This window comes from Pistacia vera, unplaced genomic scaffold (assembly GCF_008641045.1).
Source record: "Pistacia vera cultivar Batoury unplaced genomic scaffold, PisVer_v2 Contig117, whole genome shotgun sequence".
NCBI lineage: Eukaryota > Viridiplantae > Streptophyta > Magnoliopsida > Sapindales > Anacardiaceae > Pistacia > Pistacia vera.
In genome coordinates, this window is record NW_022195215.1 from 2229535 (window position 1) to 2301623 (window position 72089).

The 72089-nt window shown below is 33.1% G+C and overlaps 3 protein-coding genes and 2 pseudogenes across 5 annotated transcripts; 1 reads left to right on the forward strand and 4 right to left on the reverse strand.

Moving 5' to 3' along the window:
* Positions 1–7177: 7177 nt before the first annotated feature.
* Positions 7178–8359, reverse strand: LOC116106105. 3 transcript variants are annotated; one of them, XM_031392461.1, is made up of 4 exons: positions 7761–8359; positions 7546–7652; positions 7408–7467; positions 7193–7271 (listed from the first exon to the last, which is right to left on the reverse strand). In XM_031392461.1, the coding sequence occupies exons 1-4, from the start codon at positions 7901–7903 to the stop codon at positions 7243–7245; spliced, it is 339 nt and encodes a 112-aa protein (XP_031248321.1). In that variant the 5' UTR covers positions 7904–8359; the 3' UTR covers positions 7193–7242. The 3 variants fall into 3 exon arrangements, with proteins under 3 accessions (XP_031248332.1, XP_031248321.1, XP_031248327.1); XM_031392467.1 differs by having other exon boundaries at positions 7211–7265; XM_031392472.1 differs by lacking the exon at positions 7408–7467 and having other exon boundaries at positions 7178–7271.
* A 1731-nt stretch (positions 8360–10090) lies between these two features.
* LOC116106692 lies at positions 10091–10811 on the reverse strand (annotated as a pseudogene).
* Positions 10812–25859: 15048 nt separating this feature from the next.
* LOC116106125 lies at positions 25860–28609 on the reverse strand (annotated as a pseudogene).
* A 3751-nt stretch (positions 28610–32360) lies between these two features.
* On the reverse strand, positions 32361–33497 carry LOC116107607 (cell division cycle protein 123 homolog). The gene is given in 1 exon segment (XM_031393902.1): positions 32361–33497. A coding segment is annotated over 1 exon segment (1008 nt). The 3' UTR covers positions 32361–32489.
* A 20394-nt stretch (positions 33498–53891) lies between these two features.
* Positions 53892–71176, forward strand: LOC116105681 (ABC transporter C family member 2-like). Its single transcript, XM_031392096.1, has 28 exons — positions 53892–53943; positions 54569–55012; positions 55894–56072; positions 56220–56259; positions 56872–57028; positions 57507–57621; positions 57707–57787; positions 58016–58040; positions 58583–58639; positions 58815–58880; positions 59043–59117; positions 59906–60013; positions 60118–60252; positions 60432–60538; positions 60630–60723; positions 61405–61572; positions 63188–63328; positions 64294–64494; positions 64754–64852; positions 65236–65388; positions 66008–66393; positions 66927–67107; positions 67298–67621; positions 68677–69433; positions 69627–69748; positions 69838–70083; positions 70317–70743; positions 71028–71176. The coding sequence occupies exons 2-28, from the start codon at positions 54680–54682 to the stop codon at positions 71123–71125; spliced, it is 4875 nt and encodes a 1624-aa protein (XP_031247956.1). The 5' UTR covers positions 53892–53943; positions 54569–54679; the 3' UTR covers positions 71126–71176.
* The last annotated feature ends 913 nt before the right edge of the window (positions 71177–72089 follow it).

The following is a 72089-nucleotide window of genomic DNA, read 5'->3' on the forward strand; positions in this document are numbered from 1 at the left end:
AACTGCTCTTCTCTATCTCCATCACTCTCTCCATCTCCATCGCTCTTCTCCATCTCCATCACTGTCTTCATCTTTGCGCTCTTCTCCGTCTCCTCTCTTTATCTTCATCGCTCTTCTCCATCTCCATCACTGTCTTCATCTTTGCGCTCTTCTGCTATCTACTCTTATCCATCTCCTCTCTTCATCTTCATCGCTCTTCTCCATCTCCATCGCTCTCTTCATCTTCGCGCTCTTCTCCATCGCCTTGTTCTCTAGAAGCTGCTGAGAGGTAATCTTCATTTTCCTTCAATAAAATGTTTTGGACGTTTTCTGGTTTGGAGCTAACTTATTTCTTAATCCTACCTACTCAGAGGTTGGAACTTGGACGTTGATATGGAGAAAGATTCTTTGTTGCATAAGGATGGTAAGTGGTCTTTTGCCCTTGGTTGAAATAGCATTTGATTTAGACCTAAGGCAATGATGTGCCATTATTTGGAATAATGTAGCTGTGCAAGATATTCTAGTCTATTAATGCGGTCTGAAAATGATTTCTGCATTGGGAAATATGAAGTTATTTACCTCTCAATGACTCGAATCATTTACCATGACTGTTTGATCAATAAGTGGATTTATGCCTCTAGTTCTATGTTTACTGGTTGTGTTACAGGGTCCCATTGGAAAGTTGAGGAGCATTCAAGTAAAGTGGTATGTAACCAAGAAACGGTCTCCATTTTCCGTCATGATTCTGCAGTTTTGGTTCATTACAGATTCCTGGAAGACCTTTAGGTACAAGATAAGTTGCTTTCAGTTGTATTCTAGTTGTTTGGTGAGATCTGTTGTATCTCAATGTGATTATTAAAGTTAAAAGTGAATTTCACTATGTGCCTACATAGAGAAGTCAAAATGCAAATATGTAATTTGGATTTTGGGCCTTGCTATGAGTATGAAACATTAGCTCATTTATTACATTGTTTTTGGTCTTTATGTTTCCTTTTTTCAGGTCTTTTGTAATTTAGCTACATCTACTTTGATTAAAAGAAATGTCAGTTTACATTAGATGGCTTAATTATGTGGTTTTTGCAACGGTAAGTGTATTGGTTGAACTTGAATGTGGTCTATTAATTGGTATTGAAATAAGATTTTTCCAACATTTTCCACCAAGTCGTTGGTCCATTTTTGTTCAAAGGTGTAAAGAGTCTGTGAGTATACAGATATTTTATATTATTTATTGATTTTTAATATAGTTTTAAATTATAAACATTATATTCCCTTCATGGGTGAATAATGAATTCCTGTTCATAAAAGTTAATGTTAAGATCAATGAAATACTCATTTAACCTTATAGTTAAAATTTACAAAAGTTAAAAGTCATTTAATATATTTATTAACAACATAAACTTGTAAGCCATGAATCAATTTTAAACATCTGAAAATGTGGTGGTGCAACGATGTTTAAAGTGGTGGTAGTGGGTAGAATGTTTTAGAAACTGAAATTGCTTTTGCTTTAGGAATTGAGTTGAATGTGGTTTTGCTCTAGAAGATCAATGAAGTACTAATATTATTATTTTTTAATTGAATTAATGAATCATATTTATAACATAGAATATTTGTTTTTTTGTATTTTATTTAGGGTAATCTGTTAACATCATAGTACCAAAGATGGAAGAATGTAGTAAAACTAAATCAGAGAACTCTTCTTCTCAATTCAATGCTATTGAGGTAATTTTCTTTGTAATCTCTTTTTATTGATTAATATAATAATTTTTTTATGGTATTATTTCTACGTTTTTGTTAAGTATTATTATATTCTAATTCTGGCTATTATAATATCTAATTAGGAAGAAATAGAAGATGCAAGAAATGTAGAAGAGGAATTGGAGCTTAAGCCTGGAATGAATTTTGATTCATTTGATAGACTTTTCCAATACTATAGAAGCTATAGGAATAAAATGGGTTTTGAAGCTATTATAAGATCTTCAAACAAAGGAGATGATGGAAAGTTGAAATACGCAACACTTTCTTGTGCTTGTAGTGGGAAGTCAACATGTATCTCTAGAAATGCCTTTAAAATGCATCCGGTGATGAAAACTGATTGTAAGGCCCGGATTGGTGCAGCTTTACGTTCTGATGGAAGTTGGCAAATATGTTCAGTTGTCCTTGATCATAACTATGAACTCAACAGTCCTAGCAAAACTAGATTTTTCAAGGCCAATCGAATAATAAAACCATACATCAAAAGGAAACTCGAAGTAAACGATAGGGTTGATATTAGACCTAATAAAAATTTCAATTCCTTTGTAGTAGAAGCTAGTGGTCTTGAGAATTTGTCTTTTCTACAGAAAGATTGTAGAAACTACATTAAAAAAGTTAAGAGGCTACGACTTGATTTTGGAAATGCTTCTACAATTCAAAAATATTTTTTGAAAATGCAAAATGAGAATTCAAATTTCTTCTACATAATGGATTTAGATGAAGAGGGTCGATTAAAGAATGTTCTATGGGTGGATGCAAGAAGTAGGACTGCATTTAAAGAATTCGGTGACGTTGTGACATTCGACACTACATATTTGACCAATAAGTATGATATGTCGTTTGCGGCTTTTGTTGATGTTGATCATCATGGATATTCAACATTGTTTAGTTGTGAGTTAATCTCTAACGAAGACACAAAGACATTTGTATGGCTTTTTCAATCTTGGCTTGCATGTATGATGAATTGTGTTCCAAAGGCAATAATCACTGATCAAGATAAGGCAATGTAAAATGCAATTGAGATTGTGTTCCCGGGTACATGACATAGATGGTGTTTGTGGCATATAATGAAGAAATTACCTGAAAAGTTAAAAGGTTATACCCAATATGATTCTATTAAGTTTTCTTTAAAAAATGCAGTGTATGATTCATTGACACATGGGGAGTTTGAAGAACACTGGAATAGGTCCATTGAAGAACACAACCTTTAGGCCAATGAATAGTTACTTGGATTGTATAATAAAAGACGACGTTGGGTGCCAGCATTTGTAAAATATACTTTCTAGGCAGGTATGTCTACCACTCAATGTAGTAAAAATATGCATGCATTTTTTGATGGATATGTTAATTCAAAAACCACCTTAAAATAGTTTGTGGAACAGTATGAGAATGCATTGCATGATAAAGTGGAGAAAGAAACGGAGGCTAATTTTAAATCTTTCAAATCATGGATCCCTTGCATAAGCAGTTATGGTATTGAGAAACAATTTCAAGATGCATATACCATTGCGAAATTCAAAGAGTTTCAACAAGAGCTTACTGCTAAGCTCTATTGTGAAATATCTTCTTTCAAAGAGAATGATTCCTACATGGAATTTATAATAAAAGAAGATGTTAGGGTTGGAGAGACTTATCGTCGTGTCCCTTTTGTGATATGTTTTAACGAAGCAACTTGTGATGTTCGTTGCAATTGTCAATTGTTTGAGTTTAAAGGAATCTTATGTCGACATGCAATTGTGATGTTGATTCACAAGGAAATTTCTCATGTACCAGAAAAGTACATTTTAAGGCGATGGAGGAAAAATATAAACACATGTCACACCAGGGTTAAAATAAGTTATAATAATTGGAGCATCAATCTTGAAAGACAACGATTTGATCACTTGTCTAATTTATTTTCTACTGTAGCAGACTTAGCATCAAACAGTAAGGATGATTGTAATATGGTGATAAAAGTGATCAATGATCTTAAGAAAAAATTGATGTCGAATGAAGGTGTTGGCAAGAATGGTAAAAGAGAAAACATGTCAGCTAATAGTAGAATGAATTGTGAAAGTGTTGATGATACTTCCAAAGAAGGGAATTGTAATATTCTTAGTCCACGGGCTGTTCGTAGCAAAGGTCATCCTCCATTAGAAAGAAAGCAGTTGAAGGTTGAACAAATTCTTTGCAAAATAAAAAAGAAGAAATTGCAAAAATAGGAAAAGGATAAAAAAGTTGAAAGTAAAAATTTAGTAATTATCAATTTTGTTGATTATTTTCTTATTTTTATTCTATTTATTGATAGATAACATGACTTTTGTTATATAATTGCACCATTGTTGGATACCGAAGCTTGTGAGATTTCAGTACGTGATTAGTGTCCTTTGATATCTATTTTTGCTGCAGCTTGAATACTGCACCTTTTTTGCTGTATGTGCAGTGTTTTGTAAAGAAGTTTGGTTTTGGGAGAATTTTATGGATTTATAGCTTGTAAGCTGCATTTTTTGTTTCTATTGTGTTTGTGTGCTATTGTGAAGCTCGGGCCTGTTATATGTGGTTATAGTTGGCTCAATTCTGTATAGGTTTTCAGGGGAGGTTTTGGGACTGTTGCAACGTAGTAGCAGTTGTAGCATACTAAAGGGGTCTGGAGATGCAACACCTCTGTGTTTTTGTTTGTGTGACTGCAGGGATATTTGGTACTAGTGATGAGGCTCTTCCAGGGGAGGTTGGTTTTTTGCAGTTCTCTCTGTTATTGCAGCTTGGTTGCTACATTTTCTATAGTGTTTTGCATGTCTTTATGGTGTGATCCTTGCCACTTATCATAGTGGTGGTCTTACTAGTTGTGTGAGAGGGATTAGTAAAGAATGAATAATATTCACAAGTAGTCAGATTAATTATTTATTGATTGTCAGAATAGTTAGCATTAATTGGATGACACTCACATGAATAATTTCCCACAGCAGTTACATATATCAGTTTAAGGCACTTCTTCTGGAACTGCATATTAGCATTTCCTTTGGTCCTAAACTTGCATGTCACTGTTGACAATTTCATTCATCTTCTTTCTAACAAGATTAGGATTCTTTTGCATTACTATTCTTATTCATATTTTACGAAACTCTAATGCTTAAGTTTCAGTTGTCTTCTTGTCTTACAAGTATATTGGCAGCCTGGTTGGTGACTTCTATCGGACCCTTCTCTATGGCGACATTTACGGGTACCCCAGAGACAAGAAGAGCAAGAATGAGAAGCTGAGGCTCTTGTATGAGTGTGCACCGATGAGCTTCATTGTGGAACAAGCTGGAGGAAAAAGATCAGACGACTATCAAAGAGTACTTGACATTCAACCAACTGAGGTGAGGACATTCTTATGAGTTTATGCACTTTTCTTGCTAAACTTAGGTACTAAGATGCTTTGGTTGTTTCCTTTCAATAGATACATTAGCGTGTTCCGCTCTACATTGGAAGTCGAGAGGAAGTGGAGAAATTGGAGAAATATTTAGCTTAACCGAAATGTAAAACAAAGAGTAATTTTGTTCATGAAGATAATTCTTTAATGGAAGTTTCTCAAGAAATACGCTAAATTGAAATTAAAAGAGAAGCAATTACTTTCCTTTACCTGTATGAATTACTTTTGTTTCGGGGCAAAATATTGCCAGGTCTACATGGGACTTCAGCTGTGTGTAAGATTCAATCTAGAAATTGGATCAAATCTTTAGAGGAAACAGATTATCAGAAATGGAAACGCATAATGATAAAGTAAAACATCTTTAGAGAGGTTAATTGTCTTCTTTTCATGTGGGAGAGAAGTGAAATTTCTTAGCCATTCTTCATGGTGATCAATCACACAATTTATGAAACTTGTATCAAACCAATGCCATAATTAGAACCTGTGCCTAGGGCTGGTTAACAAACCGAGCCGCTCGCGAGTCAGCTCGGCTCGACTCGAGTTTGGCTCATTAACGGCTCAACTCAGTTCGTGAGAGAGAATGATCCGAGTTCGAGCCTACCTCAGCTTGGCTCGTCAGGCTCACGAGTCGAGCCTGGCTCGAATAAGTGAGGGGTTTTGGGGGGTTTACTGAATATGAGGGATTACACTAAAATTTTTAAAACAAAAAGTTTTCAAAAATGACAAAGACCCACTGATTTTAAAATCCCTAAAATCGTTGACATGAACTATTTGCCTTAAAATCAAACCAATTCCAAAAATTGTCAACACATTTTCAAGCCGTCTCCGGTGTACCCTGTCGTCGTCGTCAATACCATCTGCTTCGCTAGAGTGTTTGTTGCAGACTCGCCGCCGTCAAACCCATCTACCCTTCCAACTCTCGTTGTCACTGAAATCTACTTGTTTTCCTTTTCTGTCCTCGCTGTAAAACCCAGCTGCTCTGTTGTCGACCATCGTCTTGTTCGCAATAAGTTTGATTGTTTTGAATCTTGTTGAGTTGTTGTTATTTATGTATGATTGATTTTTGTGAAACCCATTAGCTTCTCATGATTTTTGTGAACTATCTTTTATAACAGGTGGTTTTTTCCTGTGAAAGTGATTGTGTATTGATTGTGTTGTTGTCGTTGACCGACGTGGTGTCGCTGTCTTTTCTTCTTTAACTTGTGTGATACTTTTAGGCATCATTGGCATTGAAGATTCAGATCGAAGATATGCAAAGTGCCAAAGTCAGATGAAAAACATTAGTTTGTGTAAAACAATGTAAAAGTCAAAAAGATGAAGATTCAGATCGAAGATATGCAAAGTGCCAAAGTCAGATGAAAAACATTGGTTTGTGTAAAACAATGTAAAAGTCAAAAAGATGTGATAAGGATGTCAGTTACTTTATTAACTTTACAATGAAAATATATTGTTTTATTACCTTTTCCAATACTTGATTACTAACAGTATTAAAAGGGCTTATGCCAAAAAAAAAATTGAATTTTCTGGACCAGCTCGTGAGCCAGCTCGAAATTGACTCGCACATCGACTCAAAATACTTTTAAATTCATTACGAGCTAAGCCGAGCCATAAAATCTACAGCTCAACTCGGCTCAAACTCGGCTCGTTTCTTTATCCTATTTCATGAGCTAACTCGTTAAGCCAAAAATTCAGCTCGTGAACACCCCTAACTGTGCCATAAATAGCCGTGAGATATTTACTTTTTTGGTAGATGCACCATAAACCAATTTTAATTGGAAGCCTGGATAAATAAATAACAAAGATTTTATGCAAGAAGTTTCTACTTCATTATCAAATGTTATTAGTAACCTTCATCAGAAATTTACAATCACCACTAAATCAATATAGGCAGAATACAAGTGGACAAAGATAAGTATTTGATTAGCAAGCTGAAGGGTACTTTGCTTTGCCCAATCTTTCAACTAAAATTATGTGGGAATACTAAAGAGATGTTAAGTAACGTGTAACAAAGAATTAAGATCACAGTCCAGCATCTTTGATGTAAGTACTGTATTGGTACCGTGTCAGCAATAAGTCATCTTAATCTTCAAAAAGAATTAGTTTCTTGCTGAAAAAAATTTCTAATCCAAAGAACTCCTGCGACCTTTTGCTGCATTTCATAAGCAAAACATCAATTTTAGAACTCCAAACTAAATTTTGGTATGCAGAACAATGAAAATACAAGTTTATCCCCAGTATTGAAAAGAGAGGAAAGCAAAACTTAAAAGTAAGGAGCAATAAATTACCAGGACTTAAAATTCTTATGCATTTTGTTATTGATTTTAATACAGTTAGGGTTTCAGAGCCTGCAAAATGAAAATTTACAAGATAAATACATAACTTGAAATGATTAAAATCAAATCAAATAGGTAAGTCTAAATCACCTTCAACATTCATGTCTTTTCCTGAAAGAACTTCTGTCAGTGTAGATGAATATTCTGACACAACTTGATCAGCCTCCAGATTGGCATCCCCAGATTCATGAGATGACCTGCATATTATGTGAAGTATAACATATCTGGTGAAGTGTATAGTGGTGTATAAAATAGTGGAGAATACTAAGACATTAAATAATCAACATGACAAAGGGAACAAATACCCTGAAATATTGTCCACAGAAGCACAAGTATCCACAGTTGGCTGGCAAGGATAACCAATTCCTTCGCAGTCGAGATCAAAATGAACTAGCAGCTCGGAGAAAGAAAAATTTCGTCCAAAGGCATCTAAATTAGACAAATCCATGTCAAAAATGCCAGCTTCCTTTTCAGATTCAGATGTCGAAATTTCATTAGTAATTGGTTTATCCACGTTCACTACAATTCCACCTCAAATATTTCCCACCTAACCACCTCAGACGAGCCATCCTTCTTAGTCTCGTTCTTCTCTGTCTCCAACTCCATTTCCATTGCTTCTTCACTGCTCAAAACCACTTCACCCATTCGCATAGCAGCCAATCAGGAAAACAGCCAACAACAACCAAAACACTACACCAAGTATGAACAGTCACAACAACAACCAAAACAAGCAATAACCCAAAAAAACAGCAAGAACATAGCAGCCAATCAGGAAAACAGAAAATATCATATATTGATACCATTTACAATATACATAGTAGATCCCGACAAACATAGATGATGCCATTTAAAAAACAGTGTCAAATGGTAACAGTATCATGCAATTCATTAAGATGCAACGAAAAAAAAATTAAGAGCATCGATTGAGAAAAAAATTAGTATCAAGGTCAACATAAACTCAATTGCAAGAGGACTTGGGATCTGTTGTAAGAGACTCACACAGCTCCGGCGAAGAGCTATGGCAAAGGTGGCGACAAAATTTTGTAAAATCCATAGCGGTCACTCTATTCACTTCTTTATTTTGAGATTTTATAAGCTATGAAATGACAGGGCTGGACTTTCTATGATTTCAGTGGTTAGGGTTAGGGTTTGGTTTGTCAACGGGGAGAAGAGTGCGAAAGAGCGCGATGGAGATGAAGAGAGTGATGGAGATGAAGAGCTGATAGGAAAACTGACCGAATGAGATGAAGAGCTGATAGGAGAACAGAGCAACGGAGAAGAGAGATGGAGATGAAGAGAGCGATGGAGAACCAAAGACGAGAGCGAAAGAGAAAGCGATGGAAAAGAAGATTGAAAAATTGAAATATTGAAATGATAAAGTAAATAAAAAAAAATAGAGAAGAAGTAATAAAAAATAAATATTTAATGATGATGTGGCAAGTGATGACATGTTAGATGATGTGGCATTGCACGTCACCTACCACGTCACTTTGTAATGCCTTCTTTGTTTTTGGCTTTGTAAGAGTAGTGCAAGGATCTCATAATACAAGACAGTTCAAGTACCACAAAACAAAATGATTTATGGTAAGTTGAGCACCTTTGAACAATATTTGTAAATTGCATAAAAAAATTTAAAACAAAAAGTCTAACGAGAACTATAAATAAGGTCTAAACAAAGACGTAAAAAAAAGTTGGATCCGCTGCAATCAGGTGGCGAAGATAATCAGTGATGGACAATCATCGTACTCGTTCATTTGCAGTTCTTGGTTCCACTGGTTTGCAGCCAGTAGTTTCTCGATAATACTCTTCATGCAGGGACACTCATCCCACATTTCTAATAAGCAAAGCAAGGTCTTCCTTCTTCGGCTACCTTGCAAAGCTTTGGATCTAGAGATACCTTACCGAGGAAAGGTACAGCCATCTCCATGCACATTTTTGAAGTAACCCACAAAATGAAAAAAGAAAAAGGATAATTACCGTTTCGGGATTCCCAAGATTTTGACGTAGGGTTTATGAACCAAAGCAACGAAAATAGAACCGAGCAGCAAGTGTGTCGGGTTCCACTCGGATCTTTTTTAGGCCCAAAATTTCTTTTAGGGTCCAGAACTTATGAACTCTTTATATTTATTATTATTTTTTAAAAGTTTATTTTAAGATATCTTCATTTTTATCTTTAATTTAAATATATAACTTTAAATTAATCTTAGTCAGTCAAAAATCGTTTCTCATAATAATTGTGAGAGGGAACTTACTCGCTATTTTTATTTTAATTGAATTATAGAATTATAAATTAATTTGTAAAAATAGTATTTAGTTCAGTAATTGATTTATTTGAGAAATAAAAGCATTTTATAAATTAGAAAAATACTTAAATGTATTACTTGGAGAAGAAGCAGTTAACACTATGGAAGAGCAAATGTTTTACACGATTAACCACGTTCAATAAAAGCAATGCTAATTCCACAATTAATAAAACTGCTTTGCAGAACGTAGCTGCCATAAAATAAAAGACAAGAAAAAGAGAGCTGTAATTAAAAAATCTATCAAATTCGATATCAGATGTAACAGAAGCAACGATATCATAGTTAGATAATAGACAAAACAAAAGAACAGGTGAGCAATATAATATAAAACCTTAAGTGAGCAGCAACTTGTCCTTGTCAGTAAAAACTCTAGTGGAGTCTATAACGTATTCAGCTCCAGTCTACCCCATGGGATCTCCTCAGGATCTAATTTTCATTGTATAACAAATTAAGTAACAATTTCTGTATCATGATTTATAAGTGTTTGATCGTAAAGAATAAAATGCAGAATGATGGACGACGATATTATTAATACTGACACCAAAAACAGTGACGGGTTTATCTCCAAAAAGCAAAGTCTTTGAGTCCTTGACTTGAGTTCGTGTTTATTCCATTGCCCAGAAAAGCCATAACTTGAACATGTACGTCTACATCTCCCAATTAAATCATCGTCAGCACATTGTATTCAATTTTATTAGAGGCTTCAAATCATTATCATTTCTTATTGTGTTGTGTGTGTGTATATAAATATACACGTTGGAGCAACATTTATTATACATAGATTATAACAGTAAAAGCCCGTACCATGTAGTCGGTTGTAATGAAAGGATCATTGACAGCGACAAGCTCAACGTCGTCTCTTTCCAAAGCAACTCTCGCACCAAACGTCCGATTCTTCCGAATCCTTCATCAAAAAAGAAAAACAAAAATCAACGAAAAAAGATAAAACAGAACATCTGAACGTGTAAACTTGTAGAATTAAATAACGTGAACATATTAGAGAATTGAGAAGACTAAATGTATACCGTTAATCCCAATCTTGATCTTGGCCATGATGGATACAGTTATATGCCGAAGCACAGAGTGATACGAAGAGAATATTGAAAGTTATTTGTGTTTACAGGGAAGAGAGGGAAGGGTAAAATGGGAAAGTAGCAGATTAGTCAAGATCGGATGTTCCGAGACCACGAGAAGGATGAGCTTTTCGGAGGAAATAATATCATAGATAAATGATGGTCCACATAATCACGTTGATTTCGAGAAACGTGCTTTGTCACATGATTAGAGTTTATAGTTGTGGTTTTGAGTAGGGGTGAGCACGGGTAACGGGTAGAACCGGAAACGGGGTAAGAACCGGAACTGGAACCGGAATCTACCCAGAACCTGCACTGTGCGGTAGGTTCTGGTTCCAATTTTTGGAACCGTACTGTGCGGTTCCGGTTCCGATTCTTACCCCCGGAGGAACGGAACCGGAACCTGTAAAAAGGGTACGTTTGGAACCTGTAAGGGGTACTGTTTGGAACCTGTTTGGAAACTGTTTTGGAACCTGTTTGGAACTGTTTTTGAACCTGTTTGGAACCTGTTTTGGAATGTTTTGAACTTGTTTTGGAACCTGTTTGGAACCTATATTGGAACCTATTTTGGAACTGTTTAGGACCTATTTTGGAACCTGGACTATAATGAAATATTTGTGAAATGTAAATAATGGGGAGTCTATTATTTTACCTATAAAAAAATTTAAAATAGAAAAAGTTAAATTTTTAGAATAACCTAATAAATAAATACGAATACAATTATACTTATTACATATAAATACACCATATTAAAAGCTTTAATATATATAATACATTAATATTAAAGTTTTGATCAGTTAAGTGAATAATTGGAATTATGATCCATTAAAAGTTTTTACAATTTATGTTATTAAAAGAATTATTTTTGAATAAAATAGTATATTGATTGAGTAATATTTAGTTATTTACTTCAATTATCAAGTTCTAAGTATATCTATAATAAATTAGTAATTAATTAATTATATATGATAAATTGATAAACATAATAAATATTACTAGTTAAATATCATACTTAATCAATATAACATTACATTATAGTTAAATGATTACTTAATTAATTATAATTTTATAACATTACTTAATTGATTTATAATAAATTAATATAGCATTATAATTGATTACTACTTAATTAATTGACTTTATTATAAACATTAGTACAAACTTAATTAAAGATTAAAAATTTAATTAATTATAATATACATTAAAAATTTATGTTGATTATTTAATAGTTAATTCACTATAACATTCATTATAGTATGATATATAATAATTATAAAATTACATAATTAAATAATTACTTAATTGATTATGAGTTATGATATTATGTTTTAAACATTAGTAATTACTAATTTGCTACATAAACATTAGCACAATACTTAATTGAATGATAAGAAATTTAATTAATTATAACATTACCTATAAACATTTCATTATAAACATTAATTAAACATTACATTATAGTAAATATTACTCAATTAAATTATAATATTATTATATTACATTATATATATGATCACTTACTTAATTATAGCATTACATAGTTAAATGATTACATTATTACTAATTAGTTATGAATTTATAACATTACATTATAAACATTAGTAATTTACTAATTTCTATATTATTACATTACTAATTAAACGATTAAAAATTTAATTAATTATAACATTACCTTAATATTTTAATATAATACTTAATCAATTATAACATTTATTATAAAACATTAGTATATTAATCAAATGATTGAAATTTAATATTATAATATTAAATTATAGATTATAGTATGATATTTATTCATTATAACATTACATTATACTATTATAGTATGACATATAAGTAATTAACATTACATAATTAAATAATTACTTGATTGATTATGAGTTATGAATTATATTTTAAAATTAGTAATTACTAATTTACTATATAAACATGCACAATACTTAATTGAATGATAAGAAATTTAATTATTATAACATTATCTTATAAACATTTCATATAAATATTAATTAAGCATTACATTATAGTTAAATAATTACTCATAATTATAATATTATAATATTACATTATATTATGATTACTACTTAATTATGATTATAGTTAATGATTACATAATTACTTAATTAGTTATGAATTTATAACATTACATTATAAACATAGTAATTACTATACTATTACATTACTTAATTAAACGATTAAAAATTTAATTAATTATAACATTACTTATATATTTGTAATATGATTACTTAATCAATTTACATCCATTATAACATTAGTATATTAATTAAATGATTTGAAATTTAATAATTATAATATTAAATTAAGATTGTAGTATGATTACTTAATTATTAACATTACATTATAATATTTATAGTATGATCATAAATTAATATAACTTACATAATTAATAATTACTTAATTGATATGAGTTATGATATTTATTTAAACATTAGTAATTACTATTACTACATAAACATTAGCACAATACTTAATTAAATGATAAGAAATTTAATTATTATAACATACCTTATAACATTAATTAAGCATTACATTTAGTTAAATAATTACTAATTAAATTATAATATTATTATATTACATTATATTTGATCACTTACTTAATTATGCATTATATAGTTAAATGATACATAATTACTTAATTAGTTATGAATTATAACATTACATTATAAACATTAGTAATTACTATACTATTACATTACTAATTAAACGATTAAAAATTTAATTAATTATAACATACTTTATATATTTGTAATATGATTACTTAATCAATTATAACATTCCATTATAAACATTAGTATATAATTAATGATTTGAAATTTAATTAATTATAATATTAATATTATATTTGTAGTATGATCTTAATTCATTACATACATATACATTTATAGTATGATCATATATTAATATAACATTACATAATTAAATGATTACTTAATGATTATGACATTATATTATAAACATTAGTAATTTACTAATTTGCACAATTTTAATCGAATTATTATAATTTATTAATTATAACATTATATTATAAATTTATGGTAGATTATTAATAATTTAACATTCATATTAAACAATATTAAATACTTAATTAAATGATTAACAATTTAATTAATATAAATTACATTATAATTAAAAATATATTACTTAATAATTATAACATTACAATTTACATTGTAGTATGATCACTTAATTAATTAAACATTACAATTTACATTGTAGTATGTCACTATTTAATTATAACATTACTTGTTTCTAATATTAAATTACTAAATTATATTTGGTTATTTATAAATCCCAATTAACCAATTATAACATTAAATTAATAAATTTATAAACATTAATAATTTATTAACTTATCAAAGACCCTGGCAAATGGCAATGTTAGTAATAGTATTAAGAATTGTTGTTTGTTTAAATGATTTTGGTGAAGTTATTTTATGTGAATTGTGATGAATAATTGTTTGTGTTTTGGTTTGATTGACGAATTTTATGTGAATGTGATGAATTGATTGAATTCAAGTGTTGCTTAGAGATTACAGGTTATGAGTTACATTGGATACAAAAGAATGAATAACGAAAATTTGTTAGGGGTGTATTTGTAAACTTTAGGTGTTTTTGTTATTTTTTAAACTGATAGGGGGGTAATTGATTTTTACAGGGTACCCGGAAAGGAACCGGAACCTGCATTTTAGGTTCCGGTTCCTTGAATTGAAGAACCTGTACGTGCGGTTCCGATTTTGGTTCCTTTTTTTGGGAACCTGTACTGTGCGGTTCCGGTTCCGGTTCCCGAAAAAGGCAGGGTATCAGAACCGCTCACCCCTAGTTTTGAGGGTATTAGCTGTTTGGAATCGGTAAACATGGGTGTTAAAATGGAGTTAGTTCTAGAGTTACAGTGGGTGATTTTTTGACACGTGTGGATTCTTATCGGTCGGTGGTGGCAATTGATGGACCACATAGATTAGGTAAAGTAGGGACGGCAGTTGTTTAAGTGAATGTTCGCACGGTAATTTTTAGTTTTTATTTTCAAGGAATAAAATTGGAGAATTTGATATTTCTGACGAATGAAAACATTTCTTTTAAATTTTGAAATTTTTAGTGTTCTTCCAGTTTTTCAAATGATATTAAAAAATCATATTTCATACAATATCTAATTGAACTATATCAATAATAATTAATTTAATGTAATTGCATCAAAACTCCAATACTAAAGTAAAATAGATCAGATACAGTAAATACAAGGATTAATAATTAGTAGTATTTTAAAGAGAAATGTAATAAAATAAAATTATGAAAGCAACATAAACCAATATTAAATCATTGGATCATAAAAGTTAAACTAGTGGACACAGGCCAAAATTCTGAGACTTACTGTCTTGCAACAAAGGATCAAAATCAAGTTCTTTACTTCTTTATCAATAATTCAGATACAAGTAACAATAACAATACTATTACAAAGGCAAATACAAAGAAGACTTTACAAAGTGACATGGCAATGCCACATCATCTAATACATCATCACTTGCCACATCATCATTAAATATTTTATCATTTTAATATTTCAATCTTCTTCTCCACGCTTCTCTTGTGCCTCTCTCATTACCGTTTTGGAACTGCTCTACTAACTGCTCTCCCATCTCCATCACTCTCTTTCTTCATTTCTTCCATCTCCATCACTTTTTCATCTTTGCGCTTTTCTGCTATCAACTCTTCTCATCTTCTCTCTTCCTCTTCATGCTCTTCTATCTCCATCGCTTCTTCATCTTCGCGCTCTTCTCCATCGTCTTGTTCTAGAAGCTGCGAGAGGTAATCTTCATTTTCCTTCATAAAATGTTTGGAATTTTCTGGTTTGGAGCTGACTTATTTCTTAATCCTACCTACTCAGAGGTTGGAACTTGGACGTTGATATGGAGAAAGATTCTTGTTGCATTAAGGACGGTAAGTGGTCTTTTGCCCTTGGTTGAAATAGCATTTGATTTAGACCTAGGCAATGATGTGCCATTATTTGGAATAATGTAGTGTGCATGTATTCTAGTCTATTAATGTGGTCTGTAAATGATTTCTGCATTGGAAATATGATGTTATTTACTCTCAATGACTGAATCATTACCATGACTGTTTGATCAATAAGTGGATTAGCTCTAGTTCTATGTTTACTGGTTGTGTTATAGGGTCCCATTGGAAAGTTGAGGAGCATTCAAGTAAAGGGTGTATAACCAAGAAACGTTCTCCATTTTCCATATGATTCTGCAGTTTGGTTCATTACAGATTCCTGGAAGACCTTTAGGTACAAGATTAGTTGCTTTCAGTTGTATTCTAGTTGTTTGGTGAGATCTGTTGTATCTCAATATGATTGTTAAGGTAAAAGTGAATTTCACTAGTGCCTACATAGAGAAGTCAAAATGCAGATATGTAATTTGGATTTTGGGCCTGCTATGAGTAGAGAACATTAGCTCATTTATTACATTGTTTTTGGTCTTTATGTTTCCTTTTTTCAGGTCTTTTGTAATTTAGCTACATCTACTTTGATTAAAGAAATGTCAGTTTCATTAGATGGCTTAATTATGTGGTTTTGCAACGGTAAGTGGTATTGGTTGAACTTGAATGTGGTCTATAATGGTATTGAAATAAGATTTTTCCATTATTTTACACCAAGTCGTTGGTCCATTTTTGTTCAAAGGTGTAAAGAGTTATGAGTATACAGATTTTATATTATTTATTGATTTTTAATATAGTTTTAAATTATAAACATTATATTTCTTCATGGGTGAAAATGAATTCAGTTCATAAAAGTTAATGTAAGATCAATGAAATACTCATTTACTTATAGTTAAAATTTACAAAGTAAAAGTCATTTAATATATTTATTAACAACATAAACTTGTAAGCCATGAATCAATTTTAAACATTTAAAATGTGGTGGTGCAACGATGTTTAAAGTGGTGGCAGTGGGTAGAATGTTTTAGAAACTAAAATTGCTTTTGCTTAGGAATTGAGTTGAATGTGGTTTGCTCTAGAAGATCATGAAGTACTAATATTATATTTTTAATTGAATTAATGAATCATATTTAAACATAGAATATTTGTTTTTTGTATTTTATTTAGGGTAATATGTTAAATCATAGTACCAAAGATGGAAGAATGTAGTAAAACTAAATTAGAGAACTCTTCTTCTAATTCAATGCCGTTGAGGTAATTTTCTTTGTAATCTCTTTTTATTGATTAATATAATAATTTTTTATGCTATATCTACGTTTTTGTTAAGTATTATTATATTCTAATTCTGTATTATATATCTAATTAGGAAGAAATAGAAGATGCAAGAAATGTAGAAGAGGAATTGGAGCTTAGACTGGAATGAATTTTGATTCATTTGATAGACTTTTCCAATACTATAGAAGCTAGGGAATAAAATGGGTTTTGAAGCTATTATAAGATCTTCAAACAAAGGAGATGATGGAAAGTTGAAATACGCACACTTTCTTGTGCTTGTAGTGGGAAGTCAACATGTATCTCTAGAAATGCCTTTAAAATGCATCCGGTGAGAAAACTGATTGTAAGGCCGGATTGGTGTAGCTTCGTTCTGATGCAAGTTGGTAATATGTTCAGTTGTCCTTGATCATAACTATGAACCAACAGTCCTAGCAAAACTAGATTTTTCAAGGCCAATCGAATAATAAAACCGTACATCTAAAGGAAACTCGAAGTAAACGACAGGGTGGGATTAGACCCAATAAAAATTTAATTCCTTTGTAGTAGAAGCTGGGTCTGAGAATTTGTCTTTTCTACAGAAAGATTGTAGAAACTACATTAAAAAGTTAGAGGTTATGACTGGTGTTGGAGATGCTTTTACAATTCAAAAAAATTTTTTAAAATGCAAAATGAGAATTCAAATTTCTTCTACATAATGGATTTAGATGAAGAGGGTCGATTAAAGAATGTTCTATGGGTGGATGCAAGAAGGAGGCTGCATTTAAAGAATTCGGTGACGTTGTGACTTCGACACTACATATTTGACCAAAGTATGATATGTCGTTTGCGGCTTTTGTTGATGTTGATCATCATGGATATTCAACATTGTTGTTGTGGTTAATCTTAAGAGGACACAAAGACATTTGTATGGCTTTTTCAATCTGCTTGCATGTATGATGAATGTGTCCAAAGGCATAATCACTGATCAAGATAAGGCAATGTAAAATGCATTGAGATTGTGTTCCCGGTACACGACATAGATGGTGTTTGTGGCATATAATGAAGAAATTACCTGAAAAGTTAAAAGGTTATACCCAATATGATTCTATTAAGTTTTCTTAAAAAATGAGTGTATGATTCATTGACACATGGGGAGTTTGAAGAACTGGAATAGGTTCATTGAAGAACACAACCTTAGGCCAATGAATAGTTACTGATGTATAATAAAAGACGACGTTGGGTGCCAGCATTTGTAAAAGATACTTTCTGGCAGGTATGTCTACCACTCAATGTAGTAAAAGTATGCATGCATTCTTTGATGGATATGTTAATTCAAAAACCACCTTAAAATAGTTGTGAATAGTATGAGATGCATTGCTGATAAAGTGGAGAAAGAAAGGAGGCTAATTTTAAATCTTTCAATAATGGATCCCTTGCATAAGCAGTTATGGTATTGAGAGACAATTTCAAGATGATATACCATGCAAATTCAAAGAGTTTCAACAAGAGCTTATGCTAAGTCTATTGTGAAATATCTTCTTTCAAAGAGAATGATTCCTATATGGAATTTATAATAAAAAGATGTTAGGGTTAGAGAGACTTATCGTCGTGTCCCTTTTGTGGTTGTTTTAACGAAGCAACTTGTGATGTTCTTGCAATTGTTAATTGTTTGAGTTTAAAGGAATCTTATGTCGACATGCAATTGTGGTGTTGATTCACAAGGAAATTTCTCATGTACCAGAAAAGTACATTTTAAGGCGATGGAGGAAAAATATAAACAATGTCACACCAGGGTTAAAATAAGTTATATAATTGGAGCATCAATCTTGAAGGAAACAACGATTTGACACTTGTCTATTATTTTCTAGTGTAGCAGACTTAGCATCAAGTGAGGATGATTGTAATATAGTGATAAAGTGATCAATGATCTAAGAAAAAATTGATGTCAATGAAGGTGTTGGCAAGAATGGTAAAAGAGAAAAATGTCAGCTAATAGTAGAATGAATTGTGAAGTGTTGATGGTACTCCAAAGAAGGGAATTGTAATATTCTTAGTCCACGGGCTGTCTGCAGCAAAGGTCTCCTCCATAGAAAGAAAGCAGTCGAAGGTTGAACAAATCTTTGTAAATAAAAAAGAAGAAATTCGAAAAAGGAAAAAGATAAAAAAGTTGAAGTAAAAATTTAGTAATTATCAATTTGTTAATTATTTCTTATTTTATTCTATTTATTGATAGATAACATGACTTTGTTATATAATTGCAGCATTGTTGGATACCGAAGTGTGGATTTCAATACGTGATTAGGTCCTTTGATATCTTTTTTGCTGAGCTTGAATACTGCACCTTTTTGCTGTATGTGCAGTGTTTTGTAAGAAGTTTGGTTTTGGAGAATTTTATGGATTTATAGCTTGTAAGCTCATTTTTTGTTTCTGTTGTGTTTGTGTGCTATTGTGAGCTCGGGCCTGTTATATGTGGTTATAGTTGGCTCAATTCTATACAGGTTTTCAGGGGAGGTTTGGGACTGTTGCAACGTAGTAGCAGTTGTAGATACTAAAGGGTCTAGAGATGCAACACCTCTGTGTTTTTGTTGTGTGACTGCAGGGATATTAGTTACTAGTGATGAGGCTCTTCCAGGGGAGGTTGGTTTTTTGCAGTTCTCTCTGTTATTGCAGCTTGGTTGCTACATTTTCTTAGTGTTTTGCATGTCTTTATGGTGTGATCCTTGCCACTATCATAGTGGTGGTCTTACTAGTTGTGTGAGAGGGATTAGTAAATAATTAATAATATTCACAAGTAGTCAGATTAATTATTTATTGACTGTCAGAATAGTTAGCATTAATTGGATGACTCACATGAATAATTTCCCACATCAGTTACATATATCAGTTTAAGCGCTTCTTCTGGAACTGCATATTAGCATTTCCTTAGTCCTAAACTTGCTGTCATTGTACAATTTCATTCCTCTTCTTTCTAACAAGATTAGGATTCTTTTGCATTACTATTCTGATTCATATTTTACGAAACTCTAATGCTTAAGTTTCGGTTGTCTTCTTGTCTTACAAGTATATGGCAGCCTGGTTGGTGACTTCTATTGGACCTTCTCTATGGCGGCATACGAGTACCCCAGAGACAAGAAGAGCAAGAATGGAAGTGAGTCTTGTATGAGTGTGCACGAGAGCTTCATGTGGAACAAGCTGGAGGAAAAAGATCAGACGGCCATCAAAGAGTACTTGACATTCAACCAACTGAGGCGAGGACTTCTTATGAGTTTATGCACTTTCTTGCTAAACTAGGTACTAAGATGCTTTGGTTGTTCCTTCACAGATACATCAGCGTGTTCCACTTACATTGGAAGTCGAGAGGAAGTGGAGAAATTGGAATATTTAGCTTAACCGAAATGTAAAACAAAGAGTACTTTTGTTCATGAAATAATTCTTTAATGGAGTTTCTCAAGAAATACGCTAAATGAAATTAAGAGAAGCAATTACTTTCCTTTACCTGTATGAATTACTTTTGTTTCGGGGCAAAATATTGCCAGTCTACATGGGACTTCAGCTGTGTGTAGATTCAATCTAGAAATGGATCAAATTTTCAGAGTGTGCTGATGTGGCATTGATTTAAGCTTATGTGGAGTCAAAGTTTTTAAACTTTGGTCAAAGGCACTTTGGAAGAAAGAAAGGGATAGCTTTGTAATTTCATTTCTAGGATATTTGTTGGAAGAAAGAAAGGAGTATGTGAGAAGGTATTAGAAGATTTAAATGCTTGAGTAAATCTGTCAAAACACCAATGGGGCAACATATAAATTAAGCTTGAATCAGTGCCTAGTTCAGAAGATGAGAGAAGGAAATGTTGATATCCCTTATGCTAATGCAATAGGAAGTTCAATGTACCTTATGGTCTGTACAAGGCCTGATTTAGCCTTTGCAGTGAGCTATGTTAGTAGATTCATGGGTAATCCTGGAAAACCTCATTGGGAAGCAGTGAAATGGATACTAAGGTATATTAGGGGACAATGTCAACAGGAATTGTGATAGTAAAGAGAAAACATGTGGATTTCATTGTGGGGTGTGTAGTGCTGATTATGCTGGAAATCCTGATAATAGGAAATCCATGACAGGCTTGTTTTCTCTTATGGAATAATCTGGTTCGTTGGAAAGCAATTTGCAGGCTATTGTGACTATCAACTCAGAAGCTGAGTATGTGGCGATTACAGAAGCTGCCAAGGAAGCAATTGGCTAAAGGGAATGTTAGTGAGTTGGGATTTAATCAGGCTCAAGTTCCAATCAAGAGTGATAGCCAAAGTGATATTCCTATGCAAAAACCAAACCTTTCAGAAAGGTCCAAACACCTTGATGTGAGGCTGCATTCATCAGAGATATGGTTGAAGAAAAAATTATAAGGTGGAGAAATTCTTGGGAAAGAGAATCCAGTAGATAGTTTACCAAAGTTGTTACTTTGGATAAACTAAGGCTCTTCAAGAGCATGCTCCAAATTGAGTAAGAATGAGGAAATTTCCAAGGCGTAGGGGATGAAGAAATCAGATGCCAAGGTGGAGATTTGTGCTGATGTGGCATTGATTTAGCTTATGTGGGTCAAAGTTTTTAAACTTTGGTCAAAGGCACTTTGGAGAAAGAAAGGGACAGCCTTGTAATTTCATTTCTGGGATATTTGTTGTGCCTTTCAGTTTTCACGCCACTTTCATTCTCTCTGGATTGTTCTCTTCTTGTTACAAAGAGAGGAAGTTGTTGAGGGAAAACATCAAGGTGGAGCCTGGTATTCACAGGATGAGATCAACGATGGTGTTGGCTCTCTTTGTAACTGATTTTTATTCTTTTTCCTCTTGTATAAATTTTGATTTATTTATGTATTTTTGGTGTGTGTGAGAGGTGTGAGACACATGGGAGCAACCTAGGTGGGTTTACAGAGGGAGTTGTACTGGGTTCTTGGTGTAAATCTGACTCACAAACTCTGTAAGATTCTCTTTCATAGTGTTTTCTTACTGCTTTGAAGGTGGATGTAGGTATCAATCTGATTACCGAACCACATAAATCATGTGTATGCTCTTTATTATATGCTCTTATTTTCGTTATATCTTTTTTTTGCTGTGAATGTGTTGGATTATTTTAAACTTAGATTTCCTATTGAACATCAGTTTGATCAACACAGAGAAACAGATTATCAGAAATGGAAACGCATAATTGTCTTCTTTTCATGTGGGAGAGAAGTGAAATTTCTTAGCCATTCTTCATGGTGATCACAATCACACAATTTATGAAACTGTATCAAACCAATGCCATAATCAGAACCTGTGCCTAGGGCTGGTTAACAAACCAAGCCACTCGCGAGCCGGCTCGGCTAGAGTTTGGCGTTAAAGGCTCAGCTCGGTTGTGAGAGAGAACGATTCGGTTTGAGCCACTTCAGCTCGGCTCGTTAGGCTCACAAGTCGAGCCGGCTCGAATAATGTGGAGTTTTGGGGGGTTCTCTGAATATGAGGGATTACACTAAAATTTTTAAAACAAAAGTTTTCAAAAATGACAAGGACCCCCTGATTTTAAAATCCCTAAAATCGTTGACATGAACTATTTGCCTTAAAATCAAACCAATTCCAAAAATGTCAACACATTTTTAGCGTCTCCGGTGTACCCTATCATCGTCGTCAATCCATCTACTTCGCTGGAGTTTTGTTGCAGAATCGCCATCGTCAACCTATCTACCCTTCCAACTCTCGACGTCACTGAAATCTACTTGTTTTCCTTTCTGTCCTCGCTGTAAAACCCAGCTGCTCCATCGTCGACCATCGTTTGTTCGCAATAAGTTTGATTGTTTTTAATCTTGTTGAGTTATGTTATTTGTGATGATTGATTTTTGTGAACCCATTAGCTTCTCATGATTTTTGTGAACTCTCTTTTAAACAGGTGGTTTTTTTCCGTGAAAGTGATTGGGTTGTTGTCGTTGACCAGCGTGGTGTCATCGTCTTTTCTTCTTTAACTTGTGTGATACTTTATGGTATCATTGGCATTGAAGATTCAGATCGAAGATAGCCAAGTGCCAAAGTCAGATGAAAAACATGGTTTGTGTAAAACAATGTAAAAGTCAAAAAGATGTGATAAGGATGTCAGTTGCTTTATTAACTTACAATGAAAATATGTTTTATTACCTTTTCCAATACTTGATTACTGATGTATTAAAAGGGCCTAAAAAATTGAATTTCTGGACCGCTCGCGAGCAGTCTGAGCTCGTAAATCGACTCAAAATACTTGGAAGAGGCGTTGGTTCAGAAATGTTAGATTACTGGAAAGATAGATTACCTAGAAGATTACTAGGAATCTTTAAAAAAATGTTTTTGGTTAGTTGGTGGGTATGTTATATGAATATGTTTGGTTAGGGGATAAATTGATGGGTATGTTATTTAAATTACTAAATGTCCTCCTTTTAAATATTAATATAAGATTGTTTTTATTATTAATTTTTGAATAATTTCTTTTAACCCCAATATTTCAGATTTAGCTAAAACACCCCCGCTTATATAAAACTTTAATTTATGACGAAATCACCCCCATCTCCTGCCGCCGCCTGCCGCCACCGGAAACCACCGCCGGAAATCTCCGAAAGCACCATGAGTACCTCACCGTGACGAAGAGGCTTCGAATATGGTTTTTCGGCCATTTCGATGGCCAAAAATGGCCATATCAGGCCAGATCGATGGATCTGGCCATTAACGGCCAGGTCTGGGCTAGATCTGGCCATTAACGGCACGGACATGGCGTTAACCGCCAGATATCCGACAGATCTAGCCAGACCTGGCCGTTAATGGCCAGGGATCTGGCCGTTAACGACCAGTTCCATCGATCTGGCCTGATATGGCCGTTTTCGGCTATTTCGATGGCCGAACGACCATATCGAAGCCTCTGGAGCCTACGGAATTTCGTTCCTTTCAAGGACTCTGACGATTTTTCGGCGGTGGTCCGTGGTTGTTGGCCGCTGGGTGGTGGTGGCTGGGTAGCAGTGGTGGTGGTTGGTGGGTGAGTGGTGGTCTGTAAATTATTTTAATATAAGGGTATTATTGTCCAAAATTTTAATTAACAAGGGTAAATTGAAATAGAATATTTATGTAAATTGTTTTAAAGTGGAGTATATTGTCTAAAATTTTTATTAATAAGGGATAAATTGTAACAAAAAAGATAACCCTGGTAATCTCAGAATACCTAAGAAAATGGAAGTAACAGATACCTCTTATATTACCAATAGTAACATTATGGTATTTAAAGATACGGTATCTTATTAATTGACAACCACATGGTAATCAAGTAATATAAGATGATATAACCCCAGTACTCCACTTAACCCCCAACCAAACGCTCTCTTAAATTTCATTAGGCGAGCCGAGCCGAGCCACAAAATCTATGGCTCAACTCGGCTCGTTTCTTTACCTTATTTATGAGCTCAGCTCGTTAAGCAAAAAATTCAGGCATGAAACACCCCTACCTGAGCCTCAATAGCCGTGAGATATTTACTTTTTTGGTAGATACACCATAAACCAATTTTAATTGGAAGCCTGGATAAAATAACAAAGATTTTGTGCAAGAAGTTTCTACTTCATTATCAAATGTTATCAGTAACCTTCATCAGAAATTTACAATCACCTAAATCAATATGGACAGAATACAATGGACAAAGATAAGATTGATTAGCAAGCTGAAGGGTACTTTGCTTTGCCCAATCTTTCAACTAAAATTATGTGGGAATACTAAAGAGATGTTAAGTAACTGTAACAAAGAATTAGATCACAGTCAAGCATCTTTGATTAGTACTGGTATGGTACCGTGTCAGCATTAAGTCATCTTAATCTCAAAAAGAATTAGTTTTTGCTGAAAAAATTCTAATCCAAAGAACCCTGCGACTTTTGCTGCATTTATAAGAAAACATCAATTTTAGAACTCCGAACTAAATTTTGGTATACAGAACAATGAAAATACAAGTTTATCCCTTTTTTGCTTTAGTGTATAATCTGTTCACTTTTCCGTAGCTCCGTTGGTTGCAACATTTAATATGTTTTTTTTTTTTTTTTTTTTTTTTGCGTTGCAGGATCTTTTCATGTGGCTATGGCATGATCAACTTGTGAATTCACTTAAGTTGTCCCTGCTTAATTACTGGAAATTTTTTTTGCTTTCGTTAAATTTTGTTATTTGTGAACCTTCCTAAGAATCATGAGCTTAAATGTAGACAATGAATTTCTTGTCTTGATCTTGACTGTCTCCTGTTCTTTTTAGGGCCGCAAATATGGGAACAAAACTGCTCTATCTTTCATGTTTCATCTGTCAAATGGTCCATCGTTGATGGTAACAGGGAAGGCTGTGGCTTAATTCATAAATATGGGAGTTTATAGACAGAATGTGGTTATCAACATGTGTTTAATTTATAACACACTGATTTCACAAGTGTTATAGTTTATACAACTCTCATTTCTCTGATTATTTCTTCAAACTTAAGAGTTAATATTGCACCTGTGTTAGTCCTCTGCCGGACCCTTCCAGGCTGGGATAACTACACCAATTCCGTTCTTAAATAGGGATGCCATAGTTTTTAACCCATATTTTGAGGATTATTGGAGGAGCTTAAGTGAAGTCCATGTCCACAATAAAGATAAAGAAAATTTCTCATTTTTCGTGGGTCCACTCCCCGATTCATTTAAGGAAATCAATTCAACGGGCAAATTCTTCAACAACAAAACTTGCAAAACATGATAATGTCCTGAATGGATACACCATATATATAATCATCACTAAGGGCCGGAAGAGACAATTTCAAACAAGAATGGCAGGGAAAAGTAATATATAGAAAAATATAGTATTATATGTAACCGAATTAGTCAGATGCAATGTTCCAAACAGCAAAAATGGTTCTCAAAATTAACGTATTTTATCCTTTTCTAAAGCCTAAACAGGGGAAATGTTTTGAACAGGCCTTTCACAACTTGCCAACCAGTCCCATCTCCGATTCCACTCCTTGTTCACTTACAAGAAGCCATGTGAACTATCAAGTCGATTACGCGGGTGCTGCGACACCAATCAAGAGGTTCTTAGAAAAAATAAAAACAAAACCATCAATGTGCCAAGCTCTTCTTCACATCATCACAACAACATTTGATATGGTAAAATTTGTGAAGAATTAGCTTCATCTAAATGATTTGTGGGTGGATATGAGTACGCACCTGTAACCCCATTCGTTGTCGTACCAAGAGACAAGCTTCACGAAGTTGTCATTCAAAGCAATTCCAGCCTTGGCATCAAAAATGCTTGATCTGCATAATATGCAATTGATGGAAATTTGAACCCCAAGTAAATTGGTACCTAACATTTGTTCAGGCATAAATGATAAATGGCCTCACCTGCTGTCACCCACAAAATCAGTTGACACCAAATCATCCTCAGTGTAACCAATAATTCCTTTCATTTCACCCTCAGATGCCTCCCTATACAAGAAAAAGGTAAATTAAGGAATGATGTTACATAAGACTGCCAAAATTTCTTATATACGCAAGTGTAAACTAATTATCCTTACTTGATAGCAGCTTTGATCTGGTCGTAAGTGGCATTCTTCTCGAGTCTGACGGTGAGGTCGACTACCGATACATTCACAGTGGGAACACGGAAAGCCATTCCAGTCAATTTTCCGTTCAATGCCGGCAGGACTTTACCAACAGCCTAGCAAAGGACAAATAAATCAAAGCTAATTTAGTCGTGCTACCATGAGTAAATAATGATACCTTAGCAGCTCCAGTATGATGTTGAAAGAAGCAGCTCTACCACCCCTCCAGTCCTTCATCGAAGGGCCATCAACAGTCTTTTGAGTGGCTGGATAATATGGAGACACAAATTCATCAGTGCTCAAGGAACTGTGTATAAAGAACATATGTTCACTGAAACTCACCAGTAATGGAGTGGACAGTGGTCATAAGACCCTCAACAATACCAAATTTTTTATGAATAACCTGTTTCATATGTTGAATAATAATGAGATTCCAGGTTTACTTTTTTTATTTCGTAGCTACACAAAACCCGAAAATATTATAGAACTATATGAAGCAAATAGAAAAGAATTGAATGAAAATATACCTTAGCCAATGGAGCAAGACAATTGGTAGTGCAACTAGCATTGGAAACAATATCAATGTCTTTCTTGTATTCGTTGGCATTCACACCCATAACAAACATGGGAGCATCTTTACTTGGTGCAGAAATAACAACCTTCTTTGCACCACCCTGTGAAACAATCAATAGAGCCAACTAAAATAACCAGCAGAATTGTAATATAGACATGGTTATAAACATAAATCAAGTAGAATCCACTGTAACATGCAGACGTTTAAGGGTATACATATTTCAAATTCCAGATATAATTTCCTAGAATTCGAAGCAAACAAAAGAAAGAACACCATTAGAAACAATATCCGATAGGCACCATACTATGGAAGAGCAAATGTTTTTACACGATTAACCACGTTCAATAAAAATGCAATGCTAATTCCACAATTCTAATAAAACTGCTTTGCAGAACGTAGCTGCCATAAAATAAAAGACAAGAAAAGAAGAGCTTCTGTAATTAAAAAATCTATCAAATTCTGATATCAGATGTAACAGAAGCAAACGATATCATAGTTAGATAATAGACAAAACAAAAAGAACAGGTGAGCAATATAATATAAAACCTTCAAGTGAGCAGCAACTCTGTCCTTGTCAGTAAAAACTCTAGTGGAGTCTATAACGTATTCAGCTCCAGTCTCACCCCATGGGATCTCCTCAGGATTCCTAATTTATCATTGTATAACAAATTAAGTAACAATTTCTGTATCATGATTTATAAGTGTTTGATCGTAAAGAATAAAATGTAGAATGATGGACGATGATATTATTAATACCTGACACCAAAAACAGTGACGGGTTTATCTCCAAAAAGCAAAGTCTTTGAGTCCTTGACCTTGAGTTCGTGTTTATTCCATTGCCCATGAACACTGTCATACTTGAACATGTACGTCTACATCTCCCAATTAAATCATCGTCAGCACATTGTATTCAATTGCCCATGAACACTGTCATACTTGAACATGTACGTCTACATCTCCCAATTAAATCATCGTCAGCACATTGTATTCAATTTTATTAGAGGCTTCAAATCATCTCATCTTCTTATTGTGTGTGTGTATATATATAAATACGCACGTATACATGGAGCAACGTTTTATTATATATAGATTATAACAATAAAAGCCCGTACCATGTAGTCGGCTGTAATGAATGGATCATTGACAGCGACAAGCTCAACGTTGTCTCTTTCCAAAGCAACTCTCGCCACCAAACGTCCGATTCTTCCAAATCCTTCATCAAAAAAGAAAAACAAAAATCAACGAAAAAATATAAAACAGAACATCTGAACGTGTAAACTTGTAGAATTAAATAACGTGAACATATTAAGAGAATTGAGAAGAAATGTATACCGTTAATCCCAATCTTGATCTTGGCCATGATGAGATACAGTTATAATGCCGAAACAGAGAGTGATACGAAGAGAATATTGAAAAGTTATTTGGTTTGTTTATCAATAAAGCTAGGGACATCGAAAAACCTGCACTGAAATTGTGTACCGACATACGTGTAATACGCTTTTGATTTTTTTAACAATTTTGTTCTAGTGAACGGCCGTCCATCAAATTTGGACAACCGTTTACTCACATAGACATCCGTCTATATTATATGAACGGGGTCCATATACCAGAGACGGACGTCCCCAATTAAAGGACGTCCGTCCATAAGTAAAATGGAATAAAAGTTTTTTATAAAAATTAGGGACAGCCATTCATCCGTTATGGATGGTCGTCCCTTCATTTTGGACGGGTGTCCGTAAATAAGGGACGCCCGTCCTTAACCAAAATATGAAAATAAAAAAAGAAAAAAATTTGGGGACGACCGTCCATAAATTTTTAACCAAAATATGAAAATAAAAAAAGAAAAAAATTTGGAGACGACCGTCCATAAATTTTGGACGGTCGTCCTTTAAGTTTGGACGGGTGTCCATTCTCGTCCATACTTTAAAAAAAACATTCTAAACACCTTTCTTCTTCGCTCCTCGGCTTCGTCTTCCTTCCCCATCTCCTCTCTTTTTCTTCGTCTTCATTCCCCCAGCTTCACCTTCCTGAACATTAGTACCTCGGATACAATCCAGCAGCTTTGTTTTACCAGTATCAACATGGCCCATAATGTATTGTCAGGCATTCCACTTGGGTGGACAAGGGTTCTACTTGTCTGCTCACTGCAACATGGACCGGCAAAGCTCTTTTCATTGTTTTGGGCTGTTTCTGGGGATGCAGGAGAAGGGACCAGTGAGTTTTGCTGTGGATTATGTGTTTGCGGCACGGTCAAAGCCAACTGAGGAGTTTGTTAGCAAATACAAAGGTAACTATACCTTCACCGGAGGAAAGGCAGTTGGGTACAGGAACTTATTTGCCATACAATGGACCTCATTCATGGCTGAAGACAGTCTTTACTTCATAAATGGAATACTCCATCTTAGGGCTGAGCTTACCATCAGGCACTAACTCTTTGCTTTCCGTTATTCACCGGGCTTCCTAATGAAATTGATTTTTGTAGCACTGACCTCTTTCATCTCTCGACTGGAACTGAACTTAAAATTGTAATAAGTAGGCACAACATGCACTAGATACAATGGTATGGAGGTTGAGATACAATTAGAAAATCCCCTTTGCTCTAGGATGAATCGTGCTTGGAAAGTTCCTGTACCCATTGTACGAAGGAGGTCCTTCATATCAAAGCTCAAATGTGGGTAAAGCCATGAGTGGCCTGGTGAATAAAACGAGCCAATATATTCCTGTAAGGATCTTTCTCTCTTTTTTCCCTTAAATAAGCAAGGCATTTCTCAACTTCTGATTTCACTTCTAAATACAATTCCTGAGCCTTCTTCCCGTCTCTTTATTCACTCTCCCTCCCTTCAAAACAAATTAACAGTGAACTTTATATTGTTTGATGAACATAATTATGTAAGGGTAGGAAATGAAAGGAGCATATATACCTTGTGTTTGAATTGGTTTTCCAAAATAATAATAGAACCTGCCTGGAACTTTTGGTATACAATATGGTATGTGGACTGGCTGGTTTGCCACCTCGCCTGTAGTATCACTCCTACATGATCACATGATTTTTGAGAAATATTTGATAACCAGAAAAAGGAAAATGGGCTCTAACTGTATTATATACCTCAACTTCACTGTCTCATTTGTCTTTTCTTCTATTCCTGACCCAAAAAAATCGATCTTCTTTTGGTCATCATAATCAAAAACTACCTGAAAATAACGACTATGCAATAAAGTTTCCATAGAGGCAAGTGAACAAGGTGCGATAAATATGAAAAAAACACAGCGAATGAAGACGAAGAAGAAGAGCGAAGAAGAAAGGTGTTTAGAATGTTTTTTTTTTTTTTTTTTTTTAAGGTATAGAATGGACGTCCGTCCAAACTTAAGAGACGGCCGTCAATTCCTAATGGATGCCTAATGGACGACCGTCCAAACTTAAGGGACGACCGTCCAAACTTAAGGGACGGTCGTCCAAAATTTATGGACGGCCGTCTCCAAATTTTTCCTTTTTATTTTCATATTTTGGTTAAGGACGGGCGTCTCTTATTTACGGACGCCCATCCAAAATGAAGGGACGGTCGTCTATAACAGATGAACAGCTGTCCCTAATTTTTATAAAAAACTTTTATTTCATTTTACTTATGGACGGGCGTCCTTTAATTGGGGACGCTCATCCCTAATATATGGACCCTCGTCCATATAATATGGACGGTTGTCCATATGTTGTTAAAAAAATCAGAAGTGTGTTACATTTAGGCCGATACACAATTTCGGTGCAGGTTTTTCGGTGTCCCTAGCTTTATTGTTTGGTTTATATAGGGAAGAGACTGGAAGGGTAAAATGGGAAAGTAGCGGATTAGTCAAGATCGGATGTTCTGACACCACGAGAATGATGAGCTTTTCGGACGAAATAATATCATAGATAAATGATGCTCCACATAATCACCGTTGATTTCGAGAAACGTGCTTTGTCTCATGATTAGAGTTTATAGTTGTGGTTTCAGGGTATCAGCTGTTTGGAATCGGTAAAAACATGGGTCTTAAAATGCTGAGTTAGTTCTAGAGTTACCGTGGGTGATTTTTTGACACGTGTGGATTCCTTATCGGTCGGTGGTGGTAATTAGATGGGCCCATAGTAGTTAGATAAAGTAGGTACGGCAGTTGTTTAAGTGAATGTTCGCACGGAAATTTTTAGTTTTTATTTTCAAGGAATAAAATTAGATATTTCTGACGTTAATGCAAACATTTTCTTTTAAATTTTGAAACTTTTAGTGTTCTTCCAGTTTTTCAAATGGTATCAAAAAATCATATTTTCATACAATATCAAGATATTGAACTATATATATAATAATTAATAAAATNCTATGTTTACCTCAAGGTTTCCTAGTAATATATATCTTAATATCCAATTTGTAACGGTTGATATAGTCAGTGATATTAGAAGTGCTTTAAGTTGTTTAAACGGTTGAAATAGTCGGTGATTTTGAACAATTGGTCCAGTGACTCTCGTGCTAAGTGGGAATTTACAAACATAAACTTCTCTATTTGTAAATTAATAATTACTTTTATAGCATTCTCAAAAGTGATTAATTCTGAAGTAATTAACAATCCCAAGAAACATAAAATTCAAAACATGTTCACAGCAACATGGGGACTGCTTTTTTTTTTTTTTTTTTTTTAAATAATTCCAAGGAGTCTCAAGCCACATGAAATAAAATCTTTATAACAATTTATTTGGGAATTCTATCATATATTATTTTGATTTGATGAAATCATTCATCATCTCCAATATAAAATATTAGAAGACATTGAATCACCAAGTAACAGATGACATAAAATATGATTTTAGTGAATTACTGTCACTTCAAATCTCGTGTGAAAATATAGTTTCTTTCTCACACAGAGGAAAATCTAATAAACAAGCATACTAAATATCTGAAATAAACATAAATGGACTTCATTAGAATGATATCTATAATGCAAATTACTTGTACAAATTCTTTCATAAATCTCAAAATGCAAACAAGAATACCCTATTTTAGTGTCATTTTGCCAGTCAATATATATTTTCCATTGTCTAAAGGATTAATGTTCCCCCAAGTCAGAGGAATAACAAAGAAAGGAAGGACCAAGGAGAGAGAAAAGGTTTATAACAAGTAAAGATTTACCCTCCACTTTTTTTGTTTGGAGCAATACTTCAGTGACTGTATAATATAAACCAGTAACTGATGTCATTTATAGGAAAAATATGAAACAAAACAAGCATAACTTAGTACATCAAAACTTTCAAAAAAAAAAAAAAAATCGGATCCTCAAGCACCTGCTTCAGGTGATCGGGTTTGTCGATGCAGCTCCACATCAGCATTCCTAAGAAATTGATCCCAACCACTCCCTTCACTGGTATCCAAGTAGTCATATGGCACGGCTGTCTTTATACCTGGTCGAACACCACACTGGCTCTCCACAATTCTGAAGGCCACAGATTCGCTTTCTTCTCCAAGATTCTGCTCCAATTCCTCCCAGGTAAAAAGTAGTGGCAGTGTAAATGCACCCCAAGGATTAAAATCCAAAACCTTAACCCGCTCATCTTCCGTAACATAAACATCAAATGTGTAATTTTCCGATTCAAATTTCTATCTCAAGTTGTTAAAAAAAAAATCTAGAATCAATGCTTTTAGATCATCTTTCTTCTCACAAAGAACAGGATAAAATGTTGTGACTTCACGCTGAGAAATTCCAACTAGGCATTGACCCCATACGAAGCATCGAAACTCCATCTCTGGTCGTAAAGACGGATACCACTTGCGAAGAGCAAGAAAGAACTTCTGGGGTCTTGATAAGGTTCTATCACCACACGAATCGTATGCATGACACAGATCATGTACCAATGAATCTGATGATCTTAGCAAGAGTGCAATCTCACTAAATGAAGCGCATCGAAGTGTCCCAGATGTGCTAATCCAAGAGGAGTCTTTTGGTGCACTCCAATTCAACTTAGGAAAAATTGCACCGCCAAGGGATTCAATGGATTCCCTAATCTTTAGTTCTAGTTCTGGAAAAGAAGGGGGAGATGACGGCTCAGCTTCATCCCCAGATCCTTCGGATACCTGATAGTCTTCTTCCTCATAAGGATTATGGATTCTATTGGGAAGGGCATCATCGTTTGAAACAGAAGCAGGAAGGACGAAAGGCCCAGAGTCATCCAGAAGATACTCAACAAAAGACTCTGGAAGTTCGTGAATCAGGGTTATAATGGACACAGATTTAAACTTTGGGTACAATTCTTGAATCTGGCACCGGTTCACTTCTTCTTCCTTCATTGATGAAATTGTAGATGAAGAACTTGTTTTTATCGTAACTGAAGTTAGTCTAGTATCTGTTATACAGCAACCAAATCACAATAATCACAAATTTAATCATCTATTTCCCATGAAAATAGTTATAACGCACTTTTATAAGCCAAAATTAATTCCAAATATATGAAATTGTTAACAACAGCACAAAACACTCACAAATTCCTTAATCAATGTATATAATATATTCAGTAGTGATTCTTGATTCCTCCTAGTTTCCAACCCAAACCCACAAGATTAAGCAATAGAAATCAAATCTGAAAATCTAAACTAAGGGTTAGGCTATTGCAGTGTTGTGGGATAATTGATTTCTTTAAACCCTAATGTAGCCCTCATTCTCCCAGTGCATAACAACAGTACCAGTTCACCAGCCGCCGGAAAAATCCTAATAAAGGAATAAACAAACCCAATACCGAACAAAATAAAATAAAACCTCCTTTATTGTTAAAACCCATACACTGTGCAAGCAAAATAAAACACATACTGGAGAAGATTCCATGGGTTAAAGGGGTGAGGGCCAAACCTATGAGGAGGGCGGCACTGTGCTTAGGGTCATCTCAAGAACATTTGTGACTTTAGATAAAAGTTATTTTGGAGATCTTCTAATAATATAAGCATATATTAAAAAAATTATTCCAAATTTATTTTTCTTGTTTTTGAGATGCAAAATCACTAATTAAATTTTTGTATTCAAGTTTAGAAATCGAATCTTTTTCAATTGATAAAATAGTCAAATTATTTAATATTTCTTGTGACATGGTTCAACACAAATAATGAATTGTAGAAAAGCGTCTAGAATTTTAATCTCTTAAGAAATCTAAAACTTATTTCATTGGACCTTTCTCAACTAATAAATCACGTAAGCTTATGTTTAAATTATTCCACTAAATCAAATCATAAATATTTTTAATAATTGTTTCATCTTTATCATTAATATTTTCATTCTTGTCGATTGGGATATCTTCTTCTAAATTTTAAAGATATTCTTCAATAATATTTGATGAATTTGAATTGTTATCTTCAAAAATTTCTTTACAATTTTCAATTGATTTTTCATTTAAATCTTCTTTGGTTTTTCATTTAAATCTTCTTTGGTTTTTCTAGCATTTGATGTTTCCTATTAATAACAAATCTATCAAATGCACCTTTTTGGGATTGAATCAATTCATTTATTTTTTTTCTTACGTTTTTCAAATCCAGATTCATACTTTCTAATAGACATTTCTATTCAAAGAATAAATAATTTAGAGCCATTAATATTATTTTGCTAAGATAAAGATAATTATAAAAATGCAAGGAACTTTAACACCTGATTTATGCTCTTTTGATTTTACTTTCTACTGATACTCTAAAATCTTATATTGTTATCCTGTATAAAAATAAAAATGTATACGACACATTCACTTGACCAAATATCACTTGCTAAACCCAAAAAATAAATCAAATAAAAAATCAAATCTTGCACAAACAAGCAACAGCTTACCAAAAACAAACAGGAAGAAATTTCTATCTATAGAGATGAGAAAGCTAAGAGACAGAGATAAGAAATCTGAGAGTAAAATGGGATGAGAAAGCTAAGAGTAAGAATTAAGAAAACTGAGGGATATTGCAATTTGACATTTGAAATTTGAGAGATTACAGCCTGCAATGTGTTTCAAAAGAAAAATAGAACCGACAATTTGTATGTGTTTCAACAGAAAGATTTGTCAGAGATAGGCAGAAGGTTAGATTTTATAGAAAATTATATAACAGTGATACTTTTGTAAATATATGTAAAAAGCTTATAACAAATTTGGGCTTTTTTTTTTTGCCTTTTTTTTAGGCCCCTTAGGCCGACCTGGATAAGAAATTAAATAATCATAGTATTTTTGTAAATATATTCAAAAAACTTATAACAAACTTGGGCTGCCTTTTGGCCCTATTTCTTGGAGGCCCTAGCTAGGTGCTTCACTTGCATAGTACTTAAGTCGACCCTAACTGTGCTTTCCGAGCGAGTGTGTGGGCTGGTGCTATAGATGTGGGGCGCAGAAGTTGAGACAAGAGAGGTGGAGGAGAAGTTCAACACTTAGGGAGGCTTGTGTGGGCGACACTGCAACTGACAAGTAAACATGGTTTTGGAGGCCGAGAAGGGCGTTGGGGATTTGGCTGTGTCACAGTGATGAGTTTGGGCATTAGGGATTTGGCTGTGTTGTGGTGATGGGTTTCGATGATCGAGATTTCAGTTTTTAATAAATTTATAAAATTTAATGTCATTTACACTATTACCCTCTTTACTGTTAAAACTAATGAATAGTCCTTACAACAGACAGTCTACTGGTGAGCAGTTCCCGGTACCTGCCAAAATTGCTAGGACCTAGAACCGGTCGATTTTTCAGTTCCTAGCATAAGAAACCACAATCAAAACCAGTCTATTCTGGTTCCTAGGTTCCTGGAACCGAAACGTACATTTCAAGTTTCGGTTCCAGTCATGAGTACCCTGTAAAATTACATTTAGTCAGGGTTGGTTTCACTTGCCTAGTGCCCTCAAAAAATAGGGCCAAAAAGTAGGGGTGTGCAAAACCAAATATCCGATCCGATTTTGCATTTTTTTGATCTGATCCGAATCGATCCAGATTTCGTTTGATCCGATCCAAATATTCGGATCGGATAAACCTGATGTTCAGTTTTGATCCGAATTTGTATAGATATATCAATTTGCCTCCTAAAATTTTGCATTATTCTTCCATACCCCCTACCACATTAGCATTTCATTACATTTTGACCCAGAAGTTATCATCGTATTTCAAAACATTCCACATACTTTACCACTTTTCACCTAGGATCCCGAAATAACTTCTTAAAAATTATAGTTATGGACAAAACCGGATCGGATCCGAATATCTGGTTTCTTTGCAAAGCCGATCCGGTATCTGATCCAAAAATTTGAATCTTCCAAAATTTATATTCGAGTCCGATTCGAATTTTCAAATATCCGATTTTTTCAAATCGGATACGGATCAGGTATCGAATATCTGATTTTTTTGAACACCCCTACCAAAAAGGGACCCAAATTTGTTATAAGTTTTTTTAATATATTTACAAAAATACCATTATTGTATAATTTCCTATTCAGGCCAGTCCAAGGGGCCCCAAAAAAAGGCCAGAAGGGCCCAAATTTGTTATAAGCTTTTTACATATATTTACAAAAGTCCCACTGTATATAATAACCCATCAAATCCAACCTTCTGCCTATCTCTCTCAAATCTTTCCGTTGAAACACATACAAATTATCAACTCTATTTTTCCGTTAAAACACATTATCGGCTGCAACCTCTCAAATGTCAAATCGCAATCTACTCTCTCTCCCAAATGACAACCCCTTATATCACTTATCCCTCAGTTTACTCAAAAAATTCAGTTTTCTTAATTCTTACTCTTAGCTTTCTCATCTCATTTTACTCTCAGATTTCTCATCTCTTGTCTCTCAGCTTTCTCATCTCTATAGACAAAAATTTCTTTGCACAAGCTTTGAATTTTTATTTTTTGGGTTTAGCAAGTGATATTTGGTCAAGCGAATGTGTCACATACATTCTTATTTTTATACAGGGAGGGTAATAATATAAGATTTTAGAGTATCAGCAGAAAGCAAAATCAAAAGAGCATAAATCAAGGGCTAAGTTCTTGCAGTTTTTATAATTATTTTTATTTTAGCAAAATAATATCAAGGGCTCTAAATTATTTATTCTTTAATTAGAAATGTCTACTAGAAAGTATGAATCCGGATTTAAAGAACGTAAGAAAAAAAAGGATAGAAGAACTAATTCAATCCCAAAAAGGTGCACTTGATAGATTTGTTATTAATATGAAATACCAAATGCTAGAAAAACCAAATGAAGATTTAAATGAAACATTAATTGAAAATTATGAAGAAATTTTTAAAGATAACAGCTCAAATTCATCAAATACTAGTGAAGAATATCATGAAAATTTAGAAGAAGATATTTCAATCGACAAGAATGAAAATATTAATGATAAAGATGAAACAATTATTAAAAATATTTATGATCCGGCATAATGGAATAATTTAGACACAAGCTTACGTGATTTATTAATTGCGAAAGGTCCAATTAGACAAGTTTTAGATTTTCCAAGAGATGAAAATTCTAGAAGCTTTTAACAATTCATTATCTACGTTCAATCATGTCACAAGAAAGATTAGGTAATTTAGCTATTTTATCAATTGAAAAAAATTTGATTTCTAAATTTGAATACAAAAAGTTAATTAGTGATTTTACATCTCAAAAAACAAGAAGAATAAATTTGAAATATTTTTTTTAATATATGCTTATATTATTAGAAGACACCAAAAGTGACTCCTGTCTAAGGTCACAAATGTTATGGAGACAGCCTTGACATTCACCCAGATGTAGATTCAACAGACAGACACCAAAATCTAAAGATTACCTTATAAACTACAGATGTAGAATCAAGCGAACTATAACTACAGATGTAGCCTCTCCGTTGTCTCTTTCGTAAAAAACCCAAGCTGCACACACCTAAGCAAAAATTCATTCAGTCCAAACACTTTTAAACTCTGGTTGTAAAGCAAGTGAACAATAAACATTCATAGAAAGGCGGAAAACAATTAAAAGAGGTCATACTCATACCTTCGGGCTTCGGCTTCTGGTGAATGGAAATGTGCAAAGTGCAAACGGAGATTGACTTCAATGACGCAACGCAAACTACTCAAATCAGTAAGCAAACGGAGTACCAGAGGGACTGAGTGAGAACACGAACTATCGTACTCAATGTTTAATCGAAATCTCGGTTGTCTCTTTTTTTGAGTTTTTGTCGTTCAGACACCGAAATGAAGATGATGGAGTGATGGAGTGAAGGTCACCACGAAGGAGGAAGAAGTGATGAAGTGATGGAGTGAAGGTCACCACGAAGGAGGAAGAAGTGAGGGAGTGATGGGGTGAAGGTCACCACGAAATTGAAAACTGAAATAAATTTGATTTTTCCCCGAAATGCAGAAAAGAAAACCTAATTGCTTAATTGAAAAACCACCGGTAAAGTTTGTATAGTCTGTAAAGTTTTGTTTATGTTTTGTGTAAGGGCTTAGTTTTTTATTTGGGCCTTTTGTAAATCTTTCTTGTTGTCCGCCTAGGATCCTTGGGCTTTTGTTTGGTGTGCTTTCGGTTGGGCATGTCCATATTGCTTACTTTGTTTGTACCATGCAATTCTCGAGTCGGTTTCGATTCCTTCAATGGGTGGAACTGGTACCAAAGCGATACAGTACCAGTTCCTACCCAAAACCGGCGGTCCAAATATCTATTGATTCCGGTTCTATCCATTATTCATGTTCACCCCCTATAATTATAGATATAACAAAGGGTTAATTTATTTTTGGCAAAGTTTATAGAGCTTAGGAATATTCTCTCACTTATACCTCAGAGGGTTTTAGTTTCACATTTGGGGAACATAAGTCAATTCTACTACTCTCAAAATTTTATCATAAACTTCTCATTTATTTCTAGCGACATGGCATGTGAATGTTGAGATGAAGAGGCAAATGATATGACCATGATATATATTAACGTTATCAAGGATTTCGAGTTTGGACGGACTCATTTATAGATCATTGTGGGTTGGTGGCCTCACTCCTGTAAAAATGAATATTAAGTTTCTCTCGCTCCTCTATTGTAGAATCCCAATAGAGGAATTACAACAAACCATTTGGTTGAAGACCGTATAATATATGCTTTTGATTGCAACAAACCAATAGTGTTTTTAGGGAGGGAACCTCCACAACCACTTAACCAAAAAAGCCCTATTCTTCCTCTCTCAATTCCTAGCCCACCTTTATACTTAGAATGAGAGCCATTACCGCAATTTAAGTATGGCAATCAGGGGCGGATCCAGAGTGTATTAAGGGTGGGCCATGGCCCACCCTCAATTTTTTCAAAATAAAAATTAAATACATTATTCCATTGAGTTTGACTTTGGCCCACCCTTAATTTTTATTGTCAAATATTAAAAAATTGTGGTACACTCTCAATTTTAGAACTAAAAATTTTTGTTTGGCCCACCCTAATAAAGATTTCTGGATCCGTCCCTGATGGCAATAGTATGGTACTGCCTCACTCCCTTCATGCATTCATCCTAATGGAACTATTGCCTACGACTCCTATTAGGTTCTATTCTGTTTCATTCAAAGGTCCATAACCTTTGGCTTTGTCCTGCACTTGACCTAATGGAATTGACAATTATGGCTCTAGCCTAGTACTCGGGTCCTTTTGTGTAGTATTAGTTTTAGTCCTACATATACACACTCTTTCGAGAGTGCCTAGGACTCGTTTTTTATTAATTACCTTTATGTTGATGCCCACTGTTTGTCAAGACGAAAAATAATACAGTTATCGAAAGGAGCATACCGAATTTATGCACCGAATGATGTGACGCAATCCTGATCGTCGATTAATTATGAATTAATATTAATCGATGGTTAGGATTTTACTACGTCATTCGGTGCATAAATTCGGTGTGCTCTTTTCGGTGACTGTAGCATTACTCTTGTCAAGAAACCCCACAGACTCAAAATGATTCCAAGGCCCCCTCACACTCCAAAAAGATATGTTGGGCCTCATGTCCAGGCATGTTCTCTTAACCCTTTTCGGGAGACGGCGAGCCCAAGCCTTTTAATGGGGCATTTTTGTGGGTCATGTTGTGGTAAGATAGCATGTCCAATAAGGCTTATATGGGTCGAGGTACTTCTTTGAATTATGCCCACTTGGGGGGATTCTAATTGGTCTGTACAAGCTATGAAAATGATTAAAAGGCCCAAGTCTAAATTATTTTCAAAAAATAATTTTATAAATTATAAAAAAACATTCCTAAAATAGCATTGTGTGTAATTACATCATCATCCACGCATTAGGATAAAATTACAGGTTTTTCACAAAAAAAACCCGAAATTGGAGATCACCCCCGTTTTGACAATTTATTGACTTTTAAGTTGACTTTTCAATACAGGTCATTTTGCTTATTTTATAATTTCAAAAATTGTAGAAAAATACAAAAAGTACTAGTTTTAAATTTCACAATTTTCGGAGTTTTATTTAAATTTATAAAAATGTTTCTTTATTATGAATTTACTATTTTAGCCTTCCAAGTCCTATTTTTATTTTTATTTTTTATAAAGGAACTTTTTTCATTATTTTTAAATATCATTTCCTACTAATTCAAAGTGTAAATTCTTTCTAATTATTTTCTTTCCTTAAAATTACTGAACAGTCCTTTTAAAGGTTTTATTTGGGCAAAACGGTAATTTTAATTATACTCTTTAATTTAAATATTTATTAAAATCCAAGGTAAATGTTTGCATCATTTATTTTAAAAAAATTTCAGATTTATTAGTTTATTTTATCTTATTGTATAAAATATAATTTATCTCTCAAATTCCTTAATTTATCTTATTATTTATTTTATTTTGTATTTTTATAAAGAAGGGATGATTATTTAAATATTTCTCCGGCAATTATCCTTTCTTAACAAATAAACAAAATCCCTTTTATTAATTGTATTTGTCTAAATAATTGTCTTTCTAAAAAAAGATATACAAAAATTATTTTATTATTTTATAATCAATATCCCTAAATCTTTTAGAATTAACATCCCACTTATTTTATTATTCCTTAATTCTTAAAATCTGTTTTAATTAATTCCCTAATAAACCTAGCTTTTATCAAGAGTCATATTTTTCTTGTACGGGAATTTTTATTAAAAGAGTTTTATCCCTTTACTACTTAGGATTGGGTTTACTCATACATTATCGTACGATTAGATTATTCTCCTAAAATTTGTTATTATCAAACTTGTTGAGTCCTCATATGTTTTAATGTGTCAAAACTAACCAAATAGTTGATTGGTTATTTAACAAATATGCTAAGGTATTACAAGGAGTCATAACCAAAAACAAAATGTAGTTTTTCTATTGGTACGATTGTGCAAGACAAAAGAATAGTCATTCCTTGTATCACAAAGTTGCACAGATGCACATTCCTCTTAACACGGCAACGTTTCCATGTGATCGTGCAAGCTTTTGCTCAAAATGGAGTCAAGTCGCCCACACCAGCACGACTAAGCAACACACCCATTCCATCCAAATCAAAAGTCAAAGTACTCAAAATTCAAACATCTTGCGCCTTTGACAAATATTGGGAGACAAGCCTTGAAGATCAAGTTAAAGCTTAAGTATCCAAAGTGGAACGATCGTTCCCCGTGGTGGAATGACCGTTCACACTTAAAGATCGTTCTTGGTTGAACATCAACGTTCCAAAAAGTCGTGCATGATTATGGAATTCTTATGGATTTCTAAGGAGCCAATGGACTGACCATTCCCCGTGATGAGATAACTGTTTGCTATGGTGGCACGCCCACTCGTGATGGTGGAACGATTATTCCTAAAACATTAAAGTTGTACAAAATGACTGTTGGTGTCAGAAACGAACGTTTTTTTATAGTGGAACGCTCGTTCCTTTAATCCTTTGTGTCTGCAGGCTTTTCAAAACTGCATTAATGCAGCAACAACTCTTTACCTCAAAGGGGAGAAGTCAAGCAATAAATAGAGCATTTTATTGCAAAGAAAGATAGATTGAATATCAAATATTCAAAGTCTTATAAAAAAACATTCTTACATAATCCTTTAGCTAAAAATCCAAATCAAATCATCACTCTCTTGTACCCATTTGAAAACATTTGAGAGTATTGTTCTTATTGTTTGTTCAAACCTAGTTTAAGAGGCAATATTTCACATAATTTTATTCAAACATCTTGTGGGCGAAATCATGTTCAAAGTATTGTAAATAGGCAAAATCCTATCAAACTAGTATATTTGACACAATCCAATTCTAGTGGAACTTCAAGGAGGTTGCCTTGAAGAAGTGGATATAGGAGACTTGTGGATAGAGCTTCAAACCACTATAAATCTCTAAGCATTTCTTCTCTCTCAATTCATTTATTATTCCTTGCATATTTACTTGAAGTATCACTGTCATTTGCACTCATTCATTGCTCACACTTATAACTCTCTTTGAGTCAACACCTTCCCTCTGAGCAGCCATGCAACTTTCCACCATGAAGCGAAAGTTTTAACATAGATGAAGATAGGTTAGTGTTTGATGGTTGTAATGGTGAGAGAAGAACTGCATTTTGAAGATGGGTTTATTATTGTTTGTTTAGGTTTGGGAATAAGGAAACTAAGTAATCGATTAAAGTTTAATTAAATAAGAAAAAATGAAATGTCATTGTTGTGTAAAATCTACAAACCCAATTTGTTTATTTTTATGGTGAATTTGATGGTTGGTTTGGGGTGCATTGGTTGCTTGCATTGGCTAACTAAATGACTTCTTTGGAGATGGTAATGGTTTAAAGGTGGCTACAAAGTGTATGGTAGGAGTGGGAATGGTGATGGTTTAAGGGTGAGAGAATTTATTTGTAAAACAGTGGAGGATCATATGGTGTAGTGTTGCTAATTTATTTTCTAGAGATTGTTGGTGGAGGTATGTTCGATTATGAGGATTTGGGTATAGGGTCGTTGGTTGTGGTGGTGGGTTCAGGGTGGCAGGTTGAGATAGTTGTGGTAGTGTATTTGTGTTTGGTTGTATGCCTTTTTTTATTTTTTATTTAATTTATTATTTTTTGAAAGGGATAATTTGGTCTTTTTGCCTTTTATGCCAAGTATGATTCAAGAAAAAAATTTCTTAGTATGTTATAAGACTATATTTGGGGTTTAATTACTCTGTCACTGTCAAATTCCAACAGTTGTAACAGTTCACAAATCACTAACATTAGGGTATCTTTTGTTATTTCAAATACCTCAGTGAGATTTTTGTTATTAGTTTAAGCTACGAGGGCTAGCTAAAAATTCCTTATACAAACTAATGTTATAATATTAAAAAAAAAATGAAATATTTCCATATATAGTCATTCTTACTAATCTTAATTCCTAAAATGTCAAGGTTTTGTTTAAAGAACAAATTTAATAATAAAATTACATGACTTAACATATTTCCCCTTAATGAAAATAACAAAGACAAAAATAGCTGGTATATGCTAGACTACCAAGTCTAGCACCAATGTCGTATGATCCAACATTATTTAATTAGATTGTTAAAGTATCCAGCTTTGTATAGTCTAACATTATATTAAGATTATATCATTTGTTAATTCATTAAAGATATAATTGGTAAGTTATTGGGTTGTATATGTTACATTTGTCATTTAAATAAAACATGTTATGTCCAAACCCGTAAAATAATTAGCATTATAAATAAATATAGATAATATAAAAACCACACAATTTATTTAAATGTATAATAGATAAATTATATGTGTAATATTAATTAAATAGTTCTAAGACTCCAAACATCCCTAGTGAGCATGGTTTCAAAATTTGCTGAATGGGCTACACTCTAAAGCCCAATCTTAGACAAAATATAGCGTAGTGGATGTCAATTTCAAGAATGCGAGCATATGTGCTAACATGTCAAAACCCAAAGGACAAGACAAAACCTTATCTCTTAAGATTCAATAAGGGGCAACGTGAAAGGAACATGACATTAGAATTTCAAATAAGTTGTCTTGGTTTTGTGATTGTATGAGAATGAGATTTGGGGTTTATTTGAATTGTAACACCCATGAAACCAAGAGATTTCTTTTATTTTTCTTCACCACAAAAAGTATTAAATGTGAAATGAGGTCAGCATATTGTCTCAAGTCCTAAGAAAAGGAGTAGAAAATTATTTGGATTTTTTTGTAAAGTAGTCCTCCACTTTACTGCATGTGGAGCCCAAAAAAGAGCTCATTGTCATTTCATAAGCCTAGAAAGTTGAAACTTGAAACTGAAGAACCTAATTATATATCCCGACTTCATGTTTTTAGCCCAAACTTGAGTTAAGTGTTATTATTATTATTTTTTGTTTTTAGAAGAAATATTATTGAATAAATAAAAAAAGTCTTCCTCTGGTAGCCAATTAAAGTGGTGTGGGAATCTTTTGGGATGTAAGTAATTAAGAATTTAGATAGATTGGTATCAAGTCTTTTCAAAAGCACATACTTTAGTACTTGATTTTTGTATAATGAGATGCTTTATCAGTCAATTGGGTTTGGAAATTATTCTTGTCAAGTTCTCAATGTGAGTTGCCTAATACAAACAATCCCTCTTGTCAACTTCAATCAAATTCACTTCATTTTACTTATGAAACCTAAACGAACTCTCTCTCTCTAATGATCAAGGTGTTCGCAGCAACTTATGTACAACTCAACTAATCTCTGAAAATCCTAAAATTACCGGTCAGGTAAGAAATTCAGTGGCTATCCCTATTAGCAAAATCTAAATTTTCTTTTTAATGATCAAAGTGTCTAGGCCAGCTTATGCGCACCTCAACTAATCCCTTATAACCTTAAAACTATCGGTTGGGTAAAAGTTTTAATGACCACCCTTATTAGCAAAATTTAAACTTTTATTTTATTTTATTTATTTATTTTTACTCTAAAATCACTTTGTGCTATTATGACTTGGAATGATACATCATTTTCTTTTTGCCTTTTGTTTTCTTGAAAAAGTAAATTGAGTTTAAAAGATAAGTTACTAATGGCTAGTTTGGTAAGCACTATTTTAATAATTGCTAACATGTATTTTCAAAATCTATGATTGTGCCTTTGAAAAATTAGATTTTGCAATTGTTGTTATAAGTATAATGACCAAAAAGAACATTTTAATTATTTAAATATTTTTATAATTCTAAATTTGTATTTTATAAGTGTTTAATAAATATTAAAACTAATAATTTAAAAAAAAAATTGTTGATTGGTCGGCATTGGTCAATGACTGTCAACGCTGAGAAAACGTGGCGCACTATTAGACTAATGTGTAAAAACTCTTTTAGTAAGGTAAGGGATAAAATAACCATAAAAAAATTAATAATAATTGTAATATAAAGAGATAAAAGATGGGGCAATAGCATGAGTCTTATTGAGATAATGTTTGTTGTGAATGAGTGGAGTCCCTTTTTGAAATGCATGGTGAGCCACAGAATTAAAATGAGAAGTTTATCTTGTTGATAATGTACCAAAAATAATGAACATATTTTTGAAAATATTGATGATAGAATAGACAAAGCAGAATCTGTCAATTAAACACCCAAGACAGTTCACAAAAAGATTTTATTTGCAATTTGTCTCATTATCTAAACTTTTCTTTGTTCTTGACATGTTGGAACTTATTCTTTTTATTAAAACAAATTTATTATCCCCATAAATATCTTTAAATTATTAAATTTAAAATTAGAGTATTATGCTCTCACAATCAAATGATCAAGGACCACAACCACAACTAGCTTTAAATAGAATCCAGTTCTATTTCAGGGTTGAATAAAATGTGTTGTATTTTTCATCTTTAATGCAACTCTGCCATGGAAATTGGAATTGTCATTGTCCAAAGGCAGCAAATAGCTCCATCTTTTTCATCAAAACCCTTCAACAACTCTTTATTCATTACACTACAAAGGAAATAGTAATACGTGAAAATCGGTTACTTTTCATGAGTTTTAATCCGTTTCGGTTAATAATTTTTTTTTTTTTTAACCAGATGGGTCAAGTAAAACACAAATGTGATAAGTGATCATTTTGTAAAATTCATAGATAATTTACTCAAATGACTAAAGTCTTGTTATCCGACCACAAGGTTAGTGGTTTACTATTTGAATTAATTTTGTATCCAATTCATTATTTAATCTAATATTATATTATATATAATTAAATTATGATTATGTCATAAAATAATTATTTTTAAGTAAATGGGATAAATACCAAAAAATATATACCTTTATAATAATTTTAATTATAATTATACCTGAAAATTATTTTAAAAGCTATTGCTGTATGTTAATAATATTAAATATCTATAATTACTTAACAATATAATGAATTAAATATTAAAAGTGGATTGGGATATTAAACCTACAACCCAATCATATACACTTAGGGTGTTCGGTTCCAGGTACCCTGCATTTTTTGAAGGAACCGGAACCGATGATTCCTTGAAATTTGGAACCAGAACCAAAACCTGTAACAACGGTTCCGGTTCTAGTTCTGGGTACCCTATAAAATTACAATGACCCCCCTAAAGTTTTTAAAATGACAAAAAACCCTTAAAAACTTACAAATACACCCCCCCGGCACTTGCTAACAAAAATAAAATTACAAATTACAAACTCCGTTACTTTGTAAAGGTAGATTCTCAAAAGTCAAACCAACTTACTTTAAATGTTATGAAATATAAATATAAATGTATTCATATTACTTTTTCTACAAAAGTTTTTATTAACCCCCTAATCTTTAATTTTATTTTATATTAGTCTCGGTTCTTGGTTCCGGTTCCGGTTTTTAATTATAGGAACCGGAATCAGAACTGCACAGTAACAGTTTCAAAAATTTGAAATCGGAATCTACCCATTGACAATCGGTTTTGGGTAGGAACCGGAACTAAACCCCGGATAACCATCGGTTCCGGTTCTAACCAGTTTTTTTGAACACCCCTAATATCCACCCCAATGTTGAATACAAGTAATTGGGTCGGGTTGGGTGGATTAATCATGCCAGTTAAATCACTTTATTATGATCCAATATTACTATTTCAAAAATTAAACTCGTTCTATTGATTTTTATATCAATATCATCAAATGATGGGACCCCGTACCAATGGATAATATCACTTAGATACCACTATTTCATAAACTAGTAATAAAGGACACAAATTTTAATTTGTTCAATTTAAGGACACTAAAATAGTAACTTTGTTAATATTTAGGGATAAAACAATTTAATTTGTTCTATATACAGACATTAAATAATAACTTTGTTCAATTTAGGGATACTTGCTTTTAATTGTAGTTACATTTAATAGGAATTGAGGGCAAATAAGTAAATTTATAAGTTATAAAATAAATAAAAGCAATATAAAGTCTACTGAAATAATTTTATCTTTTAAAACGTTTATAAATGTCTAACAATTTAAAAAATAAAATAAATATTAAAAAAAAAATGAAAAGTCGTTGGCTTTCCCTCAGGCCAACGGTGCAGCCAGCAAGGGCCAGCGAGCTAGCCAGGATCTGACCCGACCTAAAAAATAGAATAAATATCTAAAAAAATAGAATAAATAAAAAAGGAAAAGGCAATGCTTTTCCCCTAGTATGATTATCTATGTTGCTACGAGGAAAAGCCAACGTCTTTTCTTTTTCTTTTGATTTTATATTTTTTGCTTTTTAATTTTTTAAATTTTAAAACAAAATTGGTTGTCCTTTTTTTTATTAAAGTTTTTTTATTTAATTTTAAAACTGGCTTTTCTCTTTTCTAATTAAATTGTTTTATTATTTTTTGTTTTTCTTATTATTTTTAATATTTACACTTCGTAATCAAAATATTTTTTATACTTTTAATTGTTTAAATTTAAAATTGAAAGATTAAAACCAAATAAATAACTAGGGATATCTAATTCTTTTTATTGTTTTATGTTTAAATTAACAACAAATGTCTCTAAATTAAACAAAGTTATCTAGTGTCCATAAATTGAACAAATTAAAATTAGTGTTCGTTTTGTCCTTAAATTGAACAAAAATAATATTTAGTATCCATAAATTGAACAAATTAAAACCTGTATTTCATGAAAAAATTGTACCTAAATGGATAATGTATCCCTCATTCTACCAAAGCCAAAATCTTTTAGAAAATGAGTTTCATTCAAACAGTACAAAATGGGATGTAATCCGTCAATTTGATTTCATTGTCTCTATTAGGGTGTTCAAAAAAATGTAAAAACTGAACCAAACCAATAAAAAAAAAATTCTGTTACGGTTCAAAAAATTAAAAAAACTAGATTTTCAATTCGGTTACCGGTTCAGGAAAAAATAAAAAACGGTAAACCAAAACCGATTATATATAAATATATATTAAATAAAAAAATAATATATTATATTATATATTAAATAAAAAAATAATAATATTTTTAATGTCTTGTTAGTAGTAGTCAATAGATATATATGAATGTTTAATTTTTATTTGGATATGTATTGTTTATATTTACAATATAATTAGGAAAAAATAAAAAAAAAGTTTTATTAAAAAAAAGGGAAAACCGGTTTTATTTTTATTTGGATATGTATTGTTTATATTTACAATATAATTTAGGAAAAAATAAAAAAAAAAGTTTTATTAAAAAAAGGGAAAACCGGTTAACCAAAAAACCGGTTTTCCCTCCAAACTGGTTCGGTTTCGGTTTGAGAATTTTTCCGAACCAAAAAACCGGTTCGGTTCAAAAAAGCGGTTAACCAAACCGTTCGGTTCAAAAAAGCGGTTAACCGGTTTGGTTAACCGCCTTTGAACACTCTAATCTCTATTATTGATATTAGTGGAATAGAAGCTCATTTAGATAATCATTCATGAAATATTCTAAAAATACTCAAAATATATACCAAATTTCAAACAAATAAAGAAGATGATTTGACTATCTAAAAATATTTTGGGTGCGTTTGGTTCGGGGTGAAATAAGATAAATCATGTAATCTTTGTTTAATTTTCAAGATTCCCTCGTTTGGTTGTCAATAATATAATATTACAGTAATATTTTATTACAAATAGTGGTTACTATTGGTAATATTGGGGGTAATCAGATTACCTTTTCAGGGGGTGTTAATGTTAGATTACCGGGGTAATCATAATTTTTACCCTATTTTGCCCTTAATATTTTATCATTCCAGACACATTTGCCCTCATATGTCTACCAAATAACAATTATCCAGACCCCTTACATTTGAGAACTTAGCTAAAACACCCCCGCCACAAAAAAGTTTAAAAGTTAACAAAATACCCCTAATCATCCAAGACCACCGCCGGCTGCTAGCCACCACCGCTGGCCACCGACGAAAGTCGTCATATCGGCACAAGACCGGCAGGATCTTGCCGATCGTGTGCCGATAAGGACATTTTCGACCATGGATTTGTGATCCATGACCGGAAACGACCAGATGTGGCCGTAAAATGCCATAGATCTGGCTGTGAAAAGGCTAGATCTTTGGCCATGAAATGGCCACATCTTTGGTCGTGAAATGACCATATTAACGGCCAGATCTAGCCGTGAAACAACCATATTCACAGCCAGATCTGGTCGGATTAAGCCTAATCGGCGTACGACCAGCCAGATCCAGCTAGTCATGCACCATTACAGCAGCTTCTGGTGGTGGTGGTGGCTGTCGGCGGTGGTTTGGGGTGAGTGGGGGTGACTTTGCTACAAATTAAAGTTGTATATGGTTGGGGTGTTTTGATAAAATTTCAAATATAGGGGGGTTAAAATAATAAATTTAAAAAATAATAGAATAAAATAATAATAAAAATAATATTATATTATTATTTTAAAATGATGGTAATTTAGTAATCTACATAACATACCCACTCATTTATCCTCCCAACCAAACATATTGTTATAACATACTCATCAATTTATTCAAACCGACCAAACACATTTTTCTAAAGATTCTATAGTAATCTATCTTTCTAGTAATACAATATTCCTCAATAATATAACATTCCCTGAACCAAACGCTACCTTTAGGTATTGCAAAAACCCCACATTGACTATTATAAATATGATGTGGCATGTTCCACTACCTTATAAAAATATTCTTCTTTTTGAAGAAAGATTTTTTGTCTCTGGAAAATTCTACAAATGTCCCCAAGTTTCAAATTAAAAAAAAATAAAAAATAAATTGATATAGTTGAGCATTCAATTTTATAAATAAAAGTAAGGAAGAAGTAAAACATTTAACGGCTCTAATAATTAATTTTGATTAGTGATTGAATAAGACTGTTTCCTGCTAGTCTTTACCACCAGCCTTACCTTACATTCCAATATTGACCAACTCTCTTTTACATCAAATTTTTTATACTTCGATTTCATAATCCAATTCCGATTTTGCATCTTGTACTTTCATGGAAACTTATACATGTATATTATTATATTGTATAGGTAACATCGAAACATAACCAAACTTCTCTTATTTTTAATTTAATTTACTCTTTAGATCTTGATTAAAACTTTTAAAAATCATTTAGGTCCATTGTGTACCAAATTAAAGGTATTTCTTCCTTTCCAAGGTTTGACTTTCTATATGTATATATATATACATATAGAAATTTATGTTTTACCTTATATATATATATATATATATATATTTAGAGAAATTAGCTCCTGATTATAAAATGAATAAATGTGTATGGGGGATGAATTTAGGTATTATCGAAAAAGTTAATGACACCATTCTCGCCAAGGTTTTTAAAATAACAATATGCTATCAAGTTCGAGATGTTAAAAAAAAAAAAATGGTAAAAAGGCAAGTTGGTATATAATTCATCAACTTGTCACAGTGTAAATTCTAATAGTTAACTAAATATTCATTAACAATATAAGAATTTATGTAATTTCTAACTTCAGGGGATTGATCTGACAGTTAAGAAGGTTTACTCTATTTATTGACTTTCTAGGTTCGAACCTTAAAACCACCTACTATATTTGTGACTTATCTTGGAACATTTAGTTTGTAGGGTATTTAATAAAACTCAAACCTTAGTCAAAATATGCGTATACAGACTCAGACACTAACCATTAAAAAAAAAAAAAAAAAAAAAGTAATTTCAGAAACCAGAAGAGGATTTTTACTATTTTAGACAAACCCAAAGGGGGTTTGCTCTTTTAACTCATTATCAAAAAATTAATTTTCAAATAAATAAAAAGCATTTATCATGTGTTTCTAATAGACAAAGCATTTTTCATGCTTTTTTGGTAAAACATAAAAAGGCACTTCTTTAAGTGAGAGATAATTTATTTTTGTTAAAGAAAAAGCAAAAGGGCATTTGCAATTATTGTTATAAGAATGATTTTATTGCAAAACATATTTTATAAAAATACTTCCAAATTCACTCTAAAGTTGGTGTAAAAATTTTGACAACAATTTTAAAATTTTATCATAATAATGCACTGTCAATGCCGTATTCAGATTATTTCCCAGTAAAATAAAAAAGGGTTAAACTTAAGCCGAAATTGACATTGAATTGAATTTATAAATAGGGTCTAAAGTTTGACAAATCTTAGTAAATATAAGAAAAAAAAAACTAGATGAATACTTTTATGAGTAAACCACTTTAGCAACCAAAAACTTATAGTCAAAATTTTCTAAATTAATTTCCTCATAAAGACAAAATTCCCTTGAAAATTTCCAACATTTGACAATTAAAGAAATAATTCATTAGCATTATTAATATTTATATAATGTATTGAATGATTTTTTAATACTATTTTTGTGCTGAAATGGTAAGAATTATTATATTTAGATAAAATTATTATTTATTTAATTTTAGTAACTTTTTTTTTTGGTCATTCTTTAACACGGGAGTAAAACTACCTTTTATAAGTTATTTGAATCCTTCTAAAAAAATAATAATAATAAAAAAGAGCCAATCCACTGAGGTAAACGTTACTCATTCAATAACCAACCCACTTCCATCCTTTTAAAGAAAAGATTTTACTTTACCTTTGCTTTTAAGTTTGTTTAAATAAGAACAATCACCTTAATGTTTTTAAAATAATAAAAACTCTTTATTATTAAATTTTAGGTGTAAAAAAAAACATTTTTTTTATTTGTTAGGTTTCTGAACCAGTTTGTGTGTATGTGTTTGTTTTGTTATTTTGGATAGGATTTTTTAAATAGTATTATAGAATTGAGTTGAGTTACTATTATGAGAATAAGAAATGTGTTTGATATAGTATTTTAACTTTGTTATTTGAGTTGAATATTTGTTTGGTATATTTTTTTACAACTGGGTTGGTGGTAAAAGAGATCTAGTGCTCACTTCATTGATCCTAATAACACACTCTACTAAAAAAAACTTTACTACAATCACTCCCTCACACACACACGCACACACACACAATACATAAATAACAAAATCACACAAACAAACATAATACATAAATAACAAAACCTAAGGTGTATGTGAAAGAAGCAGGGAGCTGTGTGTTGAAATAGTGCAGATCGACCTTATTGAGCTTTATAAGAGGTTGAATACAGGTGGAAGAGAAGTTGAAGCAGTGGTTGGAAGAAGATGAAATGAAGAAATAAAGAAGAAGAAGAAAGAAGAAAGAAGGAAAAGAGAAAAATAAGTTGTAGATGGCTGGTGAAAGAGAGAGTTGTCGCCGTGATTGTTGGTTGGAAGAAGACAGACCGAAGAAATAAAGATGAAGAAGAAGAAAGAAGGAAAAGAAAAAAAAAAAAAATTGCAGACGGTAAACCCCACAAACAAAACGGTCAAATATGTCAAAAATCAAATTTTTTCGTATACAATTCTTTGAGTAATAAAACAAATGCATATTCTGAAAATTAGAGTCCAAATAGTATATAAATAATTACCCAAAAGTATCATAGAGTTTTGAAATTATCGGTCGAATAAGAGTCCTAATAATTTCCACTAATTAGAGTTTAAAAACGTTTTTACCATTAAGTACCTAATGAGGTAACGTTATTCATTCGGTAACCAACCGACTTCTACTTAAGTCTCTCCAATTCGAAAAAGCAATAAATTCCTTGAATAAATGATATCATATCATTGACACAATCAGTAACAAATCTCCACCTCGCTTTTATCACCAACTCAAAAATAAAAAGACAAAAATAACCCTCCTCCCACATCAAGGCAAATTATTGCCCATAAACTTGGATCTTACTTTATCAGAAATCAGATTTTAATTTATCGCACCTAGATTCTCTATTTTGTCACAAATAAGCAAACACGTCCCAAATATTTAACTCAATTATATATTATGAGCTCTAATAATACTAATAATGCACAAATAAAAACGAATTTAAAAAGTTACGCTTTTTCTTTTATAAATAAAATAAATAAATCTATTTATTTTTTATTTTTTGTAAGGAAGACAAATTCAAATGGACTTACCTAGTGTGACATTTTTGACAGCGTTGAACAAATACATAAATATTTATTTTTAAGTGTAAGCTAAGCGGTGACGTTGTCGTATATTTATTAATAATATATATACAAACATAGGGTTTATTTTTTTTCTCCTTTTATATTTCTTAATATAACAAAATCATCCTTTTTGTTCCGAAAGTAATAAAAACGCCCTTATCAAATATCAAAGGCACCCTATTACGCGGATGCTTACTTATACTGTACTTTCTAATAAAAAGATGTGTTTGATAGTAAACAATACCGTAGGGGGGTAATAAAATAAACCATACAAGGCACAAGCATAATAAAAGAGACGATCACGTTCTCAACAAACACGTTCACTTTCACATCTCCATAGGTATGGCTGCAATGGATTCTGTTTTACAGATTTTTCTTTTAACAAAGTCCTTTTGCTGGGATCCCTCTTTCTACTACAAAACTTTTTTGTCCTTTTAGTCTTTTCTCTTTTATTTATTTTTTTTGATTCATAAAGGTTTCGTTTTGTGTATGAGATTTTGTTTTACCAAAAGAAGGAACAAAAGTGAGTCGTTGGTTGTAAAGGTGCTTTCATTGGTTTTAGTGTTGATTGTTTGATGTGTATGTGGGTTCTGGTTCTGGTTTTCTTTTGGTTATGTCAACGAGAAGAAAATGTTCAAGTTCTTTCATCTTTTTCTAGTTCTCCCTGTTTGGTTGCTGGGAAAAATTTTTGATGGGGAGAGAGAAAGTCAATGTTTTGGGTTACAAGGGTTGTTTTTCTGGGTTGAATATAAACTAAACCAAGGGAAAAATCTGTTCTTTCTGGAATTTTTTTTTTTTTTTTGCAAAATATGATTCACAACAAACACACACAAGGTTTCATAGATAAACAACTTGTAATTTTTCTTTCCAAAAGTTTGTTATTTCAGTTTCTAGATGGTTCGCTATTTTTATTTTTATTTTTTATTTTTATGTTTAATGCTTGTCATGATTTTATTGTGTTGCAGAGATTGTGTAGTGTGGAGAAGTCAAAGTTCTTGGAAGAAGAGCGAGGATAGAGGATTATGAATATTTTGACTTTTGAGTGAATTCCAGTGGTAAATAAGTAAAAAAACAAAATGGCTTTTAATCCACTGGTCTGGTATTGTAGACCAGTGGCAAATGGGGTGTGGACAAGGCTGGTGGACAATGCCTTTGGTGCATACACTCCTTGTGCTACTGACTCTTTGGTCATCACCATTTGTCATTTGGTTCTTATGGGATTGTGTTTCTATAGAATATGGTTGATCAAGAAAGATTTTAAAGTTCAGAGGTTTTGTTTGAAGTCAAAACTCTATCATTACTTGTTGGGTTTTTTGGCTGCTTATACTACTGCTGAGCCTTTGTTCAGACTGATTATGGGTATTTCCATTCTGGATTTGGATGAACAAACTGGTCTTGCTCCATTTGAGGTCAGTTTTTCACTTTTCTGATAATTAGTGGCTTCTATCTTTTGTTTCTTATTTGCTTTACTGAGTTTGAGTTCGATATGTTATTCATGAATATGCAAATTAGACTTTGTTTGTAACTGTGTCAATTTGTTTGTGAAGAATGTTGTATATATCTGTTTTTTTCATATTGTGATTGGACAAGAATGAATTGTATTAATTTTTTTTTTCTGACGCAAGTATTATTGTTAATATTTATGGTTCTAGAAAGAATTACAATTTACTTTCTCTTTCTTACTTTTTCTCACCTCTTTGATGTGTGACTTTGGGTTAGTTTTATGTTGGTCATTCTACTAAGTTAAGGTGCTATAATGTGCTTATCTAGTTGCTTCAGTTCAAAAACATTCATTCATTACCACTCGTATTAAGGATTCCATGTCATTTACTCGATAACAGTTAAAACATGTAAAATACATTACTGGCATATTCTCTTGTTTTCTTATGTACCATGACATAGAGATGTTTATTCAACCAAACTGAATTGAATAAATTGTTTCTGGTGCATCAGAATCAGTTAGTCCACATTGTTTGATTTATTGTTTACGTAACTCCACTCTGTTCCATTTTGGCCAATCTCACTGTTACTGGCTTTGAAAATGTTTGTCATATGGTGTTGCGCCTGGGATGGAAAACTTGACAGTTAAAACAGTCTTACAAATTTCAGAATAATTGTTTCTGAACTAAGATTTTTATTAGTCAATACATGTATTACTGATTTTATGATTAGTTCAGGACTATGTGAAGCCTATATTGGTGTATAACATAGAAGGCATGACTAATCTGTTTCAGTAAGATGACGTGACTTCCATGTGTGGAGTATCTTATCGTCTTCATTTGAATGGCAGATTGTTTCCCTGATTATTGAGGCTCTGGCTTGGTGTTCTATGCTGGTTATGATTGGTGTGGAAACTAAAGTCTACATTCGTGAGTTTCGATGGTTTGTCAGATTTGGGGTGCTTTATACTTTGGTCGGTGATGCAGTGATGTTCAATCTCATTCTTTCAGCGAAGAACTCTTACAATAGGTTTGTGTTTCTTGGTTTTAATACTCGGTTCTCTTTCTCTCTCTTCCTTGTAAGGCTTGACCCTCTTTTTATTTGAGTTGACGATTTCATTCTTGCAAGTGTAATATGTTTGGGAGACTAACTCACAGTTGTATCTTATTTTTGCAGTTCTGTACTGTATTTGTACTTGAGTGAGGTCATTGTTCAGGTATGTCTCATGTTTCTTTTCCTCCCGAGGGTTTTTGGTCTAAAAATTTCCTTTTAGGTAATGCCATGTCTGGCCTATTAGTTTTGCAACTTAGCCTGGTGATTGGTTAGCCTAGGTCGGCTATTTTTACCCTATTAGAACTGCTAGACAGCAGCGCCACCAGCCTGAGGGATTACCCTGACCTTAATAGTGGCATGCTATATCTCCAAGCATGGCCTAGCCAGTCTAACAAACAAAAATTGATTGCTGCTTCTTGCAGCAATATGACATAATTTAGTTAGGAAAAGACTGCTGGGTGCATTTATCGTAATGGAATTTAGTTGGTAAAAGACTGCTTAGCCCATTTATGGTAATGGCATGATCGGCTTGAACCTTACTGTCCTATATCTGGATGAGGTGACTGTTTGTGTATGACTAGTTGATGCTCAGTGTCATTAGGATGACTGAATTTTGTTGGAGACATGGAGTGCCAGATATGTGTAAATACTGTTCAGTACCAGACGATGATGTGACCAAGAAAGCTCGTAGTGAATTAATCTTTGATATTTACAACCAGTTATATTTATTGTGAGCTATAGTAATCTTTATATTTTGCCTGTTGTTTTGATTTAGGTTCTTTTTGGATTACTTCTGGTTGTACATGTTCCTGATTTGGATCCTTATCCTGGTTACACCCCAATGCGAACAGAATTAGTTGATGATGCTGAATATGAAGAACTTCCTGGAGGAGAGCAGATATGTCCTGAGAGGCATGCCAACCTATTATCCAGTATGTGTCCATTGAATTTATGCCCAATGTTTAGAAAGTTTCATAAGGCATCCTGTGTTGGGAAGATAAAAAAAAATCATTATTCTTAATTAAAAATCAGGAAATAAACTTCAGCTATGTGTGGATGCTCTTCCTATGACCAAGCAGAACAATTTTGCCCATGCATATACGATTTAACTTTGTTTAAGTTAAATTTACCCCTGTTAATGGTTTTTGCCCGTGGTGTTGTTGTAATTACATTTTATTGAAATCCGCTTGGTTCACTTCCAATGTTTGCTGAAATTGTTCTTTTCACCATAAAATCTTTATAAAGTGGTTAGGATCATTGTGGTAGTCACTTTTCCTTTTTTTTTTTCTTTTGTCACTTATATCATTCTCTGGTGTTCAGGCTATTCATTTCTTGAAAATTTAGTGAACTAAATCATAAGATGTTGATTTGCTTCCTAATCCAATATCTGATTATTGTTCATTGTGCTAGGAGCAACTTTTGCATGGATGAATCCACTCATGAAGCTAGGCTATGAAAAATTTATCACAGAGAAAGATGTTTGGAAGTTAGATACATGGGACCGGACCGAAACGCTGAATAACAGGTGTGTCTTTATTTATTTATACTGATTTTTTTAAAGTAATATGCTATTGGCAAGGTTGTATAATTTCTTTTGTTGACTTTTTTAGATTCCAGAAATGTTGGGCTGAGGAATCACAGAAACCTAAACCATGGCTTTTAAGAGCACTGAATAGAAGTCTTGGGCGAAGGTAAAAGATTTCAAGACACTGTTGAACATCTTTTGTTTACTGGATAACAGTTGAGATCAGTAAAAAAAGCAGGAAGTTAAGTACTGCTTGAAGAATGTTGAATCAGATAACAGAATGTTTCTAATTGAAACTGGGATGTTTTTAAACAAGCACAACTTCTCAAATAACAACTGTTTATCTTTTGTTTACTTGTTTATGCATCTGATTGTTCCCTCTTACTGCATGTAGGTTTTGGTGTGGAGGCGTCTGGAAGGTAATGATCTTATTCTGTTGATGAAACATTGTGGTGTTAGTTTTGTGACGAATTAGTTGTTCAATATTATCATGCTTGTGATGCTAGGACAAATTGTATGAGCATATACCTTGAGAAAAAATTGAAATTCAACGGCAACAATATTTTTTCTTTTTTTTTTGGGCACATCTAGATAATGTTTTAATTGACTAACTGTGTCTAGTTATACGAGATTTGGTTTTGTCTCAGTGATGCTTCTTTTTTTTTTTTTTTAATCAACCTCACTTGAAATGGAGTCTGAAAGTTATAGGCTTGCTTTAATATTATAGCACTGGTTGAAGTGCATTTTTATATGGCTTGAACTTAGGGTAGTCTGGGAAATGTTGCTTCATTATGTGTATGATGTTCACTTTTTGGCCAGGTTATAATTCATTTTGTGGACTAATGTATAATTTGGCTGCAGTTTAAGATTTTTACCAATACTAACGCGTTCCTGATTGAATTCCTTCTATTAATTTTATTTTTAGTCTCCTCATCTGTTTGTTCTCTCTAAAATCTTGTAGATTGGCAATGATCTTTCACAGTTTTGGGGGCCACTTATGTTGAACAAACTCTTGCAGGTCTGCTGTTTTTGATTTGCCCCTTCCTTTTGGATAGATGATATAATTCCTTTTTTGTTGCTATATATAACAAAATTTTAAGAGACCTCTTATTCTGGTTTGCAATTTGTGAGATTTTCATTATTTGTTTATTTTATAAGTAGCCCACTTATCATATATGATGGCCTACCTGCAGTCTATGCAACAAGGTGACCCAGCTTGGATCGGTTACATCTGTGCCTTTTCGATTTTTGGTGGAGTGGTATGAAAAAAATGTTATATTTCTAGTTTGTATTAGTATATAGTATATGCTAAGATATTTACTACTTGAGGAAGTTGGCATTAACTTTCTTGATTAAACCTATCATCTGTTTGCTTCTTTTGACTATATTCACTATTAATACATATTTGCTATTTGATCCAGGTATTCGGGGTGTTATGTGAAGCTCAGTATTTCCAAAATGTCATGCGTGTTGGTTTTCGGCTGAGATCTACTTTGGTAATTTAAGTTTATCTGGACAGTTTATCTCTCTCTTTGGCAATTCTTTAGGTTTAATATGATTTGATAGTGCCTGCCTTTTTTTGTATCCTGTGCTTTTGTGTAATTTCATACCATTAACATATGTGCAAGCATAACCAATCTCACCACATAATTCCATTCTCTTCTCCTAGATGTGAGTGAAATTTTGGTGGCACTGGGGGCTGTGGGTTGGGCCTGGGAGAACTTTGCGGCATTTTTCATAATTTCACTGTTGGGTATTATGGATCACACTGTACTTTGCTTTGGGTGTTCTTATAGCATGGTACATGATCACTGTTGCTTATGCTGGAAGTTTGGCCTATGGATTTTGTTTGACTAATAATGAGTGACTGTCTATTTTACAGACAACTCTGATTGACGTAAAAGCTGCATTCTGTTAGCTGCTTCAAACTTGATAACTTAACTTTCACTTAATTGTTTGTGGTCTTTTTTTGTGTGGAGTTAGTTGGATCTCATTTAAAATAATTTGAATTTGATACAATTGTCACTATAATTTGATTATCTTTGAATTCCCTGGTTATCTTTTTATGGTGCAAGTTTATAAGTATAGCTAATTTTTTTGGGTCTTTATGCGGTTAATTGAATATCAGCTTATGAATTTAGAACATCCTGACATTTCAGCGTATTGAAATGTTTTATTTTGTCAGTATAAGAGCAGTGTGTTATAGATATTGTTTTCTGTTTTTTGATTAAACCTAAATATTTGTCACATCTTTTAATCTTCATCTGACTCGTATCTTTTTCAGGTTGCTGCTGTATTTCGCAAATCTCTTAGGCTAACACATGAGGCTCGTAAGAAATTTGCAACTGGGAAGATAACCAACTTGATGACAACTGATGCTGAGGCACTTCAGGTATGCTCTATCTCTATGATTCTGCCATCAACAAAGGTGGTGTGACTATACTTGTTAAATATTGTGCTTTGTACCATGACCCAATTTTTCATTTGTTTTGACAGCAAATATGCCAAGCACTTCACACAATGTGGTCAGCTCCGTTTCGCATTGTTGTTGCAATGGTTCTTCTTTATCAGCAATTGGGTGTAGCTTCACTTCTTGGTGCATTAATGTTAGTTCTACTGTTCCCCATACAGGTACATGAGTTCTGCCTCTTAATTGCTCATTGTCCATCTTTATAGTACTTGTAGGATGTCATATTTCTAAGCCTTATCTCTCTTCTGACGTGTTATTACAATGCGTTACTTTGTTTTTATGTTTGTAGTTGTCTCTTTCATCATATGATCCTTAATCTTTAATAATTTTGTGGGAACAGACTCTTGTTATCAGCAGAATGCAGAAATTGTCTAAGGAGGGTTTGCAACGTACAGACAAAAGAATTGGCCTTATGAATGAAATTTTGGGTGCAATGGACACTGTGAAGTAAGAGACATTTTGAATTTAAATGCTCTTGTTTTTTTTACGCTGTATGTGGGCATTTATTGACAACTTTGTCATGCTAAAAATGTCTCAGGTGTTATGCATGGGAAAGCAGTTTTCAATCTAAAGTTCAAAGTGTTCGGACTGATGAATTGTCCTGGTTCCGCAAAGCATCACTGCTAGCATCAGTATGGCCTACAATATTCTTTGAAAGATCTTGACTATTTCTGTGCTAAGAATGACTATAATCTTAATTATTTAAATTAAAGTTCAAAATCTGTTTAAATGAACAAAACTCTATTTGCTGATATATTTTAAGAGTCTATGATGATGAAAGATAAGAAAATACAAATCCATCAGTAATTGTGTTTTGTTATTCCAGTTTCTCTTATGCACGCATCTGTAACGTACTTAAATACTTGCTTTTCCATTACTTGCAGGCTTATAAATTTATTTTCCAATAGCCTTTTTCTACTAAAAATAGGAATTTTTATTAACTGCCGTGCTGATCAGCCTGAAGCAGAAGTACATGCAAGTTCTGGTGCCTGAATGATATCTTATTGATTGTTTAGGACCATTGTTGTCACACCGTAAGACAGAAGATTATAATGCCCTTATTAGCAATCTAAGATCATATCTAATGACAGATAAACATATTGATTAAATCATTTTGGATAATAAAGCTTTATTATGCTTAAATGGTCTATATTTACTGCTTGTCTAATAAATGACTGTGTTTTACATGCTGACAAATTGTGTGCTGTTGATTATTGATGGTTCCTACTTGTAGTTGCTTGTATGATATAGGTGTCTAGCTTGGATATCAATTTTTTTTTTGTACATTTCTAATGTTTTTCCTCATTTGGCAGTTGAATGGTTTCATTCTAAACAGCATTCCAGTTGTGGTGACAGTCATTTCATTTGGCATGTTCACTTTGCTTGGAGGGAATCTGACACCTGCTCGGGCATTTACTTCTATTTCGCTATTTGCTGTGCTTCGGTTTCCCCTGTTCATGCTTCCTAATATAATAACTCAGGTTATCTCCTGTTCCTATCCATTCATCTGCATTAATTATAAACTAGATTTTCCAAGTAGAGAAGATGGATAAAAATCTTTGTTGTCACTATTTAGTTAGTTTATGTTCAGTTATGTGGTATGTTAACTGTGTTGTGTTATATGTGGTTTTAGTACATTGAATGGTGAAGTCCTATGAGAGAATGGCTTTTGATTGTGTGAAGGAAAACATTTTCTTTTTGTTGTTGATTTTGTCTTAGACACAAATCTATATGAATAATTCCATCTAATATATCTTTCTATAACAAGTTCTCTCCATTCAGAGGGTGGAGCTAGCTTCACTGGGCTATTTCCTCTTGTCTCCTTTATGCATTCCTAAGTTCATTTATCCTAGGCTTGATAGTGAAATCTGTTGAAATCTTTCTGAATTGTAGCTTTAGTCGGAGAAAATATTGTATTAAGCTAGACCAAAAACAGTCTATCAACACTCATAAATTCTTGTTATCATAGATAGTATAACAGTTAAAAATGGAAAAATAAGTTTTTCATTGTTTTCCACATTTTAACTCTAAAAATAATTTATGAATACTGATTAAATATGATTTTAGAAAATAAAAAACATTGAGATATAACTGAAATTTTTGGATTGTATATATTGGTCGATACAAATTGTTTCAAAATCCCTCAGCAAACAGGCTCTTAACTTCTCTGCTCCCTTCCTATTATGTTGCACAATCTCCATCTCTTCTTGGAGCATACTGCTTCTACTTCGGATTTGTTCACTCAAACCACCATTATAGTCAGCCGCCTAACTGGTCATAATTATGTCCTCTACTTTGTATTTACTACCCAAAATCAACAGTTATCTAATTACCACCATTTACCACTACCATCATTTTTTTCTTGGAAGCAGCTGCTATCATCACTCAGGCTCGTTGCAGTGACCAGTGCCCTAAGCAATTGTCATAGAACTATCACTTAGGCCACCTCCACAACCTCTAACAACAATTATTTCACTTATGTTCTCCCTTCATCACAATTAAATTTCAAAATGATAATACCAAGACCATTGTTAATTCCTGCTGATTTCACCCTCAATAATGCTTTATCCGAAGCATATATGCTTTCCCACTGGGCTTGTTTCTCTTGGTTGCATCATCAACTTTTTGCATCTGAATAGGAGATTCAATCAGATCTCTCTCTCATTTTTTTTTTACTCCTATTTATTAGCAAGAGTGTCATATTTATTTCACATCTAGAGCATTATGGTTGGCTAAACATAGAAGTTTTGAGTTTCTGAAGAACATCCAAACATCATGTATTTTCACATCTGTTGATTGTTTTATAGATAAGTTTTGTTTCTAATCTTCTTAAACATCAAAATATTAAATGGAATTTAAACTGACATTCTTTGCTGAGATATATATGTTGGGGTATCCCCAGTATTACTTTAGGTATCCATAGACAGTTTTTTTGGTACATTACCCTCCTTTTTCATCTTCTTTAATTAATTTGTCCTATCTTTATGTTTACATTTTTCCTCTATCAAATGTTTAAAATATTTATCACTCAGTTGCCAATCTAGGGAAACTGATTGCTTCATTTACTCATCGACTAATGCTGCTGTGGTTTAACAGGTGGTAAATGCAAATGTATCATTGAAACGTCTGGAGGAGCTTTTCTTGGCTGAAGAAAGAGTTCTCCTACCAAATCCTCCACTTGATCCTAAATTGCCAGCCGTCTCAATAAGAAATGGTTACTTTTCATGGGATTCAAAGGTTTAGTTCTATACTCTATCTTGTGCACCCTTGTTTGTGCTTTTTATTTGTTTAAGACATAGATAGATATGTACATACATGCACTGAAACAGATGACTAATATATATATATATATTTGCATTTAAGAGTTATAGCTACATAAATTGAAGAGGACTGGTGAAACATTTTTTTTTAGTGTGTGCAACACGTGTTCGTGTAATGCATTGCAGTTCACAGTTTAAGACAGTTATTGTGCTGCATATGAATTTTTTTATGAATATCAGCTCATAGTTCCTACTGAATATGCCTCCATAAGACTTTTTTCAGAATAGTAATATTTTCCATTTTAAATTGATCCATGTTTTAGGTTAAATAGATACTCTATTATTTTTCATTCAACACAATTAGGAGGCTCCAGGTTGAAGAGTTTTGGTTTTTAGTGGAGATTTGCTTTTCTGTAAAGCCTGTTTCTACTGACTGTTTTTGTAGAGGCCTTTTCTTTGTTTTGCTTTCTTGGACCTCTGGCTTACTGCCCTCTTGTTAAGTTCTCTTTATTAATAAATAATGAAGCTCAGTTTGTTAGACAAAGAAATCTCTAGTTTAACTAGGTCCATGTTTGATTGGCTAAAGTTATTTAGGATTTTTATAGCCATCCTATTTCATTAAGATATATATATATATATATGATGTGGGCCAGCGCATGACCTTTCTGCAAGGAATATACTGGAGAATAATGCATATCATAAAGCCAATAGTTTTTTAGATGTACGTTGTTTTTAAATAAATGGATAATGAGAAAGTTTTGCTGATTATACCATGGGGAGGGAAGTTTAATTATCTGCTGTTTTGTATTATATCTTTCAGTTATTTAAAGACTTGCTTGACCATGTGAGAGTGCCATCAAATTTTCTGTCGTTGATGACACTTTGAATTTTATGGACTTTTAAAGCTCACATTCATTTTTTACTTTTTTGATTTATATCCAGGCAGAGAGGCCTACATTGTCAAATATCAATTTGGATATTCCAGTCGGTAGCCTGGTTGCAGTAGTTGGCAGTACAGGAGAAGGAAAGACCTCTCTTATATCGGCAATGCTTGGGGAGCTTCCTGCAGTGTCTGATGCAAGTGTTGTTATTCGAGGGGGGGTTGCTTATGTTCCACAAGTTTCATGGATTTTCAATGAAACTGTAAGTAGTGGTATTCTTAAGTTCTGTATTTATATGTGGTTAGGTCAATTTATGCCATTCATCTCTTACTTGTGCTTTTGTTAATATCAAAATACTTGCTCTAGAATCATATTGTAATTATTCGAGCATAGATATTTTAGGAACTTATGTAAACAAGTGAAGGTAAATAACTTTGGATTATATCTCTTTGGCTGAAAATGCATGCATTGCAATTGTTATAATTTGGTGTTATTGTGGTCTTGATAACTTTTTCTTGTAGGTACGAGGTAATATATTATTTGGGTCTCCCTTTGAATCAGCAAGATATGAGAAGGCAATTGATGTGACTGCATTGCGGCATGATCTTGACTTGCTGCCTGTAAGTGTTTCCAAATTCATCGGCTAGTTTTTATAGATCTGAAGAATCCCATTACTAGACCACTATTAGTGGAAACATTATGAGATGTTGATGGCTTGATGATCTCTAAGGACAAGGAAATGAGAGATTTCATCAATCCAATTATTCCCTTGACAGAAATTCTTTTTCCATTCCCTACAACACACTTCACATGAGAGAAAAATATAAGCTGTCCTTGTGAAATAACTAACCACGGATTACGAGTGGAACCCCTACTGTCCACTTTAGATTTATTACCAGTAGCTTGGTGATTACATTATCTCTTGATAATTGCATGCCCATGGATGATCATAATTCCTACATGTGACTGAATTTCTTCTGTGTTTTGCATGCTTGACGACTAGGGTGGAGATCTTACCGAGATTGGTGAACGTGGAGTAAATATTAGTGGTGGGCAGAAGCAAAGGGTGTCCATGGCAAGGGCTGTGTATTCATATTCAGATGTGTACATATTTGATGATCCTTTGAGTGCTCTGGATGCTCACGTGGCTCGCCAGGTGACCATTTGATAGTTTACCCCTGCTGTCACTGTTTTTTCTATGTAGTACTTCTAGCAGATTATGATTTTTTATGATGTATGACTGTATTTGCAATATTTATGGTATGATATTTTGTTCAAGTTTGTGAGTGTACAGTGGATCCATTTGTTGTCATCTGGATCAAATTCTATGCCTGACTTGGCTGCTGCTCGATTGTCTTTATATAAATATCCACACTCATAGAGAAGCCCACTTTTTTGTCGTATAGGTAATCATTTAAAATTCAGTAGAAACTTGGGTGGATGTACAGACCTACTCTGCAAGTAAAGTTAACTCGGTTTATTTATGTATAAATTTGTAATTTTGAAAACTTGTAAATTATGGGCTATTTTACTTTATTGATGTCTGCGGAGTTATGATTTTTTCCTGCAAAATATATATCATGCTTGAATTTCTTTTTCCATTATTTTCTCTTGCTTGTGTTTTGAATTTTATTAGCTGCATTTTTCTCTGTGTTTATCACCATTTTTAGCTTCAATACTGTTAAAATTGTGTTGCTTTTATTTTTATTATTATTCTTATCTTTTTTTATTTTTAATGTTATGCTATGCTAATTTATATCACCAACCATCTTCAGGTTTTTGATAAATGCATCAAGGGAGAATTAAGGGGGAAAACAAGGGTTCTTGTTACAAACCAGCTGCACTTTCTTTCACAGGTTGATAGAATTATCTTGGTCCATGAGGGTACTATAAAAGAGGAGGGAACATTCGAGGACCTTTCTAATAACGGCCAGCTGTTCCAAAAGCTGATGGAAAATGCTGGAAAAATGGAAGAATATGAGGAAGAAAAGGAAGATGCTGAAACTTCTGATCCTAAGACCTCAAAACCTGTTGGTAATGGGGTAACTAATGATTTGCCAAAGAATGCCAACCATACAGAAAAACCAAAAATAGGCAAATCGGTTCTTATTAAGCAAGAAGAACGAGAAACTGGTGTTGTCAGTTGGAAAGTTTTGTCAAGGTAACAAATGTTTCTTTTTTCTCCCTTTGCTTTAAATTATTATATATTTCTACAGTGCCCATTTCAATTTGGAGTTTTAGCTATGAGATAAAGAATGTAATTGTTTGAATAAGCTCCCTGTGGTGCAGATCATGCAGTGTTTCTTTCCATGTCTTCTTAATTATCTGCAAATGATTTATTTATTTTGTGCTTTTCCCATTTTCCAGTCCTAACCTATTTTGGTGGACGACTGGATTAACAGTTTTTGCAATTGTGTTATATTCAATTTCACGGTTGGCATATCAAATTACTGATTGGCTTTTGACTGTGAATGCATTACCCAACAGTTGAATCGATTATGGCTTTTGACTGTCATGTGTATCTGTTTATCTGTGGACGAATAGACGTGTTTTATGCATACATATAGACATGGTTATTTTATTGCATGAGTTTCTGTTTATCCAGTGGTATTTTTTTTGCAAGCTCTACCAGGGTGCATACTTTGTTTTATATCTGTTTCAATGTTACTGAACATAATACTTCTCTCTTCTTAGGTACAAGGATGCATTAGGAGGCCTATGGGTGGTAATAATTCTTCTTCTGTGCTATGTCTTGACAGAAACTTTAAGAATTTCAGGTAGCACATGGTTGAGTTATTGGACAGATCAAGGTTCTTTGGAGAGACATGGACCTGGTTATTACAATTTGATATATTCACTTCTGTCATTTTGTCAGGTCTGAATTTGGCTCCAAAATTCTGTCGATTATGCTTTAACTAATCCTATGCAAAATTTATTTTTTCCTCCAACTATAACTTTTGAGAGGCCTTCTTTTCTGCCCATTGCAAGAAATGGAAATAATAATAAATGTGTGTTAGATGCTGTAATCTCTTAGCTTAACTCTTTGTGCTTCTTTTGGGTTTCAGGTCTTGGTGACTTTGGCGAATTCATATTGGTTGATCATATCAAGTCTTTATGCAGCCAAAAGGTTGCATGATGCTATGCTTACTTCCATATTAAGAGCTCCAATGGTCTTTTTCCAAACCAATCCACTTGGACGAATTATCAATAGGTTTGCAAAGGATCTAGGTGACATCGATCGAAATGTGGCTATATTTGTGAACATGTTTCTGGGCCAAGTGTCACAGCTCCTTTCTACTTTTGTCTTGATTGGAATCGTCAGCACTATGTCTTTGTGGGCTATAATGCCGTTATTGGTTTTATTTTATGCGGCCTACTTGTATTATCAGGTACACGGACCTGATTCTTATTCTTTATTCCTTTCAGAACTTTGAAATCATAAATTATTTTGGTCTGCTACTAAGTGGGGGCAATCTATAGCTCTCATTATTATCTCCTATTGTCTTTAGTATGAAAATCTTGTGGTGGTGGGTTTTAGTTTTGAATTCTGGTCTCCAATTACTTCAATATAAATTGTTTGAGAGCACCATCTTACCTACAAACACCAGGAGAGTTCCATAAGGTACATTGGTGGATTACGGTTAACACCCTAGTTGAGGGATTAAAGAAATTGATTACTAAACCCAAATGTTCTTTTCTTTGAAAAAAATATAATCATGAATCATCTGCCATAGTCTTTTTCCCAAATTATGTTAATCCTTTCTGAGATTCTGCTCAGAGGACACAACCCTTTTAAGATCATGAGCTTTCAAATTGCCTATCATTTCTGTCACTCAAATTCATTAGGTCGCCGTTGAACTGGCGAGGCTTGAACTTAGAGAAACTTCTTTATCAACCTCAGCTTGCCATCTTCTGTCTGAGTACCTTGATTTCTAATTGATTTGTTTTATTTTTATTAACATGCTTCTAATGAGTACTTCGGAAACTATAAAGAAAATATTTAAATTACTATTTATGATGAACTTTTTTTTTTTGGGTTAAAATAAAATCTGAGGATGCTAAGAAAAGTTTGGGAATCAATTTATTGATGATTTTATGATCTTTTAGTTGATCACTAATTATTTTTTATGATTCGTTTTTTCTTTTTTAATTAAAATATTTTTTCTTTTAGTGATAGTCTCTATTCCTAAATAAAAGGCACTTTTGTGGTCAAGGATTTAACTTTTCAATATAATTTGTTATTTAGTTCATTCTTTAGTTCTCTTATTTCATTCCTTAGCTGGCATGAATGGTTATTTTAGTGAAGTTGAAGTGAATGTTTTCTCTCAGTGATATGGGTTCCAGAGTTACTGGTTGGCAAACAGTTATTTCAATCTGCAGGCATTATTTTGTTTTTGGAAGCATGATAAATAGTTATTAATGAATGTTTGTTTCGTTTGTATAGAGTACGGCTCGTGAAGTAAAACGTTTGGATTCCATAACCAGATCACCGGTTTATGCACAATTCAGTGAAGCACTTAATGGCTTGTCCACGATACGTGCATATAAAGCTTACGATCGGATGGCTGACATTAATGGGAAATCTATGGACAATAATGTCAGATTTACTCTTGTGAACATGGGTGCCAATCGGTGGCTTGCAATCCGTTTGGAAACATTAGGAGGCCTGATGATTTGGTTTACAGCAACATTTGCTGTTATGCAGAATGGAAGAGCTGAGAACCCGCAGGCATTTGCATCAACTATGGGTCTGCTTTTAAGTTATGCATTAAATATTACTGGTTTGTTGACTGGTGTATTGAGGCTTGCAAGTTTGGCTGAGAATAGTTTAAATGCTGTTGAGAGGGTTGGCACATATATAGATTTACCCTCAGAGGCTCCACTCATTATCGAGACCAACCGCCCTCCTCCTGGATGGCCTTCATCAGGATCTATAAAATTTGAGGATGTTGTCCTGCGCTACAGGCCTGAACTTCCTCCAGTCTTGCACGGATTGTCTTTTATGATTGAACCGAGTGACAAGGTAGGGATAGTTGGAAGGACTGGGGCTGGGAAATCTAGCATGCTCAATGCTTTATTTCGAATAGTAGAGCTGGAAAGGGGAAGAATTTTAATTGATGATTGTGACATTGGGAAGTTTGGATTGATGGACTTACGTAAAGTACTTGGTATTATACCGCAATCACCAATCCTATTCTCAGGTACGGGGTGTCCAAAATTTTGGTTACAGTAGGAATTTAGTCTGGACATCAGTGCACTTTTCAAATTTAAGTTATTTCTATGATGATCAGTGTTTGTTGGAGCTATTCAATGGACAACCTGATAAATTTTTTTCAATTAAAATGAAGTCTTAAGTTTTTTAACTGAGTGACCATTTTACACTTTTTGTTTCAGGAACTGTAAGATTTAATCTTGATCCTTTCAGTGAACACAATGATGCTGACCTTTGGGAGTCTTTAGAGAGGGCACATTTGAAGGATGCCATCCGCAGGAATTCTCTGGGTCTGGATGCTGAGGTGCTTTCTCAAAACCTTGTTAATTCCTTAGCTCATAATTTCTTCAGAAGTTTTGTGGATTATAATGAATGTTCCTTGTGTTCTACCAGGTTTCAGAGGCAGGGGAGAATTTCAGTGTTGGACAAAGGCAACTATTAAGTCTTGCTCGAGCATTATTGCGGAGATCTAAGATACTTGTTCTTGATGAAGCAACTGCAGCTGTTGATGTTAGAACAGATGCACTTATTCAGAAAACTATAAGGGAAGAATTTAAATCATGTACTATGCTGATTATAGCTCACCGACTTAACACCATCATTGACTGTGACCGGATTATTTTGCTTGACTCTGGCCGGGTATTCCTTCTAAACTTTCTTTGTTTTGTTTTCATTTATATGTTATTTTTTGTTCCTAGCTACCATTATGAGGAAACACCTTAGGAATGATACTGCTGCAAAACTGATGTGAGCCATTAGTTTTGAATGTTTAATTTAGGCATCTACCGCAAAATTTGTTAGTTTACACTTTCCAACATTGTTTTTCCCCCTTGTTATCTTGGTTGATGTGTGTCAGAATTTCTATGCTACAGGTTCTTGAGTATGATTCCCCAGAGCAATTGCTGTTAAATGAAGAAAGTGCTTTCTCTAAGATGGTTCAGAGCACAGGTGCTGCAAATGCTCAGTACTTGCGCAGTTTGGTACTTGATGGGGAAGGAGAGAACAGGTTGGGCCGAGAAGAGAACAAGCGATTAGATGGACAGAGAAGATGGCAGGCCTCTTCTCGTTGGGCTGCTGCTGCCCAGTTTGCCCTTGCTGTAAGCCTTACTTCATCACAGAATGACCTTCAACGTTTGGAAATTCTGGATGAGAACAGTATTCTCATGAAAACAAAGAATGCGGTTATAACTCTGCAACGAGTTCTTGAAGGGAAGCATAACCAAGAAATTGAAGAGTCACTGAACCAATACGAAGTCTCTTCAGATGGATGGTGGTCCGCGCTTTACAGAATGATCGAAGGTAAGAGTCTCAAACTGCTTTTTGCATCTCATCCATTAATTTTATGCATGTAGTATATATGCTAAACTTTTTTCGACGCGTAGTATATTTTATTTCATGCTCATTCGTAATTATTTTCTAGGAAGGTTAAATATTTTCTTGTTTTCGTGACTAATCTCTGCATGTCTCTTTTGAATAATCTTAAGCCAAGCGAAGAATCTGTTATAGTAATATACAGTTCAGAATATTTGAAAGATATTTATATATCTTCTTGTGGAACTGAGATTTTAGTTTTGGTTTCTCAGGTCTCGCTGTCATGAGCAGATTGGCTCGGAACAGGCTACATGAATCAGAATTTGATGTTGAAGAGAGATCAATTAACTGGGACACTGTTGAAATGTAGAAAGCTATAATTCTCTAGTCTTTAATCAAGGACTTGATGATGGTTCTGCTCAAGACTATTCAGTTGACACGGCCCTTTTGTAATGTAGAATCTGAAATCATCGAAATAGTAATATTACGCATCCCACATACTTGTTCCAAATTACACATCCCAAATGGCGTGCCATTATATAAGTATTTTGTCATATCATTTAATGCATCATCATTTTATTTATAAGTTAATGTCAATTATAAAAAAAACGAGTTCTTTTTTATTTTTAACTAGAGGATAAAAAAAAATTCAAAAGAGCTTTTGAGCATTAAAAGAATTCTTTTCTTTTGGCCTTTAAATAACTAAATAAGCTCAACCAAATGAGCACTTTTGCTATCAGCATGAAATAACTTTTTCATAAAAGTTATAGTCAACTTAAAAATTACAATTTTCCAAAATATGTAGGTTGTATTTAAAGTACAAATCTAACTATAAAATTTAATGACTTACCAATTATAATCAAAATAATATAACACATTATGACTATTTTTGTTTTTGTTATTTTTCATTAAAGGCAATTAAGTTAAGTCGTGATTTTTTATGGCTAAATTTATCCTCTAAACAAACTCTCAACATTTGGGGAATTAAAATTAGGAAGGTTGGCTATATATATAGATATTTCTTCATAAAAGCCTCTACTTTCACAAGTCTATTTCAATTTGCTTCTTTAAACTTCTACTTAAAAAAAAAAAAAAAAAAAAAAAAAAAAAAAAAACAATTAACCAATGACCGCTGTTGAGATCATTTAATGCATATTACAAACCCTTTAAACTCCCTCTAAAATGACCACCCAATCAATGTGAAGACAAAAATGCAATTGGTAAAATATATATGTATTTTCGTCAAGCTCCACTAGACTTGAGTGGCGATGCTTTGGTTCAACAGAAATTTTGATTTTTGTGATTGAACTCTCCAATTTCCATTCTCGAATTGA

Bases quoted from the DNA above. Each gene is read 5' to 3' on its own strand.
- LOC116106105 (XM_031392461.1), bottom strand. From the start codon at position 7,903: ATGGATTTGTCTAATTTAGATGCCTTTGGACGAAATTTTTCTTTCTCC. The intron at 7,653-7,760 runs GTATTTGTTCCC...CATAATATGCAG, and splicing joins TCTGTGGACAATATTTCAGG to GTCATCTCATGAATCTGGGG. The intron at 7,468-7,545 runs GTGATTTAGACT...TTCATTTTGCAG, and splicing joins AAAAGACATGAATGTTGAAG to GCTCTGAAACCCTAACTGTA.
- LOC116105681 (XM_031392096.1), top strand. From the start codon at position 54,680: ATGGCTTTTAATCCACTGGTCTGGTATTGTAGACCAGTGGCAAATGGG. The intron at 58,041-58,582 runs GTAATGATCTTA...AAAATCTTGTAG, and splicing joins GGTGTGGAGGCGTCTGGAAG to ATTGGCAATGATCTTTCACA. The intron at 65,389-66,007 runs GTGACCATTTGA...AACCATCTTCAG, and splicing joins ATGCTCACGTGGCTCGCCAG to GTTTTTGATAAATGCATCAA.